The 69,401-nt window shown below is 59.5% G+C and overlaps 4 protein-coding genes across 6 annotated transcripts in view; 2 read left to right on the plus strand and 2 right to left on the minus strand.

The window, feature by feature from the left end:
- The first annotated feature begins 244 nt into the window (after positions 1–244).
- On the plus strand, positions 245–1,131 carry ATP5ME (ATP synthase membrane subunit e). Its single transcript, XM_062213084.1, has 4 exons — positions 245–354; positions 719–773; positions 865–963; positions 1,054–1,131. The coding sequence occupies exons 1-4, from the start codon at positions 319–321 to the stop codon at positions 1,077–1,079; spliced, it is 216 nt and encodes a 71-aa protein (XP_062069068.1). The 5' UTR covers positions 245–318; the 3' UTR covers positions 1,080–1,131.
- A 325-nt stretch (positions 1,132–1,456) lies between these two features.
- Positions 1,457–40,716, minus strand: PDE6B (phosphodiesterase 6B). The gene is made up of 22 exons (XM_062212875.1): positions 40,249–40,716; positions 34,806–34,958; positions 34,491–34,580; positions 15,987–16,127; positions 15,833–15,907; positions 14,935–14,999; positions 14,237–14,303; positions 13,990–14,037; positions 13,235–13,384; positions 12,424–12,567; positions 10,480–10,545; positions 9,557–9,703; positions 7,146–7,253; positions 6,800–6,909; positions 6,566–6,653; positions 6,062–6,162; positions 5,759–5,866; positions 3,888–3,951; positions 3,674–3,748; positions 2,866–2,949; positions 2,080–2,236; positions 1,457–1,583 (listed from the first exon to the last, which is right to left on the minus strand). The coding sequence occupies exons 1-22, from the start codon at positions 40,714–40,716 to the stop codon at positions 1,522–1,524; spliced, it is 2,571 nt and encodes an 856-aa protein (XP_062068859.1). The 3' UTR covers positions 1,457–1,521.
- Positions 40,717–57,113: 16,397 nt separating this feature from the next.
- On the plus strand, positions 57,114–58,085 carry TMEM271 (transmembrane protein 271). The gene has a single exon (XM_062213010.1). The coding sequence runs from the start codon at positions 57,114–57,116 to the stop codon at positions 58,083–58,085; it is 972 nt and encodes a 323-aa protein (XP_062068994.1).
- An 11,226-nt stretch (positions 58,086–69,311) lies between these two features.
- The window catches only part of PIGG (phosphatidylinositol glycan anchor biosynthesis class G (EMM blood group)), a 33,566-nt gene continuing 33,476 nt past the window's right edge, over positions 69,312–69,401 (minus strand). For all 3 annotated transcript variants that reach the window (XM_062213644.1, XM_062213643.1, XM_062213642.1), the window contains one exon: positions 69,312–69,401. This exon is cut by the window's right edge. The gene's annotated coding sequence lies outside the window, so the exon portion shown is untranslated.

Below are 69,401 nucleotides of genomic sequence, written 5' to 3' on the forward strand. Positions count from 1 at the left end.
CCAGCAGACCGTGGGGCGTCTTCGCCGCTCGTGCCGTGACTCGCACGCCGCGGGCACGCGCACAGGTGCAGCCCGGGCGGCCACTCCGCACGCCCGCACCCGGGCCGCACCGCCGCCCTCCGGACCGGGCTGCCGCGCGTGCGTAATCGAAGCCCTTCTGCGCGCGCACCGCACCCCTGACGTCATCCCCGGGATGGCCGCCCCCCTCCCCCGTCTTCCACTGTGGCGCATGCGCCCGTCCGCCCGGAGAATTGGCCCACAGCCCTCCGCGTGGCTTCCGTCGAGGGGTTGTGCTTCCGGTGCGAGGTCACGGACAAGATGGTGCCGCCGGTGCAGGTCTCTCCGCTCATCAAGGTGAAACGAGCTTTGCGGCCGCCGCCTGCGGACCCCGATCCTGCGGGCTGCGACTCCCGGACTCCGTGATCCCCGATCCCACGCCCCTGCCCGGTCCCCTGGCCTCAGGACCCTGGGGCCCCCCGACCCCGTGCCCCCCGCACCCCCGGGACCCTTCGCGCCCGTCGTGTCCCCCGCGCCCCCGGTGTCTCTCCGCGTCCCCGACCCCGCGCCCTCCGCGCCCCCCGTGTCTCCGCGTCCCCGACCCCGTGCCCTCCGCGCCGCCCGTGTCTCCGCGTCCCCGACCCCGTGCCCTCCGCGCCCCCGGGACCCCCCGCGCCCCCCGGCCCCGCGGTGCGAGTCCTCCCGACGCCCTCTCCCGCAGCTCGGCCGCTACTCCGCGCTGTTTCTCGGCGTGGCCTACGGAGCCAAGCGACACAGTGAGTGACCGGCGCGCGGGGCGGGAGGGCGGGCGCGGGCCCCTGGCGCCCCCGCTGCGGCCTCACCGGAGCCCCCGCCGTCCCGCCTCAGGTTACCTGAAGCCCCGCGCAGAGGAGGAGAGGCGGCTGGCGGCGGCGGAGAAGCAGAAGCAGGATGAGCTGAAGCGCATCGCGAGGGAGCGCGCGGAAGGTACCGGGGGTGGGGGCGCGGCGCGGCTGGCCCTCCGCGGGGGTGGGAAGCGCTCCCGAGGGCGCCCTAACTGCGGCCTTCCTCCCGCAGCCGAGGACGACAGCATCCTCAAGTGAGCGTCTCCCGGACCGAGCTGCGTTGCGGGAATAAAGCGGCTGTGCGGTGCGAGTCTGGCTCCCTCCTTCCTGCGCGGCCTGGGTGGGCGGGGAGCGGCCTCGTGTCTCCCGCGTGGCGCCGTCCCGGGGCCCTCCCGCACCCGGTACCGCGCGCGGAGACAGCAGCTCGGTTTCTCTGACTTTATTCTGGATCTGCTTGGTCTACGCCCAGAGAGGCGGCCTCCGTGCCCCGGCCTCCTGCGCGCACTCGGACAGGTGCAGGCCCTTCCGGCCCTCCCGCGGCCGCGTCCACTTTACAGCAGTCACACCTGGCTTAGGCTTGTGAAAACACAAACCTTGGAGCAATTCAACGCTGCTTCCTCTGGCGTCCTAAGCTGACGCCAGACTGCCAGAGACGGAGCTGGGGGCTCTGCAGGTCCCAGGCCAGGTCCCGGGATGCAGCTCACAGGATGCAGCAGGTGGAAGACTTGGGGGCCGGGCCCCCGTTGCAGATCTCTGTGCCGCCTGCGGAGAAGGGGAGGCCGTGAGCGGGAGCCAGGCAGGCCACTGCCCCCCGCTTCCCTGCTGCTGGAGTGACCTCCGCGGCCTCTGCAGGAGAGAGGGCGGAGCATGGCCGGCCTGCATGAGCCGATGAGCCGATTAGCTGGGGCTGGGCCTGCCTTAGTCTTGGCCCTGTTGTCTAGGGGAGACACACACACACACACCCCCACCCACCCGGCCGGGGCTTCTGCGCCCCTCGAGTTTGTGGCTTGGGTTCTGAGAGGTGCAGGGCTTTTTCTCAGTGTTGGTGAGAACTGATGGCAGGGAGTAGTGCAAGTGCTGGGTCGGGCTGTGTCCACTCCCTGGGGCTGTGTCCTCCCTGAGCCCCTGCAAGGACTGGCAGTGCCCATGAGGGCTGCTCTGCCCTGCGGGGCCGGCCTTCCACACGTCCTCTGCGGGGCTCACACTGGAGGCCCCTTGGAGGTCCCCACATCCACCCAGGGCCTCAGGGAGCCCAGACCTTTCTTGGGGGCCACCCGGTCCTCCTCCTTCTTCTTCTCCTCCTCCAGGGCCTTCACTTTGGCCTCGTACTCGTCTGCCAGCGCCTTCCACTCCTTCCTGTTGTTCTGCAGTCGGTCAAACATAGGCAGGATCTCCTCGTGGAACCGCGAGAACTCCTGGAGGTGGTGGAGCGATCACTAGGAGGCCACAGGGCCTTCCCAGCCCAAACCCTTGCAGGCCTGCCCGGCCTGGCCCACTGCCAGGCCTCCCTCTGGACAGAGCTGTCGGTGAGAGAGGGGCAATGAGCAGGACGGTCGGGGTTTGTGTGAGAGGAAGCTCCTGTGGGACACGGTTACTGCAGGCGGGGCTGGGGCAGGACGCCCAGCGTCCCCTGACAGGAGATGGCATGTGGCAGAGGAGCCCTTCACACATACGTGACTCACAGCACTGCACGTGTGAACATGCATCACATGAGCATGTAATCTGCACATACCAGCTGTGCACAGATGGCTGCATGTGCTCGCACAAACCATGATTGCACACTTTTTACATGTATGCACACAAGCTTGTGTGCATCACAGCTACGTGCCTCATGGCACATCACATGCTTGCCTCATGGCTGCATACGTCACATCACAGGTGATCGTGTGTTGAGGAGGATGGAGTATGAGCCTAGCAGGCTGTGGATACTGACCTTGGCCTCAGTCCTACTTCAGATGTGGGTGAAGCCCACCTCTGTGCCCCCCTGCCCTGAGGACCCCCCAGCCCCTCCCTGCTCCAGCCGGCCCTGCCCCTGCGTACGTACCTTGTATACAAACGTGCACACGAAGTCGATGAAGCCGACTTGCAGCTTGGGGAGCTCGGCTGCCTTGTTCCGGTCCATCATGGGCTTTTGGGGGGGAGCAGAGGCAGGTGACCAGACAGCCACATCCTTGGGTCATGGGGGACCTTGCTCGGCCCCTGACTACAGCTCTGATGATCACGGAGGCATGTGAGCAGAGCCCAAGGGTGAAGCTGGAACCTCGCCTAGGGGGCCCCGCCTGCCCCAACAGGCACTGGCCAAGAGCCAGGACACCACCTCCCTGTGGTCAGCTGTCCAAGGGGGGCTCTGTCCCAGGTGCCCTGAGCCCTGGGGCTCTAGGTGGGGGCACGGTCACCTGGCCAGGCCCTCGCCTGCACAAGCCCACAGAGCTGAGGAGCTGTTTTTGCTGTGGATGAACGGTGCCCTGGTGCCAGCTACAGTGAGGGCTCCAGGGCCAGAGCTGGGCTGCCTACCCCTCAACCCCCAGCTAGTCACGCCCCCTTCGCTGCCCAGCCTGCATCCGGCCTCTGGTCCTCCACATGGCCTTTGGGAGGCAAAGCCCTTTCCTTTGGTGCACGTGGGGCTGGGTCAGAGCCAGGTGCCAGCCCCTCTGCTGACCTGGCAGCTCCGGCGTGGAGCTCAGTCCCTGCTCCCCCACTGTCCACAATTCTCACCTCCCACGTCATTCATCACCCAGCCCTGCATTGCCCACAGTGAGGTTTGGACCCAAGGCCAGGGAGCCAGGGTCGGAGGCTCTGAGGGACCGGGTGGAGGCTGAGTGCCTGGCCGGGGCAGAAGCTGCAGCACTCACAATGGGCTGCTGGTCCAGGACGGTCCTTTCCAGGTCTCCTTGTTCCCAGAACTCAGCAGCGACCAGCAGAGCCACCTGGGGACAGATGGGGGACAGCCAAGCCCTCCGCACCCATCCTCCCCGCCCCCCCCCAGGTCTGCGCTGAGCCCCGGGTCGGGCTGGGGTGGGGGGCACCCACGACAGCGCCGCCCTGCCGCCCACGTGGGGTCCTGACCTTGCTCTGGACTTCCCAGGGCTTGGTGATGGCGGACAGGTCGCAGGCCGTCATCATCATGGCCCTGCGAGCACAGCAGAGCCCACACTCAGCGCGGCGTGGCCGGGGAGTCCCGGGGGACCGCAGGCGGCTGCTCCCCGGACACCGCGGGGGACCCCTCCCGGCTGCTCCCGGCCCCTTGACACCGCGGGGGACCCCTCCCGGCGGCAACCGTCCCTGGACACCGTGGGGAACCCATCCAGGCCCCCGGACACCGCGGGGGACCCCTCCCGGCCCCCGGACACCGCGGGGGACCCCCTCCCGGCGGCAACCGTCCCTGGACACCGTGGGGAACCCATCCAGGCCCCCGGACACCGCGGGGGACCCCTCCCGGCCCCCGGACACCGCGGGGGACCCCTCCCGGCTGCTCCCGGCCCCTTGACACCACGGGGAGCCCCTCCCGGCGGCTCCCGTCCCCGGACACTGCGGGGAACCCCTCCTGGCCCCCGGACACCGCGGGGAACCCCCTCCCGGCTGCTCCCGGCCCCTTGACACCACGGGGAGCCCCTCCCGGCGGCTCCTGTCCCCGGACACCGTGGGGAACCCCTCCTGGCCCCCGGACACCGCGGGGGACCCCCTCCCGGCGGCAACCGTCCCTGGACACCGTGGGGAACCCATCCAGGCCCCCGGACACCGCGGGGGACCCCCTCCTGGCGGCAACCGTCCCTGGACACCGCGGGGGACCCCTCCCGGCGGCTCCCGTCCCCGGACACCGCGGGGGACCCCTCCCGGCCCCCGGACACCGCGGGGAATCCCTCCTGGCGGCAACCGTCCCTGGACACCGCGGGGGACCCCTCCTGGCCCCCGGACACCGCGGGGGACCCCCTCCTGGCGGCAACCGTCCCTGGACACCGCGGGGGACCCCTCCCGACTGCTCCCGTCCCCGGACACCGCGGGGGACCCCTCCCGGCCCCCGGACACCGCGGGGAATCCCTCCTGGCGGCAACCGTCCCTGGACACCGTGGGGAACCCCTCCCGGCCCCCGGACACCGCGGGGGACCCCCTCCCGGCGGCAACCGTCCCTGGACACCGTGGGGAACCCATCCAGGCCCCCGGACACCGCGGGGAACCCCTCCCGGCTGCTCCCGGCCCCTTGACACCACGGGGAGCCCCTCCCGGCGGCTCCCGTCCCCGGACACCGTGGGGAACCCCTCCTGGCCCCCGGACACCGCGGGGAACCCCCTCCCGGCTGCTCCCGGCCCCTTGACACTGCGGGGAACCCGTCCAGGCCTCCGGACACCGCGGGGGACCCTCTCCCGGCGGCAACCGTCCTTGGACACCGTGGGGAACCCATCCAGGCCCCCGGACACCGCGGGGGACCCCTCCCGGCCCCCGGACACCGCGGGGGACCCCCTCCCGGCGGCAACCGTCCCTGGACACCGTGGGGAACCCATCCAGGCCCCCGGACACCGCGGGGGACCCCTCCCGGCTGCTCCCGGCCCCTTGACACCACGGGGAGCCCCTCCCGGCGGCTCCCGTCCCCGGACACCGTGGGGAACCCCTCCTGGCCCCCGGACACCGCGGGGAACCCCCTCCCGGCTGCTCCCGGCCCCTTGACACTGCGGGGAACCCGTCCAGGCCTCCGGACACCGCGGGGGACCCTCTCCCGGCGGCAACCGTCCTTGGACACCGTGGGGAACCCATCCAGGCCCCCGGACACCGCGGGGGACCCCTCCCGGCTGCTCCCGGCCCCTTGACACCACGGGGAGCCCCTCCCGGCGGCTCCCGTCCCCGGACACCGCGGGGAACCCCTCCTGGCCCCCGGACACCACGGGGGACCCCTCCCGGCTGCTTCCGGCCCCCGGACACCGAGGCGGAACCACGCGGCTCACATGACGATCTCCTTCCGCGTGGTCTCCAGCGACAGGTACTCCACCCAGCTCTTCTTGTCCTCGTAGTTCTTAGATTCGTCCACGATCTTCTGGAACATCGTCCTCTTCCTGAGCCCGGGCCGGGGCGGCGGCGCGGGGAGAGGGGCGGAGAGGCGGGGGAGCCGAGGCTGGAGTCACCCCGGGGGTCTCGCCCCGCCCCCGCAGGGACCCCAGAGCCTCCAAAGCCCGGGGCATCAACCCCACCCGCCACTAGCGTGACCCCTCCCCCAGCACGGCCCCGCCCCCCCAGGGAGGGGCGCGCACTTGAAGTAGAGCGCCAGGTCGGTGGCGATGATGGCGATGTCCATGAGGTGGATCACGTGCTCGTGCTGCCGCCGGTTCAGGTTCTGGTAGATGTTGAGGCTCTGCGAGAGGCTGCGCATCAGCCGCGGGCAGCCGGCGTCCCACTGTCCCCGTGACCGGTCCTGGCGCTTGGGCAGCCCCGATCTGGCCCCCAGGTTCTGTCCCCACACGTGCTGCAGGACCCTGGGTTGGGCCTGCACCCTGCGTGGCCCCTTCACCCACAGCAGCCACCGGGTGCCCTCTGCCTCCTCTGGGTCCTGACCTGGGTGACTGCCCTGCCAGGGGCAGGGCCTAAGAGGGTCCGGCTCTACAGGACACCCGCTGCCCACCCTGCACCGTGGTCTCAGGCCACTGCCTCCCCACGAGGGGCACAGCTAGCCGCTGGCCTCATCCTCACACGGAGCCCTGGGGTCTCCCTTGGCCAGGGCCACGCAGACCCTGATGGCCGGAAGTGAAGACACAGACCTCCTCGGACAGAAGGAACTTCCCGAACTCCAGGTGGTGCCGTTCCAGGATGGAGGAGCCGTGGAGCTTGGCCAAGGGGTTCTGGGACCTGCCACGCGTGCCACGGAAAACGAGCGTGGAGGAGCGGCCAGGGCTGCCGGCTCCAGCCCACCCAGGGTGCTGCATGGCCATTGGCAGCAAGTCAGGTGCACCTCAGGGTGTGGTGACTCCCAGCCCACCCAACCAGGGGCCTACTTCATCTGGTACAGGTTGTTGGTGCCGCGGTGGTCGATGTCGTGGCACAGGCCGGCTGTCACCATGGCGAAGGCCTCCAGGTCAGTGTAGTAGCTCTTCAACTTGCCCGTCTGAGGGGCGGGGGCAGCACATGGGGACGTGAGGAGGGGGAGCTGGGCCCCTGCCCGTCCACCACAGTGTGGGTGGGGATGAACTGGACAGAGGCCCTTGCCTCCACCCCCCACCAAAGGCCCATGGGAGACTGGGGCCCCGTCTGCCCGTGGAGGTCCCTGTGCTGCACCTGCCCCCACCCCCACTGCAGGTCTGGGCTGACTCGGGGCCCCCGTCCGCCTGCCTGCATACCCACCATGAGCAGCGTGAACATGGTCTGGGCCACGTTGAAGCCGTGGCGCCAGTTGTGGTAGGTGATCCTGCGATAGGCTTTGCTGACGGAGAACAGGAACCGCACCAGGACCTGGGGGAGCACACAGGCTCTGGGCCCAGCCCCACCCCTGTCACCAGCCCTAGGGGAGCGGGTCGCGGAGGGGTGCAAGAGGCCTAGGCCGGGCAGGAGCCAAGAGCAGCCCCACTGGGACAGGACATCCATCCTGGGCAAGGCTGGGAGACAGGTGTGGGCAGCAGGGGCCTCAGCTATGTCCACTGCGACATTTAGGGTCAGAAAACAGACTTTTCTTTCATTCTGCTAACTTATACATGTATAATGTTTCCTCTTTGTGTTTAGTAAAATTTCCTTCACTGTGCAGTGTCATCTCTGAGCTCAGAGCTGTGGGAGCAGGCGGGGAGAAAACCTGGGCAGGGGCTGGGGGGCAGAGCAAGGAAGCCACCTGCCAGGGCCTGGGGCTCTACTTCCACCTGGAGTCTGCCTCACAGTGACCTCCTGATGGGCCCCTCAGGGAAAAATTCCACTCCTGCTGCCCCATCTTCCCTCCTCTACCCACCTGGCATTCACTCCAGACAGACTTGCTGTGTTTGCCCCAAAACCTTCTTGTGGAACCTGGAGCTTCCAGCCATGTCCCCTTTACCTCCTGGGGCTCTGAGACACCCCTTCCCTAGCCATGCCCCTCCCACCTCCTGGGGCTCTGAGACACCCCCTCCCTAGCCATGCCCCTCCCACCTCCTGGGGCTCTGAGACAACCCCAACCATGCCCCTCCCACCTCCTGGGGGATCTGAGACACCCCCTCCCTAGCCATGCCCCTCCCACCTCCTGGGGCTCTGAGACACCCCCTCCCTAGCCATGCCCCTCTCATCTCCTGGGGCTCTGAGACAACCCCAACCATGCCCCTCTCACCTCCTGGGGCTCTGAGACAACCCCAACCATGCCCCTCCCATCTCCTGGGGGATCTGAGGCCCTGACCACGCCCCTCCCATCTCCTGGGGGCTCTGAGACAACCCCAACCATGCCCCTCCCATCTCCTGGGGGCTCTGAGGCCCTGACCACGCCCCTCTCACCTCCTGGGGCTCTGAGACAACCCCAACCAGGCCCCTCCCACCTCCTGGGGCTCTGAGACACCCCCAACCATGCCCCTCTCACCTCCTGGGGCTCTGAGACACCCCCAACCATCCCCTCCCATCTCCTGGGGGCTCTGAGACCCTGACCACGCCTCTCCCACCTCCTGGGGGATCTGAGACACCCCCAACCATGCCCCTCCCATCTCCTGGGGGCTCTGAGGCCCTGACCACGCCCCTCCCACCTCCTGGGGCTCTGAGACACCCCCCCAACCACGCCCCTCCCACCTCCTGGGGGCTCTGAGACAACCCCAACCATGCCCCTCTCACCTCCTGGGGCTCTGAGACACCCCCAACCATCCCCTCCCATCTCCTGGGGGCTCTGAGACAACCCCAACCATGCCCCTCCCATCTCCTGGGGGATCTGAGGCCCTGACCACGCCCCTCTCACCTCCTGGGGCTCTGAGACAACCCCAACCATGCCCCTCCCATCTCCTGGGGCTCTGAGACAACCCCAACCATGCCCCTCCCATCTCCTGGGGCTCTGAGACACCCCCAACCATGCCCCTCCCATCTCCTGGGGCTCTGAGACACCCCCAACCATGCCCCTCCCACCTCCTGGGGGATCTGGAACTTGCGGACCACGTCCCTCTCACCTCCTGGGGCTCTGAGACACCCCCAACCACGCCCCTCTCACCTCCTAGGGCTCTGAGACACCCCCAACCACGCCCCTCTCACCTCCTGGGGGATCTGAGGCCCTGACCACGCCCCTCTCACCTCTTAGGGCTCTGAGACACCTCCCCAACCACGCCCCTCCCATCTCCTGGGGGCTCTGAGACACCCCCAACCACGCCCCTCCCATCTCCTGGGGGATCTGAGGCCCTGACCACGCCCCTCTCACCTCCTGGGGGATCTGAGACACCCCCAACCACGCCCCTCCCACCTCCTGGGGGCTCTGAAACACCCCCCCAACCACGCCCCTCCCACCTCCTGGGGGCTCTGAGACAACCCCAACCATGCCCCTCTCACCTCCTGGGGCTCTGAGACACCCCAACCATGCCCCTCCCATCTCCTGGGGGCTCTGAGACACCCCCAACCATGCCCCTCCCATCTCCTGGGGGCTCTGAGACAACCCCAACCATGCCCCTCCCATCTCCTGGGGGATCTGGAACTTGTGGACCATGTCCCTCCCACCTCTGGGGGTTGGGACCCAGACCCCTCCCCTTCTACCTCCTGGAGGTTGGGACCCTGACCACGCCCCTCCCACCTACGGGGGCTCTGAGACACCCCCCCAATCATGCCCCTCCCACCTCCTGGGGGATCTGGAACTTGCGGACCACGCCTAGCTCATAGTACATCTGGATGCCACATTTGACCAGCTCCAGCTCGGTGCACTCCAGGTCGGAGAAGTGGAACTCGTAGATGTCGAACTTGCTGGGTCCTGGCAGCTCTTCCTTCTGTGAGGAGGATCGTGGGCTGAGGGCCAGGTACCCCGCAGCTCAACTTGTCACATGTCTCCTCCCTGAGCCTGCTGTCCAGCCCGGACACTGGCTGCCTCTAGAGATTCCTGCCCTGCTGGCCACTCCAGTCCACAGCCCAGCACACGCGTCCTCTGCCGGCTCGGCTTGTCCCCTCCTCCCCTCCCACCCGTGTCTTCACCAACATGTCAGGGAACTTGGCACAAAGCTATGCACAGAACGGTGCACAGGTACACGTGGACTCAGGCACACGTGTGAACAAGTACACATGGGCAAGGCACATGGCTCAGGCACACGTGTGCACACGCAGGCACAGAGGTGCAGACTCACACCCCAGACATGTGTGCAAAGATCACAGAGTAGCAGCTCCCTGTCCGAGCCCCAGGGGTGGCTCTGGCTAAATCACAAGCAGAAACAGTGGTGATATTGCATGGGTGACACACGTGTGCATGCGACACATACAGACACATGTGTACTGGGTGTCATGAGTCCTGGCCACTCCCACAGTGAGGATAACAGGACAGACAGATGACAACACGGACGGTTCTGGGAGAGCACATGGCACTTCCAGTCTAGCTGGACAACTGCTCACACACTGGCCAGACTCAAAGCCCAAGCTATGTAGACACAGCAGGCCGAGGAGGGTGGACACAGCACACGGCCAGCAGGCAGCAGCGGGCAGCACAGGACTCTCCCCACCCCCACCACCTCCAGGAGGCCAGTTTGCTGCCCAGGGACTGGAAGGGGGAGCTCACCAGGATGAGGCCCAGTTCATCCTCCTCACAGTCTGCAGGCTCCTTCCCCAGACGGTCTCTGGTCGGCTGGGAGGGAGCAGCATACAGCATACGTGTGTAAGGCCAAGGGACTGTGCCCCCGCCCTCAGGGTGACACGGAGGGGCCACGGCCCCTGCATCCTCCTGTGGTGACCCAGAGGAGCCACGGCCCCTGCACACCCACAGTGACACAGAGGAGCCATGGCCCCTGCACACCCATGGTGACACAGAGGAGCCACATCCCCTGCGTCCTCCTGTGGTGACATGGAGGAGCCACGGCCCCTGCACACCCACAGTGACACGGAGGAGCCACGTCCCCTGTGTCCTCCTGTGGTGACACGGAGGAGCCACATCCCCTGTGTCCTCCTGTGGTGACATGGAGGAGCCACGTCCCCTGCACACCCACAGTGACATGGAGGAACCACGTCCCCTGCACACCCATGGTGACACAGAGGAGACCGTGTCCCCTGCGTCCTCCTGTGGTGACACAGAGGAGCCATGTCCCTTGCACACCCACAGTGACACAGAGGAGCCACGTCCCCTGGGCCCTCCTGTGGTGACATGGAGGAGCCACGTCCCCTGCGTCCTCCTGTGGTGACATGGAGGAGCCACGTCCCCTGCACACCCACAGTGACACGGAGGAGCCACGTCCCCTGCACACCCATGGTGACACAGAGGAGACCGTGTCCCCTGCGTCCTCCTGTGGTGACACAGAGGAGCCATGTCCCTTGCACACCCACAGTGACACGGAGGAGCCACGTCCCCTGTGCCTTCCTGTGGTGACACAGAGGAGCCATGTCCCCTGCACACCCACGGTGACACGGAGGAGCCACGTCCCCTGCGTCCTGTGGTGACATGGAGGAGCCATGTCCCCTGCGCCTTCCTGTGGTGACACAGAGGAACCATGTCCCCTGCACACCCACGGTGACACGGAGGAGCCATGTCCCCTGGGCCCTCCTGTGGTGACACGGAGGAGCCATGTCCCCTGCGTCCTGTGGTGACATGGAGGAGCCACGTCCCCTGCGCCTTCCTGTGGTGACACAGAGGAGCCATGTCCCCTGCACACCCACGGTGACACGGAGGAGCCACGTCCCCTGCGTCCTCCTGTGGTGACACGGAGGAGCCACGTCCCCTGCGTCCTCCTGTGGTGACACGGAGGAGCCACGTCCCCTGCACACCCACAGTGACACGGAGGAGCCACGTTCCCTGCACACCCACAGTGACACGGAGGAGCCACGTCCCCTGCACACCCACAGTGACACGGAGGAGCCACGTCCCCTGCGCCCTCCTGTGGTGACACAGAGGAACCATGTCCCCTGCACACCCACAGTGACACGGAGGAGCCACGTCCCCTGCATCCTCCTGTGGTGACACGGAGGAGCCACGTCCCCTGCGTCCTGTGGTGACACGGAGGAGCCACGTCCCCTGCGCCCTCCTGTGGTGACACAGAGGAACCATGTCCCCTGCACACCCACAGTGACACGGAGGAGCCACAGCCCCTGCACACCCACAGTGACACAGAGGAGCCACATCCCCTGCACACCCACAGTGACACGGAGGAGCCATGTCCCCTGCACACCCACAGTGACACAGAGGAACCATGTCCCCTGCACACCCACAGTGACACAGAGGAGCCACGGCCCCTGCATCCTCCTGTGGTGACACGGAGGAGCCACGGCCCCTGGGCCCTCGTGAGCGTGTAGATGGTCTATCTGAGAGCTGTGGGCAGCAGCGCCTTGGGAAGGCCCAGACAGCCTTTCGTGCAGGCAGGAGAGAGACAGGGGTGCTGCAGCTCACTTCCCGCACCGCCCTCGCTTTCTGGCACTGTCCTCAGAAACCCCACAGGGAACACGTGAGCCTGGAGGGACACGAGGCTCCGGGAAGGACGCCGGGCAGGGGAGGGGCCCGTGGACGCAGGCACAGTACCAGGATTGCCTGGATCTCGTCCTTGTCACATCGCACGTGGTAGAGGACCATGTCCTGCGCGATGTCCTTGCGGTTCTCCAGTTTGTTCATCTTGTCATACGTGTCCGTGTTCAGCACCGACCAGCCCAGAAACTGTGTCAGGGACTGGGGGACAAGCACGTCCTGTGTGCCACGCCCGGGGCTCCCAGGGGCAGCAAGTGCTGGGACACCCCCAGGGTGCGAAGGATGGCCCAGCCCCGGGCCCGAGACAGGGAGTTGTGTCCACCCCCACCCCCCCCCACTCCGAGCCACCCCCCTGGGCAGGTGTTTGTTTACCTCCATGATAACCTCATCCTGCTCGTCATGTCCACCCCCCCCCCCCCAAGCCACACTCGTGGCTCCCAGGGGCAGCAAGTGCTGGGACAGGTCCCCAGGGTGTCCAGGAGGCACGGTCCAGCCCTGGGTCTGAGGTAGGGAGCTGTCCACACCCGGGCAGGTGTTTACCTCCATGATGACCTCATCCTGCTCGTCATGTCCACCCCCCCCAAGCCACACTCGTGGCTCCCAGGGGCAGCAAGTGCTGGGACAGGTCCCCAGGGTGTCCAGGAGGCACGGTCCAGCCCTGGGTCTGAGGCAGGGAGCTGTCCACACCCGGGCAGGTGTTTACCTCCATGATGACCTCATCCTGCTCGTCATGTCCACCCCCCCCCCAAGCCACACTCGTGGCTCCCAGGGGCAGCAAGTGCTGGGACAGGTCCCCAGGGTGTCCAGGAGGCACGGTCCAGCCCTGGGTCTGAGGCAGGGAGCTGTCCACACCCGGGCAGGTGTTTACCTCCATGATGACCTCATCCTGCTCGTCAAAGGGCTTCCCGTCCTTCCTGTTGTAAAACGTAGCCACCCCCACGATCTCCTCTTTCTTGTTGACGATGGGCATGGACAGCACGTTCTTGATGACCCAGCCAGAGTCGTCCAGGGGCCCGTCCTGTGGAGCGGCGTCCAGAGCTGAGGCAGCCCGGGCCCCACCCTGCCAGCACAGCCCTCAGGCCGAGGTCGGGCTGTCGGTCCAGCCTGGGCACCCCTCCTGGCGTGTGAGTGCCATGTGAATGCTCTCCCTCATGGTTTTCTCACTGGAGGACCGGGGGCCTTTCCCACAAGGCTGGCTTCTTGGGGCGCAGGCCTCAGCCACGCAGGGCCACGCCGCGTTCTGTAGCGATGCTTGCTCAACTTGGGGTCTCGTATTTCTACCCTGTCCTGGGGCCTCAATGGGCTGGTTCCCATAGGAGGCCCTCCGAACCCTTCTGCCCCAGGAGAGACAGCCCGCGCCCCCCATGTAGGTGTTCTCAGTGGAGGATGGGTGGAGCAGACCCCAACTTGTGCTGAGGCCCTGCCCGGCCCAGCCGAGATCAGCCAAGACCAGGTGAGCTGAGTCAGCCGAGGTCGGCCCGGAGCTGCCGAGGCCCGGGTAACGCAGCGCGGCGCTCACCCTGGCTGTTGCCAGCCCCTGAGGCCGAGGCTGCTGGTTAAGCAGCAGAAAGGGCTGTGTTCTGGCCTAGGTGGAGTACAGTCTGTCAGCGAGCAGCGCGGTACCTGGAACTTGAACATCTCGTCCGCGGAGGTGTTCATGATGTTACAGATCTGGAAGACAGCAAGCAGCCTCAGCGGCAGAACGGGCAGCGTGGTTCTGACAAGGGGTGGGCTCCTGGTGAGGCAGAGCCGAGGGCTGGCTTTGGGTCAGGGCTGGGGCCTGGCAGACACAGGATGGCCCTAGGCAGAGCCGAGGGCTGGTGGAGGCCCAGGGCAGGGACTCGGGGGCCCCAGACGGCACAGGACTCACAAAGCCACTTTCCGCCACGTAGGTTGGAAGGCCACTGGCCAGGGCCCAGTGATCGGCTGGGGGTGTGCTGGGGAGAGAGCAGAGAGTCAGAGGGACGGACACCTGGGTGGGCAGGGATGCACATCCACGGGTCTCCTCCCTCTCTGAGCTCAGGCAGGTGCAGGGGAAGGCAGGAGAGGTTGGTGGGTGGTGGGAGCTGGTGAGGACTGGAGGGAGGGAGAGGAGGCATGGGTGGGAGGTTTGCGGGGGGGGGCTATGCTAATCTGTTCCCTCTGCCCACTCTGTCCTTCTAATGAGGGGGCCACCTGGCTCCAGCCTGCCTCCCGGGACTCAGGCTGGTGGCCAGCACTGCTGTCCAGCCCTGACCCGTGCCTGTACTGGCACCTGCCTACCTGGGGCCTGGCCATGCAGCTTCTGGGTGGGGCCGGCGACACTCTCCCCCCAGGCTCTCTCGATTGACCCCTTCCCTGCTTCTGGAGCCTCCAGCTGGCGGGACTGGGCTGGCTGAGCCCAGATGGGGACCCCAGGTCAGCTGACCCCTCTGGACACCCACTCTGCATGTGGATAGTGCCTGGGGCTGGTCACACTTCCTCAGCTCCCCAGGACCCTCCTCACTGTCTCCAGCCCTGCTGCACTGTGCCCAGGCAGGGGCAGTGGGCTGGGCCACACGGCGAGCTTCCTGTGAAGCCGACACTTACGGGATGACCTTGATGTCCTCCTTGCCATGGAGGATGTAGTCGATGACCTTGTAGAAGACAATTTCCTGAGGAGAAAAACACGTCAGGTGTGGGGCTCCTAGCCCAGCTCCACCATGGGATCTCTCCCTGAGAGGTGAGCAGACACCAGGGCCCTGTCCCAGACACACACACACACACACACACACGGTCACACCTGCACTCTGCCACACTCATGCACACTTGCATACATGGCCACACACTATGCACATGGTTACACACCACGCACAAGCATGCACACACATGACACACTTGCAGTCACATACAACCACACACAGGCAATCCACATGTGCACACACAGACAACCATGCACACACAACCACACAGCATCAAACATATTTGCAGGTGACACACACAAGGGCCCACGCACCCATCAAACACGGACAATCACACACAGCCAGACACTCGCAGGAGACACACACACAGTCACACACACCAGGCACACTCACACATGCAACCACACCCACACAGTCACACAGTGTACACACCAACACACACCTCTGGTGTGCACGCATGTTTTACGCAAGCATGTGTACACAGGTGGAATGTCACTTGTCCTCAGGACCATGCACACAGATTGAGAGCTGCCTTCTCTGTGTGCCCCTCAGCACTCCATACGTGTGCATGCTCACATGTGAAGATGTTCCGTGGTTTAGGGGAGCAGGGGCTCAGCCCATGGGAATAGATGCCAGCCTTGGCCAGCTGAGGCTACCCCCACCTCTGGAGCACACCAGGGTGCAAGGCCAGTGGTCGACAGACACTCAGGGCTGTTCCGGTCCCCCGGTCCCTTTCCCCAGGTCCTCCCACCCTGGGGCTGAGGAGCCACATGTCGCAGGGCCTGGCCACTCCCTGTTCCACTCACCCGGCCATCGGGTGTGCGTGGGCCTGAGTAGGGCTGGGCCTCTCCCATCAGCACAGGCCAGACGTCAAAGAATTCCTGGGCAGAAGAGAGGAGAGCAAGGTGAGCTGTCAACCTGGAAGCCGGGCCAGGCCGGGCGGGGGGCCCCAGGTCTCACCTTTTCCTTGGTCATGTCCAGGAGGCCCACAGAATAGCGGTCACAGTTGAGATAAGCCCGCACTGTGTAGAAGGCCTTGTGGAACTGCCTCTCGATGTCTGTCAGCTCTTCAAACACCTTGTTGGCCGACCACAGCAGCACCTGCAGCAGAGCATCGCCCCTCCCCCACCTGACACAGCAGCACCTGCAGCAGAGCACCGCCCCTCCCCCACCTGACCCAGCAGCACCTGCAGCAGAGCACCGCCCCTCCCCCACCTGACCCAGCAGCACCAAGGCGCAGCTGGCACACCTGCCTGGCACAGAACCCCAGTTTCCTCCGAGCGTGTGGCACCTGCTTCCTTACCCAGAGGGGCCCCCGAAATTTCTCAGGCAGAGAGGCCTTCAGGCTCCAGCCACCTTGTGGTTAGGGTTTGGTTAACGAGCGAATGAGTGGGCCTGGCTTTGTGGTACAGCAGCTTAAGCTGCCACCTGTGACACCAGCCCCCATCGGAGTGCCACTTCAAGTTCTGGCTGTTCCGCTTCTGATCCTGTTTCCTACTAGTGCACCCAGGAAGGCAGTGGACGATGGTCCAAGAACTTGGGCCCCACACACCCCTGTAGGATCAGGGGGAGTTCCGGGTTCCTGAGCTAAGCCTGACCCAGCCCTTGCTATTGCAGCCATCCCGGGAGTGAACTAGCAGAGCTCTCTCTGTCTTGCTGCCTTTCAAATAAATAAATCAATCTTAAGAAACGAGGGAATCAGTTAAAAGTAAAATAAGTTGCTATGAGTTGGGGTTCGGGCTGGGGTTTGAAGACATCGTGCACTGTCCAAAGGCCCTGGGCCCTTTGGTGGCCTCAACCAAATAAGTCTGAGAGTGACGGTTTGTCTGTCGACAGGCTCTCTGGGGCCCCGGCCCCCAACAGGGCTCCTGTCACTCTTGGATGAACACCAGGATTTTCTTCCTCAGTTGGAGCACAAGTCCCCCAGGGCCCCCATGTCCTGGCCTCTGTGCCCTGACATGGGATAACCAGGCAAAGTTGGGGTGAGCTGGAGCTCCTGGATGCCAACAAAATGACGCTGTCTCTTTAAATGTGCATGTGACACGCCCACCTTCCCAGGATGCACCTGGCGCGTCCCTAAGGTGCCACACTGTACATCCAAGTGGGGCGCCACCTTCCTTATTAGGAGAGGTGGGAGGGGAGCCAGTTCTCGTCACTCCCTGGGCCGTGTCCCCTGGTTTCCTCTTTCGTTCTCAGCGGAACGCCCAACAGATCTTCTCAACCACAGGCACCATCTTGATTTTCTTTTCTCTAGTTTACGGACTTTCCCTGGCCCACCTGTGGCAGCTGTGTCTCTGTGTGGGGCGGCCCACATGTGTGCACGTGTGTCTACTCCCTCCCTGACACACGCTGTCCTGGCGGCTGTGTGGGGCGGCCCACACGTGTGCACGTGTGTCTACTCCCTCCCTGACACACGCTGTCCTGGCGGCTGTGTGGGGCGGCCCACACGTGTGCACGTGTGTCTACTCCCTCCCTGACACACGCTGTCCTGGCGGCTGTGTGGGGCGGCCCACACGTGTGCACGTGTGTCTACTCCCTCCCTGACACACGCTGTCCTGGCGGCTGTGTGGGGCGGCCCACACGTGTGCACGTGTGTCTACTCCCTCCCTGACACACGCTGTCCTGGCAGCCGTGTTGGGGCGGCCCACACGTGTGCACATGTGTCTACTCCCTCCCTGACACACGCTGTCCTGGCGGCCGTGTTGGGGCGGCCCACACGTGTGCACGTGTGTCTACTCCCTCCCTGACACACGCTGTCCTGGCGGCTGTGTGGGGCGGCCCACACGTGTGCACGTGTGTCTACTCCCTCCCTGACACACGCTGTCCTGGCGGCTGTGTGGGGCGGCCCACACGTGTGCACGTGTGTCTACTCCCTCCCTGACACACGCTGTCCTGGCGGCTGTGTGGGGTGGCCCACATGTGTGCACGTGTGTCTACTCCCTCCCTGACACACGCTGTCCTGGCGGCCGTGTTGGGGCGGCCCACACGTGTGCACGTGTGTCTACTCCCTCCCTGACACACGCTGTCCTGGCGGCTGTGTTGGGGCGGCCCACACGTGTGCACGTGTGTCTACTCCCTCCCTGACACACGCTGTCCTGGCGGCTGTGTTGGGGCGGCCCACACGTGTGCACGTGTGTCTACTCCCTCCCTGACACACGCTGTCCTGGCGGCTGTGTGGGGTGGCCCACATGTGTGCACGTGTGTCTACTCCCTCCCTGACTCTGTTAGTATGTCTCTCTGTGGGAGGCAGAACCTGCACTGAAGAGTGGGTGCGTATGTTGCCCAGATGCCCCCTCTCGGCACGAGATCCCACAGGGGACCCCTTCTCCTGCCCCCTCTCAGCTCTGTGAAGCCCCCGTTGTTGCCGTGGGCTGGGTGGGCCCTGGAGACAGCTTCCCCTGGAGTCTTCCCAGCGCCGCCATCGCAGCTGAGCCCCTGCTGTCCTGGAGAGTTCGTGGCTGAAGCCCGTGGACCGCAGGTCTTCCCTTCACACCAGGCCTGCTCTGAGACGCCAGCCCCCAGTCACCCCAAGCACTCAGCCCCTGAGATCCAGGTCTCTGTAACCAGGACCTCCCGCACCCCCAGCCCTCCGTCCTGCTCCTGCCCAAACCAGCTGCCCCAGCAGCTCCTGGCCAGACCCATCGTCTGCTGCACCATCAGCAAAGCCGGGTGCGACCGCCTGTCCCCGCTGACTCTCAGTCAACAGAAACCAAAGGAATGACAGGAACTTGAATTCTCACACGTCAACCAGCATTTGATGGATGCCGCCTGAAGCCACACAACCCCGCGTCCCTGTGGGGATTCACCCCGCGTGCACCTGGGTTGTAGGAGGAAGTACAAGAAGGTTCCATGGCCACGTGTCTCCCCTGCATGGAGAGCAGGGCCAGGAGGGCAGCTGCCCAGGCTCTCAGCCGGGACATGGCCGGGACCTCAGACCCAAGGCAACCAGGCACTTGCAGCGACATTTATAAAGCAATTATTTATTTACCTATTTGAGAAAGAAAGTGCTCCCATCTGCTGGTTCATAAAGGCCTGCAACAGCTGGCCCGGGCCAGGCAGGTGTTGGGAGCTGAGGACATTCTAGTCTCCCATGTGGGTGGCAGGGGCCTGTGCACCTGAGCCATCACCTGCTGCCTCCCGGGGTGCACGTGAGCAGGGAGCTGGAGTCAGGAGCCAGGAACTTCATCCAGGTCTCCTGCATGGGTGGCAGGTACGCAAGTACTTGGGCCATTGCCTGCTGCCTCCCGGGTGCATTAGTGGGGACCTGGATGGGGAGGCTCCAACACGGGGTGCAGGCATCACCACACCAAACCACCACGCTCAGGCCCACGGGATTCCCCAGAGAATAAGTCATCCTCCTGGGCTGTGGTCAGCATGGATCACTTGGGCTGAATGCCTGGGAACGGAGCTCCTGGACCCCACAGGCAGGGCCAGCCGAGTCCAGTGCCCTGGAGGGCCCAGCCCCAGGGGGCATTTCAGGAGACTTCTGTACAGAGCCAGATGGGATGGGCTCCTGGTGAGCACCTAGCAACGGCCATAGTGTTCTCACGTGTTCTGAGAGCCAGCACTTCAATAGCTAGATTAAAACTCAGTGAACCTACATATTTAAACTTATAAAAACAAAGGCACAAGTATGCAAACTCACTGCTTCCTGTGGTCCACGGCTTACCCAGAGTTACTGTCAGCGATAGCCCCTGCCTGTGCCCTCTGACCTCGAGTGAGTTTGCCGGCTCACAGAACATAGGTGTGAGAACTGCTGCCTTCCTGCACCTGTGGGCCAAGGCAGGCACTTCCTCGGGTCTTCCCTGTGAGCCCTGAGTCCAGGACAGGTGGACAGCTAGCGTGGAGAGGCCACAGCTCCGCACCACAGTTGGTGCCACACAGGTGACCAGGCAGTGGGAGTCATTCCCCCAGAACTGGCCGGGCAGCCTGATGGGTCTGCATTCCAAGCCCAGCCTCCATGGGCTCCCACCCAAGCTGCTGAGGTCCTTCTCAGGAGGCACTGAGACCACCCAGCAAAGAGGATCAGGCCCCGGGAGGGCCCTGCAGTTCTGCCCGGGGTGGGGAGAGGAGCAAGGGTGAGTACCAGGGACAGCTCCTCTGCTCCCCAGCAGCCTAGAGAGGAGTGCACAGTTCTGAGGCTGGGCCGACCTCTGCCATCTCTCCTGCTGCGAGCTGCGCTTCCTGAAGTGCAGCTCGGCCCAGGATGACCTCGTCGGCCCAGGATGAGCATCTGGGGCCCAGGATGACCACGTCAGCCCAGGATGGCCACGTCGGCCCAGGATGAGCATCTGGGGCCCAGGATGACCACGTTGGCCCAGGATGACCGTCTGGGGCCTGGTCTGGGGGCCCCTATACAGTGGTGTTTTTTTGCCATCTCCTCTGGGTGAAGATCTGGGAAAAAGGCACCCCTGTGGGCACAGGGATGGAGCCGTCCTGGGACATGCCTGCCTGACAGCGCGGCAGCTGGCCCCAGCCCCTCCAGCCTTCCTGTCCCACCCAGGGGGGCTGGCGCAGCGCCCGCATCCCATATGGGCACCGGTTTGAGTCCTGGCTGCTCCACTTCCTATCCAGCTCCCTGCTAATGTGCCTGGGAAAGCAGTGGAAGATGGCCCAAGAACTTAGGCTCCTGCACCCACGTGGGAGACCAGGAAGAAGCTCCTGGTTCCTGGCTCCAGGCTTTGGCCTGGCCCAGCCCTGGCCCTTACAGCCATTTGGAAAGTGAACCAGTGGATAGAAGATTCTCTCTCTCCTTCTCTTTCCTTATCTCTTTCAGATAAATAAATAGAAATTAAAAAAAAAAAAAAAGCCTGGAAACCCAAGGACGGACAGAGCAGGACTGTAGGCTGGGCTGTGCCCCAGAGGCACGAGTAGGACCCCAGGCCCAGTGTAGTGGGTGTGCAGCTGGCGGTGAGGGGCACGAGAGTGGGGCCCCTCCTGATGGGATTAGCGTGCTCGCAAGAAGAGGGGGCGCACAGGAAGGGCCCCCAATTCTGAATGTTCAGCCTCCAGGGCCTTGGGGAATGGTGCCTGCAGCATGAGCACCACACACTGACTGTTCCAGGGAACCCAGGCAAACCAGGAAGCTGCGGTGGGCACAGAACGGGGCCAGCCCCTCGCCGCAGGGATGCAGACTCCCACCGGTGGTGAATTCACTGCAGTTCCTGATTCCGCACACAAACGGTACAGGTGTGCCACAAGGCAAAACAAAGACACCACCTCTCTGAGAAGATGAGGAAGCCTTGGAGGCAGATGTGGACCCACACAGCACCGGGGGCGATCGGGTGGGGGTGTGAGCGACCGAAATTCCTGCACCAAAGGCAGTGACGGGAAAGGTCGACGACATGAGGGTCGGATGGCAGTGCAGCGGGGACATAGGGGCTCCAAGAGAGAAAAGAAACGCTGGGATGGAGAACAGTGTAGGTCGGACCTCACAGCTAGCAGAAGAGGAAGAGTGAACCAAGGCGAACCCCACTTCAAAAAGCTGTCAACTGGTCTAACAGACAACTGTTTGTCAGAAGTAGTAATGACTGGCAAACCGGGTGAGTACAGCATAAGGCAAGCAAAGGAAATATGGCAACTGCAATGAAGGAGTGAGAAACAAGGCGCCTGCATGGTCGGCGGGGGACCTGGGATTGACACAGGGACACGTGGTCACAGGTGCCTGCACCGTGGGCTGAGAGGTGCTGCGGTATTTGGAAGAGGACTTAGAGTGGTCACAATGGGTAGCAAACTCTAAACAAGTACAAGTGATCCCTAAGAGGGGGGAAAATGGACTAATTTAAGGAGCTCAGTTAAAACCAAAGGGAGAAAGAGAGGAATATGAAAAACCACACACAAAGACAACACACAGAGGGTGGCTAAGAATATGACAGATATTGGCCGGCGCCGTGGCTCAACAGGCTAATCCTCCACCTTGCGGCGCCGGCACACTGGGTTCTAGTCCCGGTCGGGGCACTGATCCTGTCCCGGTTGCCCCTCTTCCAGGCCAGCTCTCTGCTGTGGCCAGGGAGTGCAGTGGAGGATGGCCCAAGTGTTTGGGCTCTGCACCCCATGGGAGACCAGGGTAAGCACCTGGCTCCTGCCATCGGAACAGCGCGGTGCGCCGGCCACAGCGCGCTACCGCGGCGGCCATTGGAGGGTGAACCAACGGCAAGGGAAGACCTTTCTCTCTGTCTCTCTCTCTCTCACTGTCCACTCTGCCTGTCAAAAATAATAATAATAAAAAAATAATATGACAGATATTAACTCTACTGTACCAAGAACCCCCTCATGTGTGAATAATCTAAACAGACTTCCAGAGGATAAGAAAGCAAGGCCAGACTACATGCTGTCTACACAAAACCCCTTTAAGTATAAAGATGCAGACAGTTTAAAAAGAAAGGGGTGTGCTGACCCAACCAAAGGGCAGCTGGAGGCTGGGCACTGGGCTAAGACATTGCTCGGGGAGCTGGCACTGTGGCACAGCAGCTTAAGCTGCCATCTGCCGTGCTGGCATCCCATATGGGTGCTGGTTCAAGTCCTGGCTGCTCCATTTACCATCCAGCTCTCTGCTGTGGCCTGGGAAAGCAGTGGAGGATGGCCCAAGTGCTTGGCCCCTACACAAATGTGGGAGACCCAGAAGAAATTCCTGGTTCCTGGCTTTGGCCTGGCCGAGTCCTGGCTGTTGTGGCCATTTGGGGAGTGAACCAGTAGATGGAAGATCATTCTCTGCCTTTTAAATAGATAAATAAATAATTTTAAAAAAGATATTTTTTGGGATTCCTGCATCCCTGAGTTCAAGTCCTTGTTCCACTTTCAATTCCAGTTCCCCACTAATGACCACAGGAGGCAGCAGGTGATGGCTCAAGTACTTGGGTCCATGCCACCCAAGTGGGATACCAAGATGGAGTTCCAGGTTCTTGGCTTTGACCTGGCCCAACCCTGGTTTTTATCTCAAAAGAAAAAAAAATACCAAACCAGGGTAGCTATATCAACTTTGGACAAAGACTTCAGGACAAGGAAAATGATTGGCATTAGAGACAGGCACTGCATAGCATCAGAGGGGTTGATTCTGCAGGAAGACACAGGAGTCCTTCACAGAAGCACCTGGCAACAGAGCGTCACACCACATGGACTGAGACAGGCAGCGCCGCCTGGAGAAACAGGTCAGCCCACAGTTACAGCCAAAACCAGAGATGGGTGGATTCGGCAGGCAGAAAGCAAGAGGGAACTGCCAGGCCGAGCAGTGCCTGGGGGCACGGTGCAGCCGGCTGCTCTGGGGAACAGCAGATGGACGCTCTTCCCAGATGGTCACTCTTCCCCGGACGGATCGCATCCTGGGACATAGCACCTTTTAAGTCCTTCTGATGAACAAGAATCAAAATAAAATCATGTTCTCACACCATAGTGGAATTAAAGCAGAAAAGCAGCAGGAACACTACAGGCAGGTGGTTGGAAATTCCAACAGATTAAACAACAACTTCTAAGTAATAGGCGGGCCAAAATCTCAAGAGAAATTTGAAGCTAAGTGAAAACGAGGATGCCAGTTGTCCAGATCTGCGGGCTGCAGTGACAGCACCCTTGGCAGGAAATTCACAGTGCCGAGTGCACACAGCAGCCCACCAGTAACCAAGCTCAGGAAAGCAGAACGAGATCAGTGACACCCACGCCAAGACAGAAGCCACCTCAGGGAAGACACTGCCGCCTCTCCGACGACGGGGGTCCAGCGCGCAGCCCCGCCCGCTGGCCTCACAGCCAGCACCAGCGCTCTGTGAGGCTGCACGGCCTCTCTCAGGACGTGTTCCCTCACTAAGTGGCAGTCACTGTGTTGTGACAATTCTGTGGCTCCGGGTTGAACAAGTGAGAATAGACCAGTTCCTTGAGAGGCACCAAAAGGCACCTAAGATGTCAACTGACCGGAAGAGATCTCAGTATAAAAGAAAACAAGTCAGTGATGACCAGCCTTCCAAAAACAGCATCGGCCCCCAGTGGTTTCGCTGGTGAATTCTACCAAGTATTTAGGCACAAATTTTGCTAATTCAGTAGGATCTCTTCCAGAAAATTGGAGTGCAGGTATGATAGCACAAAACATCTGCTTGGTTTTCATTTCTGGTTCCTGGCACAGAACTCCTAAATCCGTACATCTCCAAAGTGCTCAGCGTGAGGTGTTCCTGGATGAGGGCTGGTGGTGAGGGGAACCAACCATGTGATGAGAGGGTTGGGACTCTCAGCCCCACCCCCAGACCCCTGGGGAGGGGAGGGGCTGAAGGTTGAGCTGATCCTCGGTGGCCGAGAACGTGGTGGACACACCTCTGTAATGAAGCCCCTGAACAGCCTAGATGCCTGAGTGTGGGGAGCCTGTGCGTCCCTTCACCGGGGCCTCATGGCGTCCTTTGTAACCAGCCAGTGGACAGAAGTGTCCCCCTGAGCTCTGGGTGGCTCTGGTGAATTAATGGACCCGAAGGAGGGCCTTTGGGTATCCCCACCTGGGGCTCCAGACTGGTGCCAGAGTGGGGGGCCGTCCTGTGGGGCTAAGCCCTTAACTGCGAGCTGCGATGCTGGCTCCTGGCTCCAGGACAGGGGCCACGCTGCCGTGTCCACTGCAGAGCTTGCTTGGGGTTCTGTGTTATGAGAGAGCAGGAGAAAGGGACTTTGTTTCCCCGCCCCCACCACATCTTCAGAACACAGAATACTGTAACCCATTGTCCTAACAGCAAAATCAGACAACGGCGTTACAGTAAAGAGGAATGCAGACCTATATAGCTCACAAAAAGGAATTTTTACAGGAAGTAAAAATTCTTTTTTTATTTTTTATTTATTTTTTTTATTTTTGACAGGCAGAGTGGACAGTGAGAGAGAGACAGAGAGAAAGGTCTTCCTTTTGCCGTTGGTTCACCCTCCAATGGCTGCCGCGGCCGGCGCGCTGCGGCCGGCGCACCACGCTGATCCGAAGGCAGGAGCCAGGTGCTTCTCCTGGTCTCCCATGGGGTGCAGGGCCCAAGGACTTGGGCCATCCTCCACTGCACTCCCTGGCCATAGCAGAGAGCTGGGACAGGATCGGTGCCCCGACCGGGACTAGAACCCGGTGTGCCGGCGCCGCAAGGCGGAGGATTAGCCTAGTGAGCCACGGCGCCGGCCAGGAAGTAAAAATTCTTAACAAGACATTGGCACAAAACATAATTACACTCCAGGGGCTGGCGCTGTGGTGCAGCGGGTTAACGCCCTGGCCTGAAGCACCGGCATCTCATATAGAGGCTGGTTCGAGACCCGGCTGTTCCATTTCCTATCCAGCTCTCTGCTGTGGTCTGGGAAAGCAGTAGAGGATGGCCCAAGACCTTGGGTCCCTGCACCCGTGTGGGAGACCCGGAAGAAGCTCCTGGCTTTGGATCGGCGCAGCTCTGGCCGTTGCAGCCGACTGGGGAGTAAACTGTTGGATGGAAGACCTCTCTCTCTCTCTCTCTGCCTCTCCTCTCTCTCTGCAACTCTGACTTTCAAATAAATAAATAAATAAATCTTTAAAAAAATAATTACACTCCATGTTCAGTGGTATTTATTACAAGTTTGCCAGGCGAGTTCGTCGGTTTGTTCGTGGGATGAAGAGGGAAACTGACACTCTCACCAGGGAATAGCCTGTGACAAAACCCGAGCATTGTGAACAAGCACCTTCAGCAGCCAGAGACAGAGGGACGCGCTCTGTGAGCACAGTCCGCACCCTGCGCCAGGCGGGGCCGACAAGAACTGGGTGCACGCCCCTCCCCCCTCGTGTCCCACACCCAGAGTCCTCACTGGCTCAAGAAGACAAAATAATACACACATGGATTGGAAGGGAAGTAAGAAAGGTCTTTGTCCATAAGTGCCATGGGATCAATGGCGCAGTAATTAGCACTCAGGAAAGAGTGAGCCCTGCAGTGGGCTCACGGCATCTTGGCTCACACACCACAGTCGTCTGCTTTCCTTCACCGCGGCACGAACAACTGGAATCCGAAGTTAAGAACACAGTACCTCTTACACTAGCACCAGAACTTAAATATCTGGCATAAACCTACTGAAATATGCAAGGGTCTATAGGCAGAAACTACAAACTCTGATGAAAGAAATGGAAGCTCCAAGTAAATACAGTAAAAAGTACTCCAAGTAAAAATCTGTTCATGGTTAGGAGATGTTACAATGTTTATTTACTTATTTGTTGCAGTCACATGGAGAGAGACAGAGCTCTCCCATCTGCTAGCTCATACCTCAAATGCCTGCAACAGCTAGGGCTGAGCTAGGCCAAAACCACGAGCCACGAGCTCCACCTTTGTCTCCCACGGGGGTGGCAGGGACCCAACTACTTGAGCCATCACTGCCACCCCTCGGGGTGCTCATCAGCAGGAGCCGGAGTCAGGAGCCGAGCCAGGACTCACCCCCGCCCCCGACTCTGATACTGGATGCGGGCATCATAACTGACATCTTCACTACTCAGCCAGATGGCTGTCCTGACCCAGATTCTTCCAATTTGATCTACAGCTCTAACACAATCCCAATTAAAATACAAACAGGCGTTTTGTCAATATTGACAAACCGATTCTAAAGTTTATGTGAAAAGGCAAAAAACCTAGCCTAGCCGGCACAGTGTTACAGAAGACAAAGGCAGTTGGAGGCTGACATTCCCCTCTTCAGGACGCTATGAAGGTGCTGTGGACAGCAGGGCGCTGGGGGAAAGAACACATTCACAATGATGTACCGGGGCACAGGGCCCAGAGACCTGCACGAGGGCAGGGACTGATCCTCCATAGGAGCAGGGGCACTCGGTGGGAGAAGCTGGTCTCTGCACCAGGCGGCCCTGGGAACAACAGGATGCCCACAAGCAAAGGAGTCCAGATACATGCCTCACGCTCCTCACAAAATGAACCACAGAGCCAAGCACAAAAATGGACCTATGGAAACTTCTAGGAGGTTACAGCAGAAGATCTAGGTGGCTTTGGAGTCACCAATGAGTTTTTAGATATAGTACAAAGTATAATCCATGAAGGAAAATTATGATGCTAGATTAATTAAAATTAGAAACTTCTGTTTAGAAAAATACAGTGAAGAGAATAATCCATATCTGATAAAGGGCTTGCATCCAACGATACAAAGATGTTTTAAATAATGAGAACCACAAAGCACTCCTGTTTAAAAAAAAGGGCTGAGGATCTGCACCCAGGCCACAAGGCAAGTGCTCCACCAGTGCACCCTGGGGAGGCCCAGACAGGCTGCTCAGGAGACACCAGGCCGCCAGGCCCTCCCAGGAGACCCTCTGGACTTTAGGGCAGTGCTGCTGTGACCCTGTGTGGCAGTCCACATCCACCCGCTGCCCAGGGCCTGTAGAGCTTTGCAGAGCAAAGATGGAGTCAGGTGTGAGATCAGGTGCAGGTGGACAGGTGCCAGCTGTGTCACAGAGGGCATACAAACCTCACTGAGGGCAGTGGGAGAGGCACTCACTCTCGTGATTTGGGGAATGAGTGGAGCCTGCGACACTGGAGGCAGGAGGAACTGGACAGGGACACTGTGTTCTGCTGGACACAGAGAACAGGTTAAGGGTCCTGGCACTGCCACTCATGTCACACTCACAGAATCAAGCAGTTAGGGGAGGAAGGCAGCGGCTCATGTCACCAAGAAGAGATAGAGGTGACCTGTGAGAATTAGTGTTGAAGACATAAGAAGTCACGTCTAATAAGTTAAGAGGGTCAGGTGCCCAGATGAGGCAGTAACTGTGAACACAGCACATGTGAGAGCTGGGACACCAGGTGCTTCAAAGAGTTCATGGGGCATCCCATATGGGCACTGGCTTGAGTCCCAGCTGCTCCACTTCTGATCCAGCTCCCTGACAATGGGCCTTGGAAAGCAGCCACACATAGCCCAATTCCTTGGGTCCCTGCACCCACGTCGGGGACCTGGATGAAGCTCCTAAGTGCCTTGGCGGGGCAGCTGCTGGGGAACCCAGAAAACATGGCTATGCACTGCCATCGCGATGCTGCAGGAACGTGGGCTGATCGGGAGCAAAACCTCCAAAAACTGGAAACATCACTCAGTAGACCAGGCCCCAGACACGGGGCAAATCTGAGAGACGGCACAGCCCAGAGGCACCTGAGGAGACCTGAGAGAGACATCTGAGGAGACCTCAAAGAGATGTCTGGGCTGGCGCCGTGGCTCAATAGGCTAATCCTCCGCCTTGCGGCGCCGGCACACCGGGTTCTAGTCCTGGTTGGGGTGCCGGATTCTATCCCGGTTGCCTCTCTTCCAGGCCAGCTCTCTGCTATGGCCCGGGAGTGCAGTGGAGGATGGCCCAAGTGCTTGGGCCCTGCACCCCATGGGAGACCAGGAGGAAACACCTGGCTCCTGCCTTCGGATCAGCGTGGTGCTCTAGCCGCAGCGCACCAGCCGCGGCGGCCATTGGAGGGTGAACCAACGGCAAAGGAAGACCTTTCTCCCTGTCTCTCTCTTTCACTGTCCACTCTGCCTGTCCAAAAAAAAAAAAAAGAGATGTCTGAGAACCCTCACAGACCCCTGAGGGGACGGACCCCAGAGAGATGCCCAAGGAGACCTCACAGAGACCCTGAGGAGACTGAGAGACCTGAGGAGACTGAGACCCCTGAGGAGACTGAGAGACCCTGAGGAGACTGAGAGAGACCCCTGAGGAGACCTGAGACCCCTGAGGAGACTGATAGACCCTGAGGAGACTGAGAGAGACCCCTGAGGAGACCTGAGACCCTGAGGAGACTGAGAGACCCTGAGGAGACTGAGACCTTGAGGAGACTGAGAGACCCTGAGGAGACTGAGAGAGACCCCTGAGGAGACCTGAGACCCCTGAGGAGACTGAGAGACCCTGAGGAGACTGAGAGAGACCCCTGAGGAGACCTGAGACCCCTGAGGAGACCTGAGACCCCTGAGGAGACTGAGAGACCCCTGAGGAGACTGAGAGACCTGAGGAGACTGAGACCCCTGAGGAGACTGAGAGACTCTGAGGAGACTGAGAGAGACCCCTGAGGAGACCTGAGACCCCTGAGGAGACTGATAGACCCTGAGGAGACTGAGAGAGACCCCTGAGGAGACCTGAGACCCTGAGGAGACTGAGAGACCCTGAGGAGACTGAGACCTTGAGGAGACTGAGAGACCCTGAGGAGACTGAGAGAGACCCCTGAGGAGACCTGAGACCCCTGAGGAGACTGAGAGACCCTGAGGAGACTGAGAGAGACCCCTGAGGAGACCTGAGACCCCTGAGGAGACCTGAGACCCCTGAGGAGACTGAGAGACCCCTGAGGAGACTGAGAGACCTGAGGAGACTGAGACCCCTGAGGAGACTGAGAGACCCCTGAGGAGACTGAGAGACCTGAGGAGACTGAGACCCCTGAGGAGACTGAGAGACCCCTGAGGAGACTGAGAGACCTGAGGAGACTGAGACCCCTGAGGAGACTGAGAGACCCTGAGGAGACCTGAGAGACCCTGAGGAGACTGAGAGACCCCTGAGGAGACTGAGAGACCTGAGGAGACTGAGACCCCTGAGGAGACTGAGAGACCCCTGAGGAGACTGAGAGACCCTGAGGAGACTGAGAGACCCCTGAGGAGACTGAGAGACCCTGAGGAGACTGAGAGACCCCTGAGGAGACTGAGAGACCCTGAGGAGACTGAGAGACCCCTGAGGAAACCTGAGAGAGACCCCTGAGGAGACTGAGAGACCCTGAGGAGACTGAGAGACCCTGAGGAGACTGAGAGACCCCTGAGGAAACCTGAGAGAGACCCCTGAGGAGACTGAGAGACCCTGAGGAGACTGAGAGACTCTGAGGAGACCTGAGAGACCCTGAGGAGACTGAGAGACCCTGAGGAGACTGAGAGACCCCTGAGGAGACTGAGGGACCCTGAGGAGACCTGAGACCCCTGAGGAGACTGAGAGACCCTGAGGAGACTGAGAGACCCTGAGGAGACTGAGACCCTGAGGAGACCTGAGACCCCTGAGGAGACTGAGAGACCCCTGAGGAGACTGAGAGACCCTGAGGAGACCTGAGACCCTGAGGAGACCTGAGAGACCCTGAGGAGACTGAGAGACCCCTGAGGAGACTGAGAGACCCTGAGGAGACCTGAGACCCTGAGGAGACCTGAGAGACCCTGAGGAGACTGAGAGACCCTGAGGAGACCTGAGACCCTGAGGAGACCTGAGAGACCCTGAGAAGACTGAGAGACCCCTGAGGAGACTGAGAGACCCTGAGGAGACTGAGAGACCCTGAGGAGACTGAGAGACCCTGAGGAGACCTGAGAGACCCCTGAGGAGACTGAGAGACCCCTGAGGAGACTGAGAGACCCTGAGGAGACCTGAGACCCTGAGGAGACCTGAGAGACCCTGAGGAGACTGAGAGACCCCTGAGGAGACTGAGAGACCCTGAGGAGACCTGAGACCCTGAGGAGACTGAGAGACCCCTGAGGAGACTGAGAGACCCTGAGGAGACCTGAGACCCTGAGGAGACTGAGAGACCCTGAGGAGACCTGAGACCCTGAGGAGACCTGAGAGACCCTGAGGAGACTGAGAGACCCTGAGGAGACCTGAGACCCTGAGGAGACCTGAGAGACCCTGAGGAGACTGAGAGACCCCTGAGGAGACTGAGAGACCCTGAGGAGACCTGAGACCCTGAGGAGACTGAGAGACCCCTGAGGAGACTGAGAGACCCTGAGGAGACCTGAGACCCTGAGGAGACTGAGAGACCCTGAGGAGACCTGAGACCCTGAGGAGACTGAGAGACCCTGAGGAAACCTGAGAGAGACCCATGAGGAGACTGAGAGACACTGAGGAGACTGAGAGACCCTGAGGAGACTGAGAGACCCCTGAGGAGACTGAGAGACCCTGAGGAGACCTGAGAGAGACCCCTGAGGAGACTGAGAGACCCCTGAGGAGACTGAGGGACCCTGAGGAGACCTGAGACCCCTGAGGAGACTGAGAGACCCCTGAGGAGACTGAGAGACCCTGAGGAGACCTGAGAGACCTGAGGAGACTGAGAGACCCTGAGGAGACTGAGAGACCCCTGAGGAGACTGAGAGACCCCTGAGGAGACCTGAGACCCCTGAGGAGACTGAGACCCCTGAGGAGACTGAGAGACCCTGAGGAGACTGAGAGACCCCTGAGGAGACTGAGAGACACTGAGAGACCTGAGAGACCCTGAGGAGACCTGAGACCCCTGAGGAGACTGAGAGACCCCTGAGGAGACTGAGAGACCCTGAGGAGACTGAGAGACCCCTGAGGAAACCTGAGAGAGACCCCTGAGGATGAAGGACCCTTATGGGGGAGAGGGACAAGAAACTAGGCCTGGGCAGATATCAGGGGCTTCTTAAGAGGTTAGATGTTCCCCAGAGTCCAGCGGGCAGGACGTTCTCTGGGAAGGAAAAGTCAATCCCCTTCAGAGAACCTCTAGGCATGCCCAGAGCAGAGCTGCCACTCCCCTCAGCACTCTCCTCAGCACTCTCCTCAGCATTCTCCTCAGCATTCTCCTCAGCTGGTTCCCTCAGCACTCTCCTCAGCATTCTCCTCAGCTGGTTCCCTCAGCACTCTCCTCAGCATGCTAATTGTCCCTCCGAACCAGCCAATCCCGTGTTGCCACTGCATTCCATATGCTAATTGTCCCTCCGAACCAGCCAATCCCGTGTTGCCACTGCATTCCATATGCTAATGGTCCCTCTGAACTGACCAATCCTATGCATGCGCATTAGGAATATGCTAATTCGTTGCCTATATAACCTGTGTGAAACTGCCGCTCAGGGCTCCTCACTGCCTGAGGTGGGGGCCCGTTTGCGCAAACGTTCAATAAAAACCTCGTGCTTTTTGCATCAACTGGTCTGGATCTTTGGGCGTCCTCCCGAGCAAGTGGGCATCTCTGCAACTGAGAGGTCCAACAAGGAGACTGAGAGACCCTGAGGAGACTGAGAGACCCTGAGGAGACCTGAGAAACCCCTGAGGAGACTGAGAGACCCTGAGGAGACTGAGAGACCCCTGAGGAGACTGAGAGACCCCTGAGGAAACCTGAGAGAGACCCCTGAGGAGACTGAGAGACCCCTGAGGAGACCTGAGACCCTGAGGAGACTGAGAGACACTGAGAGACCTGAGAGACCCTGAGGAGACCTGAGACCCTGAGGAGACTGAGAGACCCTGAGGAGACTGAGAGACCCTGAGGAAACCTGAGAGAGACCCCTGAGGAGACTGAGAGACCCCTGAGGAGACCTGAGACCCTGAGGAGACTGAGAGACCCCTGAGGAGACTGAGAGACACTGAGAGACCTGAGAGACCCTGAGGAGACCTGAGACCCTGAGGAGACTGAGAGACCCTGAGGAGACCTGAGAGACCCCTGAGGAGACTGAGAGACCCCTGAGGAGACTGAGAGACCCTGAGGAGACTGAGAGACCCCTGAGGAAACCTGAGAGAGACCCCTGAGGAGACTGAGAGACCCTGAGGAGATTGAGAGACCCCTGAGGAGACTGAGAGACCCCTGAGGAGACTGAGAGACCCTGAGGAGACCTGAGAGAGACCCCTGAGGAGACTGAGAGACCCCTGAGGAGAACCAAGAGAGACCCCTGAGGAGACTGAGAGACCCCTGAGGAAACCTGAGAGAGACCCCTGAGGAGACTGAGAGACCCTGAGGAGACTGAGAGACCCTGAGGAAACCTGAGACCCTGAGGAGACAGAGAGGCTCCTGAGGGAAGAGGGGCATGTTGAGATTTGGCACGTGGGCCCTGGTGGAGGAGACCGAACAGGAAACTGAACTTTCTGGTGATGTGGGCAGAGTCTGCCCTGTCCAATTTTTTCTGCAAATCCAATGCTGTTGTGAAAGAAAAGTTGACTTACGAAGTGACTTGGTGCCAGCCTCGTGCCCCAGCAGACTAAGCCTCTTGCAGCAGCCTCCCATGACTCCGCACCCCACATGGGTGCTGGTTTGAGTTCCAGCAACTGCACTTCTGACCCAGTTCTCTGCTAATTGCCTGGGAAAGTAGGGGAGGATGGCCTGAATGCCAGGGACCTGCACCCACATTGGAGACCTGGGTGGAGATCCTGGCTCCTGGCTTCAGCCTGGCCCAGCCCTGGCCGTGGAGGCTATCTGGGGAGTGAAGAAGCAGATGGAAGGTTGATCTCTCTGATTCTTTCTCTGTAAGTCTGCCTTTCAAAAAAACAACTAAATCTTTTTTCTTAAAGTGACATGGAAAATCTGTATGAAATATCCAGGAGAGGCATGTCTGCAGAGCCGGAAGACACTGGGGACGTAGGAGGGGCCGCAGGCAGCGTTCGCTGCTGAGAATGGTCTCACAGTGAGGGTGGTACTGGCTGCACAACACTGTGTGTATTTTGCAAGCCCCTGCATCGTGTGGACCCACAAACCATAGATCTACCACGAGGGACAGGGCAGCCGCAGAACGCAGCGGGAGAGCCCCTCCTTCCTGTGACCAAAGACATGGTGAGCAGATTTGTAGGAGGGAGGTGTCCCTGGTGGAAGAGAAGCTACTGGGGGGGGGGGCAGACTGAGGTCACCCAGGCACCATGGTGGGAAGGGGACTGCCTCCTCCCGAGACCAGGGAGCAGGGGCGCTTGAGCACCCACAGGTATGTGGGTGTGTGTAGTGTGTGTGGTGTGTGTGGAGGGAGGAGGGATGGCCCTAGTGGGGGACCAGCAAGGGCCGCACCCTAGGTCCTGACACTGGTGGATGAGCCCCGGCCTTCTCTTTGTCTGGGGGCCTCAACTGGACCCTGGCTTGCTGCCTCCAGTCACTCTCATTCTGCCTCCCAGCCTTTCCAGAGCCCCGCACGACCTCTCCTGGTGCCCGCCTATCCACAGCCCCAGCTCTACCATCCTGCTGGCATTGATCTTCCTCCTGCCCTTACACTGAGACACACACTTCCCCACTCCGGTGTAGGCAGCCAGTGTCCCTTCTACACTGGCCACACTGGGCCCCAGGATGCAGGGCCATGCACCAGGCCAGGTGTGCTGTGGGAGCGCCGCTTCTATTCACCACATAGCCTGTTAGCTGGAAGGTTGCCCCTGGTGCTCCTCCCGCAGCCTCCAGGGTCATAGCAGCCTCGCATTGTTTTTAGCAGGTCTGCTGTTCTTTTTTTTAACAGATGACCAGGGCCCGGCTGCATTTCCAACCACTTAGCTGCTAGAAGCCAGGACCTCTGTGCCAGTAGCTGGTTTGCGGGTCACCAGCAGCTTCCAATGATACTCAGAGGTATCAGTGAGGCAGGCTTTTCTGCAGTACACACCTCTGCCCACCCAGCAGGTTAAGGTGAAGGCTTGGGAGGGTTCAGACCTTGCCCCTGCCTGCCATTCAGCACAGCCACAAAAGCCAGAGGATGCTTCTCCTTGGAGCCACTCCCTCCCCAGCCCCAGTGAACACAATACCATTGGTCAAGGCCTGAAACCACCCGCTCAGAGATGCCTCTGGTCTGACAGCCCTGCTTGGGGATGGGAGAGCCAGCAGGTGGTGCCTGCAGTACCTGGCCTCGCCGTGTCTCACAGTTGTGGAGGTAGCTCAGATGGTAGATCTTCAGGTTCAGCGTGGCAAAATTCAGGTATTTGGAGAAAACCTGAAACAGGAGCCATAACAGCAGGGTTGAAGGTCTTGTGCTTGGCCCTTGAGTCTGCCAGGAAATCCATGCTCAGCACCACAAGCTCAGAGCACAGAGCACACAGTGGGCACAAGCGCTCCCATGGTGCACAGGAGGGTAGCAACAGGTAAGCCAGCACGCGGAGTGGGGCAGACACCTGTGGAGATGTACACTCACACACGCGCACGGGAGGGTGGCACTCACATCTTGGTCTTCGCTGGTGAAACAGGGGCCATCGAGCTTGTTCACAGCCATGATCACGGCCATGACGTCCTTGCCGTTCATGATGGGCATGGCCAGGATGTTCCTCGTCGTGTAGCCGGTGAGCTCGTCGGCGAATGGGCTGAAGTGGGGACACTGGTAGGAGGAGAGAGGGCCTTGCTGTGGCCTGGGGGCTGCTGCCAGACCCTGCTTAGGCCACTGTCCCTGGGCTCCGCTTGGCTCACCTTACCTCTGAGCCAACAACCACGACTGCTGGAGGTCTCACCGGCTTTGCCTTGCACCCCACTGGGTCCTCCCATGCCCGATGGCCATCTACAAGGTCAGCTTCCTGGGCTCTGGGGCCTGCCCCATCAGCCTTGTCACCAAGACCCCTTCTCCCACCTTTAGCCATCTCAGGCCAGTCCAGAGCCCTCTACCCTATATTGATCTGTGGCTTCTTTGGGGGACCCTTGAGTGGGATAAATACAGTTAGTGTGTGGGCCTTGGGCCTGCTGCTCCTGTGACAGAAGCTTCGTACACCTCTGGCCCCTCATCCTCTCATGGGAGGTCCTGCTTCTCAGGCCAGAGGTGCAGGTCATGGAGCCACCAGATGACCTCATAGGGTGGGGCCTGACCCTGGCCTCACCCTCATACCTCCAGGGCCCTACCATTTTTTTTCATGAGGCCAAGGGTTCTGGCACCATGACCAGGGTGGACGGCTGTGGGTTCTGATGGGTGGGGCTGGGGTCTGGACCTCCCATGGGGTGACCTCCAGCAGTTGGGATGGCTCTCCCTGTCCCTTGGGTCAGCAGTCAACTGGGCACCAGAAGCAGTAGCTGCCGCTTTGGTCCCAACTGAGTGGATGGAAAAGTACCTGTAAGCGCCCTTTTGTTTGCGTTATTTGTTGTTAAAATGACTCTCTCAGGTTTACTCAGGGTTACAGGCCCCATGGCAAATGGGCATTCCTGGGAATCGGCCCCACCAGGAGGTCAGAGGGCGTGGGGGCTGGGGGGAGCACTTAGTGTTCTCACAACCTGCATGTGGGGCCAACCTTCCCCTGGTCCCTCCTTCCTGTTCAGGGAGGCACAAGGGCCACCTGCAGCCCTGTGGTGCCCAGCGCTGAGGGACAGTCAGTGACAACAGCAGGGAGGGAGGCCAGCTGCCTGCTGGCCTCCACAGGATGGCAAAGCCCACCCTGGTGGAGCCTCTGATGCTGTCTTCCTGCCAGACTGATGTCTCAAGGGGGGATGCGCCTCAGTGCCTCATGGGAGCCCAGCCTGGCCTGATCTCTGGGCTCATCACTGCCACGTGGCAGTCTGGACTCGTCCACTTCCTGTGTTAGCCTCCAGGCAAATGTGGGACCCTGGCACACTTGATTCCTCCTGTTGCCACATCCTTCTGGGTCCGAGGGGTCCAGCCCCTCCCCCAGGGTGACTCCACGCGGGGCAGGCTTCACAGCCAGCCCTGGAGAGAGTGCAGTGGGACTCTGAGATGCCAGCTGCTGTCACAGAGGCCACCGTGCAGGTGGTGAGCACTGCCTCTGGTTCCGGCCCCAGCCACCTCTGCAGCTCCTGCTCCAGGAGGGACACGGCAGATGCCTCCCTGGCAAGCAGCACTTGGGGAGCCTGCAGGAAACGTCCTCACAGCCCCTCCCCAGCATCTCCTCTCCTCTGCCCCACAGCCCCTGGCTACCCGCCTGCCCACACGACACTGAGTCCAGGCTCCTGGCTCCTGTGGTGAGGCCCGGGGGGCCCAGGGGTGGGCCTGGGTCCCTGCGACAGTCCAGGGGAGAGGTGCCTGGGGGGAGGGGCATGAGCTGTGCACTCAGAGTGCTAGGGGTGGAGATAGGCACGGAGGTGCTGTGAAGCCACCGCCTGGGCTGGATCCTGCCGGCTTCCTCGGGTCCACATCATGTCTCCCCGGCTCTGGGAGTCCACAGGAGCGATGGGAGGGTGGCAGCCCTGAGATACCCACAGCGGGGAGGGGGGGCTGGTGCCACCACACCCCATTTCTTCATTCATTCATTTGTTGGTTGTGAAAGTTACTGGTACTGAGGTGAAATGGCTCTTGTTGGACACAGATAGACTCAGAGCCCACGGGTGACCAAGGGGGAGGGCTCGTGCCCGTGTCGCGGAGACAAACAATGTCTCAGGACTTCCTGAAACTCCACAAGAGATGCTTCCCCTTCCACAGGCACCGCACGCCCTCCACTCCGCATGGTTTGTCCTCCACATTCTCAAAGGCTGCAGAGCTAGACGGGTGCCAGGCACAGAGCGCCTGCCCACCACAGCCCCCACACCGGGCCGTCGCCTGCCCTGTCTCCATCTCCAGACCTCTGACCTGTGTATCCAGGCGGCTTCCCTCAGCTCCTCTGTTTGTGCCCTTAGACACCTCCCCTGGGCGGCCCAAGACACTGCTCGAGATGCCCGCGTCCCCCATCACAGGGCTTGGCTCCAAGTCCCAGCTCCTCTCCCGGTCCAGCTCCCTGTTAATGCAGGGGACCCTGGGCGGCTCAGGAGCTGGCTTCCTGGCTGCCTGGGACCCCATGCTTGGGGGTGGTCCTGGTGGAGCCCCTGCAGCCACCTTGTCCAGACGTTTCCCTATTGCAGAGGAGGTGGACACTCCTGCCCCACAGGGACCCCTGCTGTCCACAAACAGCACCCCCATGCCACTATCCCCCTCGAGGAGGGCATGCCAGGGGCCGGGGCAGAGGTGCTCTCTGGTCAGGCTCCCCTCTGTACAGTGAGGGGGTGGACCTGGAAGCTCACCTGGCCCATGCTCAGGACAGCGTGGCTCTTGGTGTTTTGCTGATTTAGACCCTGGTTTCTGTTTCTCCTGCCGAGGTGGCGTAGACCATGCACGGCCCAGTTCTTGCATGTGGAGCCCTGCCCAGCTGTGCACCAGGGTGGGGAGGGGACTGGATCCAGGACAGCCCATCAGGGAAGGGACCCTCAGGACAAGGATGCAAGCCTAGTGCAGGAGCAGGTGTGGGGCCAACAGACCCTGGGGGTGGGAGGCAGGCTCAGGACAGGGTGGGGGCGAGGCTCCGCCTCTGGGCTTGTTCAAGGGAGGCGTTGGATACACCACCCAGTGCCCGAGGCTGGGTGTTTTCCTGGCAATTCTCTACCTGTTTGACTCACGATGACCCATTTCTTAAAACGGAAGGGAGGAGCTAATCCTGGGATTACTATATCCAGGTCGTCCGGCTGCTCCGTTTATAGCAGGTGCGTCTAAGAGGATTGCAGCCATTTCCTTCCCAGCCACCCATTCCAGGCAGGCAACCCCCGTGGCTCCCTTCCCTGGATGTAGAAGAGGGTGCCCAAGGCAGGGAGCTGGGGCCCCCTTCCTCCTTGCAGCCCCCTTGTCCGTGGTGTACCCTTCAGGTCCAAGCCTTCCCGGCCACTGCCCATCACACATCCAGGCCACATCACCTGCCAGTCACAAGCGGGCAGCTCTGTCCTGCTTATGATTCCCCAGACCCAGCAGCCCCCAGCGTGCCTGTCAGCGAGTAGACTTCCATTCTGATCCAAGGCCCAGGCTGATTCCCCTAGAGGCCAGCATGGTCCCTTTCCCTGCCAGCCTCTGGTGCAGCACTGGCTCCAAGCCCTTCCCAAATCCTCAGGAGCCTTGGTCTGCGGAGCAGGGCCCCTAGACCACCTTCTCAGCCACCCAGAGACTGGGCTCCCACTGGCCACTGCCCCTCCCCTAGAAGCCAGCTGAGCTGCCTCCTGTAACCCCTGGGTCCTCCGGCCCTGTGGCCCTGGCACAGCAGTGTGGAGGCCTCCGTCCAGTGTGTAGCCTCAGTAGCGAGTCTGTAACAGTCAGACTGGTGAGCAGGAAGCTGTGAGTGAGGGGTCTGGGGTCTGAGGGCCTGGAGTGGGGGCCGCACCTCCCCAAAGTGCAAAAGGCCAATCCTGAGAGGGTGAGGTCAGAGGCTGCGCAGGGGGACAGAGGCCCTCACAGAAGACAGAGGTCCTCATAGGGGACAGAGGCCCTCACAGGGAGAGAGGATCTCATAGGGGACAGAGGACCTCACAGGAGATCTCACTGGGGACAGAGGATCTCACTGGGGACAGAGGCCCTCACAGGAGATCTCACAGGGGACAGAGGCTCTCACTGGAGATCTCACAGGGGACAGAGGCCCTCACAGGGGACAGAGGACCTCACAGGGAGAGAGGATCTCATAGGGGACAGAGGACCTCACAGGAGATCTCACAGGGGACAGAGGCTCTCACAGGGGACAGAGGACCTCACAGTAGATCTCACAGGGGACAGAGGCCCTCACAGGGGACAGAGGACCTCACAGGAGATCTCACAGGGGACAGAGGCCCTCACAGGGGACAGAGGCCCTCACAGGGGACAGAGGACCTCACAGTAGATCTCACAGGGGACAGAGGCTCTCACTGGGGACAGAGGACCTCACAGGAGATCTCACAGGGGACAGAGGCCCTCACAGGGGACAGAGGCCCTCACAGGAGATCTCGCAGGGGACAGAGGCCCTCACAGGAGATCTCACAGGGGACAGAGGACCTCACAGGAGATCTCGCAGGGGACAGAGGCTCTTACTGGGGACAGAGGACCTCACAGGAGATCTCACAGGGGACAGAGGCCCTCACAGGGGACAGAGGCCCTCACAGGAGATCTCGCAGGGGACAGAGGCCCTCACAGGGGACAGAGGACCTCACAGGGGACAGAGGACCTCACAGGAGATCTCGCAGGGGACAGAGGACCTCACTGGGGACAGAGGACCTCACAGGAGATCTCGCAGGGGAGAGAGGATCTCACAGTAGATCTCACAGGGGACAGAGGCTCTCACTGGGGACAGAGGACCTCACAGAGGACCTCACAGGGGACCTCACAGGGGACAGAAGACCTCACAGAGGACAGAGGCTCTCAAGGGACAGAGGCCCTCATGGGGGACAGAGGCCCTCACAGGAGATCTCACAGGGGACAGAGGCCCTCACAGGGGACAGAGGCCCTCACAGGAGATCTCACAGGGGACAGAGGCCCTCACAGGAGATCTCACAGGGGACAGAGGCCCTCACAGGGGACAGAGGCCCTCACAGGAGATCTCACAGGGGACAGAGGCCCTCACAGGGGACAGAGGCCCTCACAGGAGATCTCACAGGGGACAGAGGCTCTCACTGGGGACAGAGGACCTCACAGAGGACCTCACAGGGGACAGAGGCCCTCACAGGGGACAGAGGCCCTCAAGGGACAGAGGCCCTCATGGGAGATCTCACAGGGGACAGAGGCCCTCAGGGGACAGAGGACTCAGGGGACAGAGGCCCTCATAGGGGACAGAGGCTCTCACAGGGGGTAGAGTCCACACTCCACTTTGTAGAATGACAGCCCTGTGCAGGGGCCCCTGGAGGCCCAGTGAGCCCAGCTGACCCTTGGTGACCTCAGGGCAGGCGCAGGAGGCGCTCCAGGCTCGAAGACCCACCTCTGACACATCCTCCACGTTCACCATCTTCTTGGTCTGAGCCACGTGCCCTACGACCCCGATGTCCAGCGGGAAGACGATCTCAGAGTCCGGGGGCACCAGGCAGTCCTCCAGGACGCTGCCCGGCTGCACGCTGAAGAGCCGCGTGGCGAGCTCAGCCACACCGTTGCGCTGCCGGTACATGAAGAGACTGCAGCGGTCGGCGTGCAGGATGGGGCACAGGCGTCGCAGGATCTTGAAGATCACACGCTCCATGTTGATGCTCTCCTGCATGTCCTGCACCAGCTCGAACAGCGCCATGCCCTCCTCCACCTGGCACAGCTCGCGCAGGCTGCTGCAGTCCGCGGGCAGCCCATCCTCGCAGGCCCGGCCCACGTCCTCGGGGCTCAGCTTCTTCTCAAAGTACTGCTGGGCGAAGCCGGGGTTCTGGTCCAGGAAGCCCTGCACCTGCTCCTCGCTGAGGCTCATGGTGTCCGACGCCTGTTCCCGGAGCCGCCACAGCCGGGCACGCGCGCCCGGCAAACGCTGCCTCAGCAAAGTCTTTCTTAGCTACGATTAGGGAGCCGGGGAGGCAGCTGACTCACCCCCTGGGGGAGGGGCCGGCCCGCCCCCACCCCCAGCTCAGGCCCTGAGACTTTGCCCTCCCCCTGAGAAAATCAGACCCCTGGGGACAGGGCTGCAAGGGATGGCTGGGGTTCCACCTGCCGCAGGGGTATGGCTGGTGGGGGCAGGCATTCGGCTGCCAGTAGGACGCACCCAGAGGGAGGTACTCCATAAAAACCATGAGCCCTTTTGCTTGGGAAGCTGCCCCAGGTCCTTCTGGGAGCCCTCACCTGGGCTCAGGTATGCCCGGGAGGGCGGAGCCTCCCAAGGCAGGGAGAGGGAAGCCCAGCCAACTCTACCCTAGTCTGAAATGCCCAGATCCCAGAGAGGAAGACCCTGGAAGTACTGAGAGCCGGAGGGCGGAGTGGACGTGCTCACACCTGGAGGAAGGTGTCTGGGCCAGGCTGGAGGTGGGCTGGGAAGTGAGGGCTCCTCACAGACCGTCGCCTGTACCCCCAGTGAGGACGTCTAAGCCACCTCCCCCTTGACAGCCAAGGACTGAGATGAGTGATGTCTGGACGCGGGCAGCAGGCCGACAAGCCCCCGGCTGTCCTCCACGGGACTCTGGCGCCGGCTCTGCATGGCGCTGGGTTAAGGAGACGGACGGCTGCGCGGGGCTGCCCGGGTGCTGGCGTTTCTGACTTCCCTGAGTATGTTTGTGCTGTGAAGTCCTCAGATGGGGACACCTGGGAGTCGGTGCCTGAGCTGGGGCCTCCTGGGCACCAGGCGAGCGGTGGCACAGGGCCTAGGCCTTGGGTGTCCCCGGGAGAGCAGCCTCTTCAGGAGTCACAGTGGGGAGAAGTGAAGGCTGCAGGCTGCTGACAGGACCGCAGACCCTGCAGACCAGGTGGACGCACCTGTCCACGTTCGGCACCTGGCTGGTGGGAACCAGCTCCAGGCACCTGCCCTGCAGGTCACTCAGTGGAGGCTTGGTGGGTAGCTGGCATTCTGAGCCTGCTCCCTAATGGCCAGGGAGAGACTCATCCTCAGAGGGTGTCCAGGTCCCTTCCTAGCCAAGGACAGGGCCTGCAAGCCGGGGGTCTGTGACGGGGACCATGACTCCTTTGTTTTTCATTTTGCCAGGATGCAGATTTGTGTGTGGTCTTTCACTGCATTCAGCTGGTAAAACATGCACACACATGTATGCCCCTGTGAGCACACACATGTGTGGGTATGTGAACGTGCACACGAATGTGCCCATGTGAGCACGCACAGGTGTGTGACTTGTGAGCTTGTGCAAGTGCGTGCCTGAGTTGAGTGAACACATGTGTGTACACATGTGAGCATGCACATGCTTTTTGTGCATGCACATGCGTGTGCCCATGCGAGCACACACAACTGAGCACCTGTTTTGAGTGCACACATATGTGTACTCATGTGAGTGTGCACGTGTGTAGCTGTGCAAACATGTATGCATGCATGCCCTGTGAGCATGCATGTGTGTGTGCCCGCGTGAGCATGCACATACATGTGACACATAACAACTGGGCACTTGTTTTGAGGGCACACATATGTGTGCCCATGTGAGTGTCACATGTGTGGCTGTACAAACATGCATGTGCTCCCGGGAAGCCACTCACAGGCCCAGCGTGGGAGGCTAATCGGAGGGCAGCTGCTGTCCACCGCGGGCCCAGCCGTGGTGGGGCAGCCCTTGTGCTGCAATGCCCCCGCCTCCACTTAGTCATGATCTGCTCAGAGGTCGCCCCCATTTCCTAAAAATAGCAAATTCTGACGGGAGACTGGGGGAGTGGGGCTGCGGTGTGGGGGCCGGCAGGTGCTGCGGCTCTGGGATCTGGCGCCTCAGCCAGGCCGTCTGCTGACCGCTGACTGCTGTGCTGGCCGCAGGCTCGGTGCGGAGTCCAGCTCCGCCTGGCGTGAGGCAGGTCCCCACGCGTAGCCCTGCGACTGCCCACTCCCAGCCCCCAGCTCAGCCTCACCTACTGTGCCCCCCCCGGTCCCACCTTGCCCCTGGGTTGCAGGCGGCCCCCTCCTGCCTGGCTGAGGAGCTCACCTGTGTGTCCAGCGAGCTGAGGCCCCAGAGTGAGCGCACAGAGAAGGCAGCCCTGCCACAGGGGAGGCCGCAGTGTGGGGTGGACGTCCGGGAGTGGCCTCCGCTCTAGCAGAGGGAGCGTGGCCTGGTTCCATGTGGAGTGGACAGGAAATGGAAGGAGCCTACTGCCTGCCCCCACCCCTCACCCAGCTCCCACATGCCACATCTGTCTTGGCTCACCTGTGGGAGATCCAGGGGTACCAGAGCATGAAGACCCCAGCACTGGGTGGTGAGTCTCCCCATGCCTGCCTGGCGGGGCTCCCTCCATGCTTGCAAACACGTCTGCAGGTGGAGCCTGGAGACACCTGTGACCCCCTGTGAGGGCGCTGCACCAGGGGGGAGTTGGAGCCTGGAGACACCTGTGACCCCCTGTGAGGGCACTGCACCAGGGGGAGTTGGAGCATGGAGACACCTGTGACCCCCTGTGAGGGCGCTGTACCAGGGAGGAGTTAGAGCCTGGAGACACCTGTGACCCCCTGTGAGGGTGCTGCACCAGGGGGAGTTGGAGCCTGGAGACACCTGTGACCCCCTGTGAGGGCGCTGCACCAGGGGGGAGTTGGAGCCTGGAGACACCTGTGACCCCCTGTGAGGGCGCTGCACCAGGGGGAGTTGGAGCCTGGAGACACCTGTGACCCCCTGTGAGGGCGCTGCACGGGGGGAGTTGGAGCCTGGAGACACCTGTGACCCCCTGTGAGGGCGCTGCACCAGGGGGAAGTTGGAGCATGGAGACACCTGTGACCCCCTGTGAGGGCGCTGCACAGGGGGAGTTGGAGCATGGAGACACCTGTGACCCCCTGTGAGGGCGCTGCACCAGGGGGGAGTTGGAGCCTGGAGACACCTGTGACCCCCTGTGAGGGCGCTGCACGGGGGGAGTTGGAGCCTGGAGACACCTGTGACCCCCTGTGAGGGCGCTGCACCAGGGGGAGTTGGAGCCTGGAGACACCTGTGACCCCCTGTGAGGGCGCTGCATCAGGGGGAGTTGGAGCCTGGAGACACCTGTGACCCCCTGTGAGGGCGCTGCACGGGGGGAGTTGGAGCCTGGAGACACCTGTGACCCCCTGTGAGGGCGCTGCATCAGGGGGAGTTGGAGCCTGGAGACACCTGTGACCCCCTGTGAGGGCGCTGCACCAGGGGGAGTCGAAGAGGAATGTGACTGCTCCGTGCCAGGCTCCTATTGACTTTGCCAATCACAACGCTGGTTCCGAAACCAGCAGGTGTATCCTGGGAGTTGTTTACGGAATAGGGGTCGCCGTCGAGGGGCTTCTGCGTGAGAACTCTGATTCCGGACTATGGAAGGGGTGCTGCTGTACGAGGAGCAGGGCCCCCGGAGGTTCCGGATGAGCAGTCAGGAGGCACCGTGGGAGCTGGCAGCAGGGAGAGAGCTCACAGCCAGAGGTCTCGTCACCGGCAGGGTGGGGTGGGCAGGGATAAGAGGGATCAGTGCCCCCTTGCGTCGAGATGGGCTGGAAACGTTCTCCCTCCTCTGCACCGCACTCGTGCAAAGTTGCTCCTCCTCCTAACCCTCCTCTGCTCATGGTGTGGACAACACAGGTGTCTCCCGGGGACAGACATGAGCCTGCAGCCTTCAGGATCCTTCCGAATCCCATGATTCTCTCCTCCCAGGTGACCACCTGCCCCAGGTGAGATCTCTCCATCTGTGAGGGCAGTGTGGCACACCGCCATTCCGGCAGCTGTCGCACACGCCTGCAGGTGTTCACACTCCGGGGTCTCAGCCTTAGTGGTGGGGTCAGAGGGCGTCTTGGTTGGGAGGTGGGGTCAGTCAGGAGTCTCTGGGACCCTGAGGGCAGCCGCTGGAGGGGGTCCCGGGAGTTCAGCTTAGGTTCTTGCTGTTGCTTCCTGGGTCAGGACGTGACCACTGCTGCCGCCTCTGCTTCTGAGCCGATGATGAGGCTGCCCTGTCCTGCACGTCCACTGTGAGAGGAACGAACCCTTTCTGCCCCAGAGCCTGCTCTCAGGTACTTCAGAGAAAGCAACGAGAAGTGAGCTGGTGCACGAGCCGTCCTCCCTCCCCAGGGTGTGTGCTCTTAGGAAGCTGGGGTCCGGAGCACGGCTGGGACTTGAGCCCAGGCACTCAGATATGGAACTCAAGGGTTGCATGCAGAGACTAACCGCCATTCCAGGCACCTGCCCACCTCTAGGGTCAAACTCACTGCTACTGTTGGCTCCAGGGATGAGGTCAGCCAGCCATGGGCTCTGGGGCTGGACTCGGAGCCCACTCTATCTCCTGGACATCACCCCTGCCAGGCCTGGCCAGGACACTGTGGGTGAGCCCCATGCTCGCTCCTTGGGAAAGGCAGGGCCTGGGGCGGCAGAATCTCCAGTTCACATTTGTGTGTGCGGTTTGGTCTCATGGGCCCCGTGGATGCTCTGACAAGGCATGGGCAGAACAGCTCCCTGCTGGGCAGGGGCCTGGCTTCAGAGGCAGGGAACAAGGGTGGGTGCCTCTGGGGTGACCATGGCCTATGTGTGTGTCTGGAGTGACCACAGCTCACTATGTGTGTTTGGGTGACCACGGCCTGTGTGTGTCTGGGGTGACCATGGCTTGTGTGTGTCTGGAGTGACCACAGCTCTCTATGTGTGTTTGGGTGACCATGGTCTGTGTGTGTGTCTGGAGTGACCACAGCTCTCTCTGTGTGTTTGGGTGACCATGGTCTGTGTGTGTGTCTGGAGTGACCACAGCTCTCTATGTGTGTTTGGGTGACCACGGCCTGTGTGTGTCTGGGGTGACCATGGCTTGTGTGTGTCTGGAGTGACCACAGCTCTCTATGTGTGTTTGGGTGACCATGGTCTGTGTGTGTGTCTGGAGTGACCACAGCTCTCTCTGTGTGTTTGGGTGACCATGGTCTGTGTGTGTGTCTGGAGTGACCACAGCTCTCTATGTGTGTTTGGGTGACCACGGCCTGTGTGTGTCTGGGGTGACCATGGCCTGTGTGTGTGTCTGGAGTGACCACAGCTCTCTATGTGTGTTTGGGTGACCACGGCCTGTGTGTGTCTGGGGTTACCATGGCTTGTGTGTGTGTCTGGAGTGACCACAGCGCTCTCTGTGTGTTTGGGTGACCATGGTCTGTGTGTGTGTCTGGAGTGACCACAGCTCTCTCTGTGTGTTTGGGTGACCACGGCCTGTGTGTGTCTGGGGTGACCATGGCCTGTGTGTGTGTCTGGAGTGACCACAGCTCTCTATGTGTGTTTGGGTGACCACGGCCTGTGTGTGTCTGGGGTTACCATGGCTTGTGTGTGTGTCTGGAGTGACCACAGCTCTCTCTGTGTGTTTGGGTGACCATGGTCTGTGTGTGTGTCTGGAGTGACCACAGCTCTCTCTGTGTGTTTGGGTGACCACGGCCTGTGTGTGTCTGGGGTTACCATGGCCTGTGTGTGTCTGGAGTAACCATGGCCCCTGTGTGTCTGGAGTGACCATGGCCTGTGTCTATTGGGGCCGCTGATTTTTCTGAAACAACTGCGCCCATCTCCTCATTTCCGGACGGAAATCCACATCCACAAGGCCTCCCCATGCCTAGAGCCCGCAGCAGACGCCGCAAGCTGGGAACGGGAGGCGTGCTCAGTGCAGCCCATCGTGGCAAAAATCTGCAGTTCCAATTTATCCCTTTAGTCATGAGGATGAGCTAATTCCTCCCACAAATGTTCACTGTGTACAGGACGCTGTCCTTGGCACAGGAACAACCAGTGACAAAAAGAGAATTCCTGTCTGTGGGAGCTCGCGGAGAGGAAAGCAGCAAACATGCAAATTCTGCCACAAAAGGGATCATTTCTGGAAAAAAATAGCACTAAGATCAGGGGCCCAAGGTGGGCCCTCGAGGCCGTGCCCTGAGGGTTGTGGGAGGAGGGGAGGACAGGCTGGTGCCAGGGGCATGGGACAGAGACAGGGCACGGCCGGGTCTGAGTTCGCAGGTGGTGTGGGCGCTGGGCTCTGTGGCTGAGCCACTGCAGGGCCGAGGTTTCCCACAGCTCAACAGGGGCTGGGTCAGAGCTGAGCCTCCAGTCTCCAGTGCTCCGCTGAGGAGCCTGGCAGACACCCAGGAAGCTGCCCCCCAGGCAGCCAGGACTAGCCTGGAGCCCCAGGGCAGGATCTGAACCGACTGCAGCCTCGCGAGTCAAGGTTGGGGCACTGTGTGGTTGGCTGCCCTGCTGCCCACACTTCGTACCTGTGGGGATCTTGCGTGGGGAGCTGGGTGTTTCTCCAAGGAGCAGCCCTGTTCCCTGAGCAGTGTCTGGGGGCAGGAGTGTGCTCAGTGCCACACATCCCAGCTGCCCACAGAGACAAATAGATGGGCTTGGAACATGTTCACCAGTGTACACACACGTGGAGCTGGAACACGTTCACTAGTGAACAAATACATGGAGCTGGAACACGCTCACCAGCGTATACACAGTTGGCACTCACTTACCAGTGTACGTACACACGGAGCTGGAACATGCTTACCAGTGTACATACACATGGAGTTGGAACATGCTCATGAGTGTACAAGTACACAGAGTTGGAACATGTTCACCAGTGTACACACACATGGAGTTGGAACTCCCTCACTAGTGAACACACACATGGAGTTGGAACACGCTCACTAGTGAACACACACATGGAGTTGGAACTCCCTCACTAGTGAACACACACATGCAGTTGGAACATGCTCACCAGTGTACACACACATGGAGTTGGAACACGCTCACTAGTGAGCAAATACATGGAATTGGAACTCCCTCACTAGTGAACACACACATGGAGTTGGAACACGCTCACCAGTGTACAAACACATGGAGTTGGAACACGCTCACCAGTGTACACACACATGGAGTTGGAACACGCTCACTAGTGAGCAAATACATGGAATTGGAACTCCCTCACTAGTGAACACACACATGGAGTTGGAACATGCTCACCAGTGTACAAGTATGTGGAGTTGGAACTTGCTCACCAGTGTACAAGTACATGGAGTAGGAACACGCTCACCAGTGTACAAACACATGGAGTTGGAACACGCTCACTAGTGAACACACACATGGAGTTGGAACACACTCACTAGTGAACACACACATGGAGTTGGAACACACTCACTAGTGAACACACACATGGAGTTGGAACTTGCTCACCAGTGTACAAACACATGGAGTTGGAACACGCTGACTAGTGAACACACACATGGAGTTGGAACTTGCTCACCAGTGTACAAGTATGTGGAGTTGGAACACGCTGACTAGTGAACACACACATGGAGTTGGAACACGCTCACCAGTGTACAAGTATGTGAAGTTGGAACACGCTGACTAGTGAACACACACATGGAGTTGGAACACGCTCACCAGTGTACAAGTATGTGGAGTTGGAACACGCTCACCAGTGTACACACACATGGAGTTGGAACACACTTACCAGCATACAAATACACGGAGTTGGAACTTGCTCACTAGTGAACAATTCTGGTGCCCTTAACTCACTTCCAAACAACGAATAATTTGAAAGAGAAATCAGACATAATTAGAGAAATATTTTACCCGAATATTTAATGAAAACACAACACAAGAAAAGTTATGGAATACAATTAAGTCAATAATTAAAGAGCCATGTGATAGCATTTAATTATTATAGAAGAAGGTTTCACATTAGAATCAGAGAAAGGAAACAGGCCACATCATTCTGTCATTCCCAGTGCCCAGAGGACAATGCCCTGGGCAGACAGAGAGCCAGCGTAAGCAGAGAGAGCAAATCATAAGCAAAAGAAAGAAAAGAAGAAAATAATGAAGCCAATAACTAGTTTTTTGAAATGATCGACGATATTGATAATCACATTGATTGAACGAAGAGAGAGGACACACAACCAATATCAGGAATGAAAGGAGGGACTTCATTACAGATCCTCCAGATAAAAAATAATAAAAGGAAACCCTGCCCAGTTTATCTTGTCAGTTTTATTAGGGTGTACATACAGTGAAAGTAGCAAATCAAATCCCTACACCCACAAACCTAAACATTTAAGTGAAACGGACAAATTCACACACAAGACACAGACGCTCACCCAGGAGAGCCCCGCTGAGCCGCAGAGCCTCTGCCTGGGCTGGGGCTGGAGTCAGCGGCAGGGTGGGGGTTCTCCCACTTCTCCAGGAGAGAGAAAATGAGGGGCACTTCCCAGTCCAGTCATGGAGTCAGCATTGCTGTGACAGCAAGACAAGAGAAAAGCTATAAACAACACCCCTCATCGGCATGGACACAGAAATCCCCGACCATGCCCACGCCATAGGCTGAGCAGCGTCTGAGACGAAGTCCAGCTCCCTGCTGTGGCCTGGGAAGGCAGCAGAGGATGAAGCAGGTGCTTGGGCCCCTGCACCCACACGGGAGACCAGGAGGAAGCTCCCGGCTCCTGGCTTTGGCCTGGTCCAGCCCCCGCCATTGCAGCCATCAGTGGATGGAAGATCACCCCCAGTGTGTCCTTTCCTCTCTCTCTGTAACTCTGCTTTCAAATAAAATCTATCTTTCTTTCTTTCTTTCTTTCTCTCTCTCTCTCTCTCTCTTTCTCTCTCTCTTTCTCTCTTTCTATTTATTTATTTGAAAGGCAAAAATATAGGGAGAAGGCACATTAGCAGAGAGCTGGATCAGAAGTGGAGCAGCCAGGACCTGAACCAGCGCCCATATGGGATGCTGTCACTGCAGGTGCTGGCTTTACCCGCTACACCACAGAGCTGGCTCCAATAAATAAATCTTTTTTAAAAAAATTATTTATTTATTTATTTGACAGGTAGAGTTACAGACAGTGAGAGAGAGAGAGAGAAAAGTCTTCCTTCCATTGGTTCACTCCCCAAATGGCCGCTACAGCCGGCGCTGCGCCGATCCGAAGCCAGGAGCCAGGTGCTTCCTCCTGGTCTCCTATGCGGGTGCAGGGCCCCAAGCACTTGGGCCATCTTCCACTGCCTTCCTGGGCCACAGCAGAGAGCTGGACTGGAAGAGGAACAACTGGGACTAGAACCTGGTGCCCATATGGGATGCCGGCGCCGCAGGCGGAGGATTAGCCAAGTGAGCCACGGTGCTGGGCCCACCAATAAATAAATCTTAAAAAAGAAGAATAACTGAGTTTAGTAAGGTCATAGGAGTAAAGGGCAATTTAAAAAGTCAACTATCCTTATCAATACCAGCAACAAACCATTGGGCAATAAAATATTCAAGTAATATTTACAAAAGCATTAAAATATAAATGCTTATAGAGAAGTCGAACAAATGTGTGCAACATCTTTACACTGCAAACTACAAGATATTCATGAGATAAATTAATGAAGGCTTGAACACATATATATCAAAATATTTGGGCTGGCGCCGTGGCTTAACAGGCTAATCCTCCGCCTTGCGGCACCGGCACACCGGGTTCTAGTCCCGGTTGGGGCGCCGGATTCTATCCCGGTTGCCCCTCTTCCAGGCCAGCTCTCTGCTATGGCCCGGGAAGGCAGTGGAGGATGGCCCAAGTCCTTGGGCCCTGCACCCACATGGGTGCACCTGGCTCCTGGCTTTGGATCAGCGAGATGCGCCGGCCGCAGAGGCCACTGGAGGGTGAACCAACGGCAAAAAGGAAGACCTTTCTCTCTGTCTCTCTCTCTCACTATCCACTCTGCCTGTCAAAAAAAAAAAAATCTAAAAAAAAATTTAATATTGCTAGCATATCAGTTATCCTCAAATTAATGTATAGGTTCAATGCAATCCCAACCAAATTTCTGACAGGCACTCTGAGGCGGGACCTGACAAACTGATTCTAAGATGTGTACTGATCTCGCAGGGTCCAGAATAGCCAAGCAGTTTTCAGAGAGAAGAACAAAGCCGGAAGACATGAGTGATGGCTCACAGGGACCAGGACGCTGCGGATCCATTGGTGTGGATAAACTGAGCAGTGGGGCAGAGCTAGAGTCCAGAAATAGCCATGTCTTTATAGCCAATCAATTCTCAACAAAACACCAAGTGGTGCTGGAATGATGGGATGGCCATATGCAAAAACAAAAATGCTTCCACAAAAATCAGTCAGCCTGGGTCACAGACATTGTGTAAGAGCTAAAATCACAAAGCTTCTGAAAGACAAAGGGAAACAAAAGATATTTATGATTCTGAGTTAGGAAAATATTTTTCAGGCATTACATAAAACTCATAAGGAGTGGACTTCATCAAAATTGAAAACCTGTTTTTTAAAAGATATTGATAAAGGGGCCGGCGCTGTGGCACAGTAGGTCAATCCTCAGCCTGTGGCGCCGGCATCCCATATGGGCGCCGGTTTAAGTCCCAGCTGCTCCACTTCTGATGCAGCCCTCTGCTAGGGCCTGGGAAAGCAGTAGAAGATGGCCCAAGTCGTTGAGGCCCTGCACCCATGTGGGAGACCAGGAAGAAGCTCCTGGCTCCTGGCTTCGGATTGGCCCAGCTCCAGCCATTTTGGCCATTTGGGGAGTGAACCAGTGGATGGAAGATCTCACTCTGCTTCTCTGAACTCTGCCTTTCAAATAAATAAATAAATCTTAAAATAAACATTTACCTGATTTAAAAATCTGTATCAAATTACACAGTGAACTCTTTTTTTTTTAAAGATTTTATTTATTTATTTGGGAGGTAGAGTTACAGACAGTGAGAGGGAGAAACAGAGAGAGAGGTCTTCCATCTGATGGTTCACCCCCCAAATGGTCGCAATGGCCAGAGCTGTGCCGATCCAAAGCCAGGAGCCAGGTGCTTCTTCCCGGTCTCCCATGCGGGTGCAGGGGCCCAAGGACTTGGGCCATTTTCCACTGCTTTCCCAGGCCACAGCAGAGAGCTGGATTGGAAGAGGAGCAGCCAGGACTAGAACCGGTGTGTACAGGGGATGCTGGCACCACAAGCAGAGGATTAACCTACTGCGCCATGGCACCAGCCCCTACACAATGAACTCTTATAACCCAGCTACAAGACAGGCAAATGTTCAAAGCTCAGTGACAGAGCTGGGCAGCAGCACGGTGGTCCTTAGGAGGGCGCAGGGAAACCATCGCAGCTCCACTGCCCCCACGGGAGCTGCTGCCGTGTCCCCGTGGAGTTTGGTCAGAGTAGCCCAGGCCAGGTGCCAGGAATGTGAGGTGGTGCAGGCACTCTGCACACCTGTAGTCTCTGAGAAGCTGAGCAGACACAGGATGCAGCCTGCAACCCCATAACCCTGCAAACCCAAACCCCAAAACCCCGCCACCTTACAACCCCACCACCCTGCAACCCCTAAACTCCCCACTCCACCACCCCACAACTCTGCAACCCCCGCTCCACCACCCACAACCCCCACATCCCGCCACCCTACCAGCCCGCCACCCCACACTTCACAACCCTGCCTCCCCACCAGGGAGCAGTAAGCCCTCGGCACACAGAGACCCGACTTTGGCTGCTAGTGCAGCTTTGCTGGTAACAACCCCGACAAGGAACAACCCGAAGTCAACCATCCTGTGAACAAACTGGAGGAATCCTGCTCAGCAACGAGCACAAACGGTGCACTGACTGGTGGACCAGTGTGGGTAAAGCTCGAAAGTGTGAGGTCAGACACAGGGCCGCGGGCGGGGGGGGGGGGGGAAGGCAGAGGGCACTTGGGCGAGCTGGAACTGTCCTGTACGAGGGTGGGGGAGGGCGGGGCCTGCCTTCATCCAGAGGCGCTCAGCGCACACAGTCGGTGACATGCTCAGAGCAGGACGACCACCACCACTCGGCAACTCACGGTCAAGTGAACCCTGCAGACACACACGTGCAGGACGGGCACAACTCCCCACAGCCCCACACCAGGAGCAAGCAGACGCTCCCGCCACGCGTGTGGGACCGTGAGGAAGGCACAGGTGGCTGCAGAAGCAGGGAGCTGTGCCACAGGCAGGAAGCTAAAGGAAGGAAGCCGGCACGTGGGGACCGTGCGGTGGCTCCATCTACAGAGCGCTGAGAGACGGACCTGGGCCGATGCTCAGCGCAGCCGTCAGGACGCCTGGCTCTGCTCCAGGTGCAGCTCCCTGCCGGTCTGCACCGTGGGGCCGAGTCCCCGCCAGCAGGAAGCCTTGAGCTCAGTTCCCAGCTCTGAAGCATTCGGGGAGGGAACCTGCGGGTGGGATGTCTCGTGTGCAAGGACATCTAGGCGGGACACACCGGCAGAGGCTGGCGGTGGGCAGTTAGGAGCTCGTGGAGAGCGCAGGGCCCTGGGGGGAGGGGCCGTGTGCACACACTCATCTATAAGTCAGTGGCTGCTGCATGTGTCTTTCAAGATTTTTCTCTGTGGGCTTGTGCTGCAGAAGACCAATGCTTTTAAGCTCACAATTCAGGGGTCTTCCTGCGACTCTGAGAACTCGCTGGCCCTGGTTCCACCAGCGAGGATCCTCAGGGATGCACAAGGGGAGAGGACATGCAGCGTTTGGTCAGTGACATAGTCCCCAAAGTCGCATGTGTGGTGTGGGAGCCGGGACCTCGGTGGACCTCCTGCTCGGGGGCTGGGCCCAGGGAGGGCTCGTTCCAGGAGCGTCTCTGCAGCTCTGTCTCCCAGGTGGCACCCTCAGCCAGGCCACGATCCGGCACGAGGCCCTCAGCCCAGGCCATGCAGATGCTGGCACCATGGGATCCAGCTTTTCACAGATCGGCTGCCCGGTCTGTGGTACTGTGTTCCAGAAGCAAGGACAGGGCTAGTGCAGGGTTAGAACACACTCACCTCACCGGCATCCCCTGTGGGCGCTGGTTCCAGTCCAGCTGCTCTGTTTCTGACCCAGCTCCCCCTGCTGATGTGCCTGGAGAGCACTGGAATGGTCCAAGTGCCTGCGCCCCTGCACCCACGTGGGAGACCCAGATGGAGCTCCAGCCTCCTGCCTGGCCAGCCCCGGCCTTTGCAGCCATTTGGGGAGTGAACAGTGATGGAAGACCTCTCTCTCTGTCTTTCCTCTCTCTCCTCTCTCTGTCACTCTGCCTTTCAAGTAAATATTTTTTAAAAGATTTATTTATTTGTTTGGAAGGCAGAGTTGCGGGGCGGGGGGGAGAGAATGAGAGAGAGAGAGAGAAAGACAGGTCTTCTATCCATTGGTCCACTTCCCAGTTGGTTGCAACAGCCGGAGCTGTGTTGATCCGAAGCCAGGAGCCAGGTGCATCTTCCTGGTCTCCCACGTGGGTGCAGGGCCCCAAGCACTTGGGCCATCTTCCACTGCCTTCCCCGGGACACAGCAGAGAGCTGGATCGGAAGTGGAACAGCACCCATGTGGGATGCTGTCATTGAGGTCAATGGCTTTACCTGCTACACCACAGATCTGGCCCCTCAAATCTTCAAAAAGAAATATAAAGGATAAAAATATTAAAAGTTAAGTGAAAAGGAAATTAGAAAAAAGAATTAGAGCCGTGAAGTCAATACTTTAGGACACTAAATTTTAAATGCTCATAGATTTGCAAATATTAAAATAATACATGGGGCCGGTGCGGTGGCGCAGTAGGTTAATCCTCTGCCTGCAGTGCCAGCATCCCTATGCACACCGGTTCTCATCCCAGCTGCCCCTCTTCCAGTCCAGCTCTCTGCCCGGGAAGGCAGTGGAGGATGGCCCAAGTGCTTGGGCCCTGCACCCGCATGGGAGACCTGGAAGATGCACCTGGCTCCTGGCTTCGGATCGGCACAGCTCCAGTGTTGCAGCCATCAGTGGAGTGAACCAACGGAATGAAGACCTTTCTCTCCCTCTCACTGTCTGTAACTGTACCTCTCAAATAAACAAATAAAAGCTTAAAAAAAAATACTTAAAGTGAGAGGAACACCATTCTTTAGTTGACACAAGATTGCTGCTGCAGTTAGAAAACCCCAGATGACTGTTCACAAACTGCTCCCACAGCAGAGGGAGGAGTGGGCTGTGCACAGGCCCTGGGAGAGCACCTCCAGCCCGCATCGCCCAAAGGGACAGCGCCTCCAAAGGCTCGTAGTAGGCTGGGCTGCAGGTGCCGGGAGTGGGTTTCCCAGAGGAGGCTGGTTGCAGTTGCCCGTAGGCAAGGAGACCCGCTTCTGGCGAGGCGGGGGCTCTGGTCCAGGCTGTGGCAGAGGGTGGCCAAGAGCGTCCCTGGACTCCCAGGCCCCGTCCCCACACATCAGCCCCCAAACCCCAGGCCCACACCCAGCAGCGGCCGGCTGTGCCCAGGCCGGGACCTCCTTGTGTGTTCCGCTGCGCCGGCCTGGGGGCACTCCCTCCCTCATTGGTTCGTTAACCCGGGCTGCGGGCCGCACAAACCCTGGCGCGGGGCCACCTGCCCCAGTAGACTGGAGAGGGGGGCAGGGAGAGGCCCATGGGACCTGTGCTGTGGGCTTAGCTCTGAGGCTGTGGTGTGAGAAGGGAGCCGGGTGCGAGGGAACCCCGCAGCTGGTGAGGAGGGCCTGAAGCGGTGGGAGAGGCCGCAGGCCGGGTCCGGTGGCCTGTAGGCTCCACCTGCCTCCCACGGGCCTCCCGCGGCACAAGCCCCCTCCCGCCTCGGTTCTCCCTGGGCGCCCGGACCATGCGCGCCCCCACTTCCGCGCGGCCGCGTCACCGCATCCCGAGGTGGCTGCTTGCCTCGTCTCCTTGGAAACCAAAATCATCGCTGGGAGTCGGCTCCTGGCAACCGGGCCCACGCGTGGGAGCCGCGATGCTCCCGCAAGCCGACCCCGCCGCGGCCGCCTCCGGGATGCGTTCGGCCGGGGTTGCCACCCCGAACTCCCCGCCAGAAATTCGCAGCCCGCGCTCCAAATCGGCCCCAGGCACATGGCCTCCGCGTCAGGCGGCTTCGGCGCACACGGGCCCGGGGGCCCACCACCAACCAGGCCCCGCACGCCCCTCAGGGACGCAGAGCCTGCCTGCTGCGGGATGTCGGCCCAGGTCGGCACTCCCTGGGGTGCGGACAGGCGCCCAGGCGTGGCCCCCAAGCACCCCCGCCCCTCCTCCCACCGCGCGCGGTGAGTCAGCGGAAGCGAGCGGAGGCCTTCGGAGACCCTCCCGCCCCGCCCCGTCGCCCACCTGCTGGTCACGGTCGGCCCCCGCACCCACGCAGGCCGGGAACCGCCTTCGGATGCGCACCCATGTCAGGACAACGCGTGCCTGCTCCCGCAGCGCCTAGGAGACTCTCAGAGGTCTTCACCTCCAGCTTGGTCCCTGCAGCCGGTGCCTCCATGGCCGCACGCGGCTCCCACGCGCACTCACCACGCACTTCATGCACCACACTCCCCACGTGCACACACCCGCCACGCCCATGCACGCTCACCACACTGCAACCCAGTGTATACACTCAGTACCCCGCACCCTGTGTACACCGCACACCCCGTGTGCACTCCACACCCCGTGTACACCCCGCACCCAGTGTATGCCCCACAACCCGTGTGACCCCGCATCCAGTGTGCACCACACACCCTGTGTACGCCCCGCACCCCGTGTGCACCACACACTCCGTGTACACACTACAGACCCCCACACTCCACGTGCACGCGCACCCCACACACGCTCACGCGCAGCCTCCCACGCGCGCTCCACACGCACTGGCGCACACGCCGCACCTCCGGGAGACCCAGGCGCCATCCCTCCCCCACCCGCGCTCGGCCCCTCCCTCTCCCGGCCCCCTCCCCCCAGCCCAGGCCCCCTCCTCCTCCTCACCCGGTCTCTCCCGCACGTCCGCCCCAGCCCCGCTCGCGTCCCCAGGCTTCCCTGCGCCGGCAGGCGGGTGAGCGCCTGGCACGGCGGGGCAGCGGGAGGCAGCGAGGCCACGCGCAGGGCGCCGAGGTGGGCGGGGCGAGGGGTGGGGCCCGGGGGTCCCCGAGAGAGCCGCGCGGCGGGGGACGGAGGCTACGCCGAGGCGGCCAGCGCCGTACTGGGCCCGCGGCCCCGGGCGCCTCCTCGGCGAGGCGGCGGCGCTGGTGCGGGCGCAGGAGGGCGGCGCCAGGGCGAGGCGCGCCGGGTCGCCGCGGGGGGAGCCGAGCGTCCCGGGAGCGGCGCCGCGGGCTGGGGAGGGGGCGCGCGCGCCCTGCGGTCCTCGGCTCCGCAGCGGTTCCCGGCGCGGGGTCGCGGCGGCAGGAGGCGCGGGATGCGGGCTCCGGCGGCGGCGGCGGCGGCGGCGCGGCCCGGCGGGACGCGGGAGGATGAGGAGGAGGCCGGCGGTCCGGCCGCGCGGCGCCGGGAGGAGGCGCAGGCGGCGGGGGCGGCGGCGGGCGGCGGCGGGCGCGCGGGGCGCGGGCCGGCTCGGGCGCGGAGGATGAAGTGGAGCGTCCGCGGGGCCTGCGCCGCGCTCTCCGCCTGCCTCCTGCTCGCCTGCGCCCTCAGCGCCGCCGCCGTCGGCCTCAAGTGCCTCTCGCTGGGCGCGGAGCTGCGCGGGGAGCCGTTCCGCCTGGGCGCGGCCGCCGGCGCCTTCTACTCCGGGCTGCTGCTGGCCGCCGGCCTCTCGCTGCTGGGCGCCGCGCTGCTCTGCTGCGGGCCCCGGGACGCGCCCCTCGCGGGGCCGGGGGCCCCGGAGCCCGCGCCCTCGGCGCCCGCGGGCCGCCGGAACCTGCTGCTGCTGGGCGCGCTGGTCTTCATGCTCGGCGTCCTCAGCGCCTTCGCGGGCGCCGTGATCGACGGCGACGCCGTGGCCCTGGCGGAGCGCAAGTACTCGCACCATTGCGCGCCGGCGCGCGCCCGCGCCGCCCCGGACCGCGCGTCGGCCGCCGAGTGCCGGCGGCTGAAGGACTACCAGCGCGGCCTGGTGCTGTCCACCGTTTTCAACGCGCTCGAGTGCCTGCTGGGCCTGCTCAGCCTCCTGCTGGTCAAGAGCTACCGCGCGTCGCAGGCCCGGCGCGGCCGGCGCGCCCGGCGGAGGAAGGGCCGGGCCCTGGCGAGGCTCCGCGCGCAGCCGCCGGCTTCCCGGGCGCGGCGGGGCCGGCGCGGCCGGCGGGGGCGGCGGCTGCAGCCACGGCCGAGCGAGGCCTCCATCCTGGCGGCGGAGGAGTCGGACCTGGCCGGCCCCGGGGACTGCGCGGGCTTCGCGGCGCCGCTCGCCGTCTCCTACATCACCGTGGGCGCTTTCCCTGCGCGAGACGATGCGGGCGCGGAGGTGCGCTGCGGGGGGCACCCATCGGTGGAGCTGCCGGGGTACGCGCCCTCGGACCCAGACCTCAGCGCGCCCTACCCCTACTGCTGCCGGCCGCCCTGCGAGGCGACGCGCCCCTGGGAGCCGGGCCGCGCGTGCTGAGCCCCGCGGTGCGGGGGGTGCCTCTCCGTGGCTGCGTGGCTCGCGCCGGGTGCGGTTGTCACGTTGGCCGTGCGCGGCGGGGTCCGCAGCCCGGGCGGCGCGGAGGACGGAGCCAGCGGCTGCGACGCGGGGACCGAACGTGCGGGAGCACCCGCGGCGACGCCTTGTACACGGATGTGCCTGCTTCTGTCCGCACTTAACTACGTGTTTGTGCAGCGGTCGTGGCCGGACGGCGGCGAGCGCCTGCCCCGAGCCGGGGTCTGTGTTCCTGGAGGCCGTCCCCGCACGCGCGCACCGCTCTCGCAGCTGTGCGGGATGTGTCCGGCGAAGCCGAGCTTACTCTGGGTTCGTACGTGTGAGCAGCCTGGTCCTGTCTGGGAAAACCGCACCGTCTGTCCCGCAAACATGATTTTCCTGTTGGTTAAGTCGTTGCTGTGGTGATTTCGAGGATGACAGCGTTTCCCGTAAAATCTCCCCAGGAATGGTCTCAGCCCGGGAGAGGGGCTGGGAGTGCAGGTGTGCGGTCCACACTCGTGTGAAGTGAGTTCGTGCTTCCGGGAGGCTGGGCTCAGGCTGCTCCTGACGGAGCAGGCAGAGGCAGGTGGTGAGCGGGCTCTGGGTGTGGCAAAGGCACGCGAAGGGGCAGCGGGGGGGGGGGGGGGGGAGGCTGCGGCGTGGCCCCAGGGGTGGGCCCTGGATCCAGCCCTGAGCTCGGTGCCCCGGCCCTGCCCGAAGCCGCGGCTCCCTGCACCCTAGGCCAGCGGAGGCGCCCCTGGCCGGTGGGGCTCCCCTGCCCTCGGGACCTTCGGAAGGCAGTCTGTGTTCCAGGAAGCGAGACCTGGGCGGTGCGCACCTGTCGGGCTGAAGCCCCAGACCGCGGAGGGCCGGGGTCCTCACCTCGGGAGTCACCCGTGGGGATCCATCAGGCCCCAGAACAGGTCTTCAGATGCCCACGCCGGCTGGGACAGGGGACAGTGGGACTCAGCTAGACTGCGGCTGACCCGCCGGCCCCTCCGCCCAGGCAGCCAGCCTGCTGCCCTGAGCCTTGCAGAAGGGTGAGCCTTGGAGCCCTTGCTCCCGGGGTGGCTCCCCAGGTGTCTGCTGGTTGGAGCGGGCCCTCAGGGAGGTGGCCAAGCCAGGCTGGGGGGTGGGGCGCAGCCAAGACCTGGGAAGCCAGGCCCTGCCCCTCTGTTTTCTTCAGTGTTTAGTCTTCACACTTCATGCAGCTCAAAATGTTGAATGCCTTTTGACTCACATCTGCCATGAAAATCACTGACCTCGAGTTTCAGGTTTTTGGGGCCAGAAGGCAGAGCAGTGTTGTGAGCACGGCCTGTGGCCAGGAGGGCAGAGTGTGTTCCCCTGTGGGCACCACCCTGGGCAGGGCAGCAGGAAGAGCCAGGCCCAAGGTGGGAGGACAGCGTCAGTCCACTTTGGCAGAGGCTGCTGTAATGCTGTGGGGTGCCAAAGGTTAAGTTTAAAAGCTTATTGAAGTGGGGTTCCCCTAGCGCTATGGCGTAGCAGGTAAAGCTGCTGCCTGCAGTGCCAGCATCCCATATGGGTGCTGGTTTGAGCGAATCTCAGCTGCTTCCCTTCTGATCCAGTTCCCTTCTATGGCCCGGGAAAGCAGAGGAAAATGGCCCAAGTCCTTGGGCCCCTGCACCCGCGTGGGAGACCTGGAAGAAGCTCCTGGCTCCTGGCTTTGGATTGGCACAGAACTGGCCATTGTGGCCATCTGGGGGAATGAACCAGTGAATGGAAGACACCTCTCTCTCTCTCTCTCTCTCTCTCTCTCTCTCTCTCTCTGCCTCTCCCCTCTATGCCTCGCCTCGCCTCGCCTCTCCCCTTCCCTTCCCTTCCCTTCCCTTCCCATCCCTTCCCTTCCCTTCCCTTCCCTTCTCTCTCCCTCTCTGTAATTCTGCCTTCCAAATAAATAAATCATTTTTTAAAAGAAGCTTACTGAAGGGAATGGAACCCCACACACCCCTAAAGTCAGACTGGTTTTCAGGAAAAGGAGTGGACCAAGCCGTGCCCTTCCATGGGAATGACCTGCTCTCCCCCTGCTCCCAGCACCAGCTGTTGCTGTCCACCTTGCTTGAAAGGCAGGAGGCGAGCATACTCCCCAAATGTCTGAGTCTCCCCTGGGCAGCAGGGGCCCGTGTGGCTGGGCCTCCACTGCTGCCTGCCAGGTGCGTGGACTGGGAGCAGGGCGGGGGGCAGAGGAGCTGGGACTCACTGCAGGGACACAGGTGTCACCTCGCCACTCAGCCGACCACTTGCCCTCTGGCAGCAATTTTATTCAGGGTTCTGCTTTTTTGAAACTCTTGGTTCAGAATTGATTCTTTTTGCTACTTGGAAAACAAGACAAGTTCCTGACCTTTCTTTACCTAGGTTTGTTCTGTTTCTGAGATGTATTGGGATGTTGAGACCCCAAAGCCAAACAGCAGCTCCTGGCATTTTCTGGGGCCAGGACGCGTGTGTGCCGAGCTGTGCAGGGAATCACCCGGTAAAGCCGAGACCTGGTGCTGCTGGGGCCCTGGGGCTGGGCTCTCGGACCCCCTGCTGACCGTGCTCTGCCCCTGCTCCCGGGAATCTGATCCACACAGCTGAGCTCTGGCAGGAAACTCAGTAACCAAGCATTGAACCCTGAAACAAGAGTTGTTTGTCCGGAGTGTCGGACTGGCTGGTGTCCTGAGGCAGCAGAGGTGGTGCCTCCAATGCGTGTGGACACACTACGCGCAGCACAGGCTGTCAGGAGCTGCCCTTTCTCTGCAGAAGGGAGCTAAACCTGTGGGCCTCTGTGCGGTGGCCACGAGCAGGCCATGGGTGTGGGGGAGTCCTGAGGGCTGGGCACTGGCATCTGGGTCTGGGCACATGGACTGAGAGCAGAGGGCATTGCAAGAGGGTCATTTTGTCTCCGAGAGGGAAGTGGTCACAGAATGAGACGAACCCGGAGGTACGTGAGGGTGGACAGTGGGAACGTGGGTCTCAGTAGAGGCAGAGCCTGTGGGATTATATGATGATTGTAATATCCGCCGGTTCACTCCCTGGATGGCTGCAGCAGCCAGGGCTGCTCCAGGCTGAAACAGGAGCCAGAACTCCATCCAGGCCTCCCACATGGGTGGCAGAGACCCAAGCACCTGGGCCATCTTCCTCTGGCTTCCCAGGTACATCAGCAGTAAGCTTCGTCAGAAACAGAGCAGCCTGGACTTGAACCGGCACTGATGTGGGATGTGGGCATCACGAGTGGCAGCTCAGCCCACCATGGCACAACGCTGCCTCCTGCCATGAAGTGATGGGCAGACCATCTGCAGGCCAGGCCCTGTCTTGGTGGCACTGCACAGGCCACTGACTGGGAAGGGAGTGAGCAGGTGGCCCTGTGCTCCTGGCCAATCCTCTGTCCTGGCCTGGCCTTGCTGGCAGAAGCCTCTCCCAGACACACTCCAGCTCCCAGGTCCTGCACCAAGCCACCCCCATCCAGACTCCAAGCCTTCTGGCCCTGGATTCCCACGTTCGCCTGAAGGTGTGGCTATCACAGCAGTTCTCCAACAAGAATTGGCGAGCCCTCAGCCTGGCAGCTGGTAACCTCTGACCCTCTAAGGGCAAGGCTGAGCTTCCCTCAGCTTTGCACAGCAGAAGCAGCCATGCATATGCTCGATGCTACAGCGGGCTGCAGGCTGCAGCAGGGCTAAGTGGTAGGGCGCAGCTTGTGGGATGCAGGCAGTGGGTACAGGGGGTGGAGTGCCAGGGTAGGTTGCAAGCTGTGGATTCAGGCTACATGGAGATGGGTGTGTGGTTTGTGTGTTCATGGATGGAAGTGGATGTGTTTGTGTGTGTGTATTCATGGATGGAAATGGGTGTGTTTGTGTACATTGGTGGAGACAGGTGTGTCTATGGATGGAGATGAAAAGCTTTTGTATAATCACTAACAGAGAAAGCAGTGCGTGTGTCATTTTAGTTCATGGATTGCACTTTGAAATCTATGATTTTTTTTGAAGATTTATTTATTTGAGAGGCAGAGTTAGAGAGAGAGAGAGAGAGAGAGAGAGAGAGAGAGAGAGAGAAAGGTCTTCCATCCACTTGTTCACACTCCAAATGGCCACAACAGTGGGAGCTGGGCCATTCTGAAGCCAGGAGCTAGGAGCTTCTTCTGGGTCTCCCATGTGGGTGCAGGGGCCCAAGGACTTGGGCCATCTTCCACTGCTTTCCCAGGCCATAGCAGGGAGCTGGATCAGAGGAGGAGCAGTCGGGACTCAAACCAGCACCCATATAGGATGCTGGCATGGCAGGCAGAGGCTTAACCTATTAGACCACAGTACTGGACATACCCCTGCTGTTTTCACACCAAATAGAGATTTTGCCCCTGCTGGATCTCAGAATTCTAGAACCTCCCTGCTCACCTGCGTGTTAGCGGCTGGAAAAGCCAAACGCTTTACAAATGCTTGCAGGAAGATCCAACGGGCTTTCCGGAAGGTGGATTCCCATAGCATCCCAGGCCAAAGCGACAGGTCTGGAGTTAGGTGCAGTCCAGCATCTCAAAGTGGATTTTAAGGAGTCAGCAAAGAAGTTTGCTTCTTCCATTCAGCCTAATGAGTTTGCTGGTAAGTGGATTGGCCGTGTGGTACAACAAGTGAATGTCGTCTGCAAACGTGTCTTCTGGGACGAGTGTTGGTGCTGTGCTGGAGGCTGCATTTCATACTGGAGTGCCGGGGTTCAAGTCCCCGGGAGGCAGCAAGGTGATGGCTGAGGTCCTAGGGTCCCTGCTACCCTCATGACAGATGGAGTTCCCAGCTCCCAGATTGAGCCTGGCTCTGCCCTGGCTGTTGTGGGCATTCAGGGAGTCAACCAGTAGATCAAAGATCTCTGTCGGGGGCTGGCATTGTGGCATAGTGGGTAAAGCTGCTGCCTGTAGTGCCAGAGTCTCATATGGGTGCTGGTTTGAGTCCAGGCTGCTCCACTTCCAATCCAGCTCTCTGCTATGGCCTGGGAAAGCAGTGGAAGATGGTCCAAGTCCTTGGGCCCTGTACCCGCGTGGGAGACATAGAAGAAGCTCCTGGCTCCGGATCGGCACAGCTCTGGCCTGCAGCCATTTGGGGAGTGAACCAGCGGATGCAATACCTCTCTCTCGCTTTCTGCCTCTGCCTCTCTGTAACTCTGCTTTACAAATAAATAAAAAAATCTTTAAAAAAAGATCTCTGTCTTCTACATAAAGTAGAAATAAATACAAAAATTTTAAATGTTTTATGTCTGCATTGGCTTTCGTTCTAGCTGATAACACTTTTTTAAAAAAATATTTATTTTAAAGTCAGAATTACAGAGGTGGGAGGGAGGGAGGGAGGGAGGGAGAGAGAGAGAGATCTTCCATCTGCTGGTTCACTCCCTAGGTGGCTGCAACTGCCAGGGCTAAGCCAAGCCAAAGCCAGGAACCAGGAACTTCATCCTGGTCTCCCACATGGGTGCAGGGGTCCAAGCACATGGGCCATCTTCTGCTGCTCTCCCAGGAACATCATCCGGGAGCTGGATCAGAAGTGGAGTCCCTGGGATTCAAACCAGTATCCATATGGGATGACAGCACTGCAGGTGGTGGCTTTACCCACTATGCCATAACACCAGCCCACCAATAACATTCTAGTTGATAAATTAAGGTTGCCTTTGCCTGAAGAAGTGAGCACAATTACGTGCAATGTAAGAAGACTCACAACCACTGAGACATCACCTGCTGCCTGCCTTTGTCTACGGGGCAACAGGCTGGAGTCGAGCCGGAGCTAGGAACTGAACCCAGGTGTCCAATGTGAGGTGCGCGCATCTTAACACTTGGGCCAAATGCCCACCCACTGTATTTTCAGGTTCTGTCAACAAACCATCAGAAAATAAAAGTGAAAAACAACTGTGCTTGGTGCAGCAGGTTAATCTGCCAGCTGGGATACTGGCATCCCATACAAGCACCAGTTCAAGTCCTGGCTGCTCCACCTCTGATCCAGCTCCCTGCTAATGCACCTGGGGAAGCAGTAGAAGATGGCCCAAGTCCTTGGGCCCCTGCACCCATGTGGGAGACAGGGATGAACCTCCTGGCTCCTGGCTTCAGTCTGGCCTAGCTCTGGCCATTGCAGCCATCTGGGGAGTGAACCAGTGGATGGGAGATCTGTCTCTCTGTCTCTCCGTCTCTCCCTCTCTCTCTGTAACTTGGCCTTTCAAGTAAGATAAGTGTTTTAGACAAAAAGACGTCTATTTATAACAACATCAGAAAATGCCAGGAATAAAATTAACACAGGACTTGCACAGCTCTGGACTAAACACCATGAATGCCACAGAGAGCAGCTAGAGAATACCTGCACAGCCAGAGAAAGACATCCAGGCTTGGCAGCAAGTACTGCACGCAGAGTGTCTGTTCTTCACAGACTCACCTCTGGAGTCTACACAGCCCCAGTCGTAATCCAGTTTCTAAAAGTAGAAAGCAATACGCTGGTTGTGAAATGTATATGGAAACTCAAAGGGCCTAGAAGAGACAAAGCGATCTTGAAAAAGACAGCTGCAGGATTTGTACTGTGCCACATCAGAACTTAACCTGCTGTACAGAAGCCAGAACATCAGGGCAGTCCAGTCACATGGACAAAAGAACAGAGAGCCCAGACAGACACAACGAGAAAAGCAGAATATTCTCAATGAAGATAGTAGAAATAGATCAACGTCTGCATGAGACAGAGACAGGAGGAAGAAAAGGGAAAAAAGAGCTCAGCTCCTACCTCACACCACACACAACTCCTACATCACACAACTCTACCTCACCACACACAACTCTACCTCACACCATATACAACTCCTACTTCACATCAAAACAACTACTAAATCACAACATACACAACTCCTATATCACACAACATACAAGTCCTACCTCCCAAAATATACAACTCCTGCCTCACACCACACACAACTCCTACCTCATACCATATACAACTCCTACCTCCCAGCATATATAACTCCTACCTCCCAGCATATATAACTCCTACCTCACACCTCTCAGCATATATAACTCCTACCTGACACAATACACAACTCCTACCTCACACTACACACAACTCCTACCTCACACCACACAGAAATCCCACCTCACACCACACACAACTCCTGCCTCCCACCATACACAATTCCTATATCATACCACACACAACTCCTACCTCATACCAAACACAACTCCTACCTCACACCATACATAACTCCCTCACAGCACACACAACTCCTACATCACACCATCAGAACTCCTACCTTCCAGTATACACAACTCCTACCTCACACCACACATAACTCCTACCTCATAGCACACCCAACTCATATACCATACCATACAGAACTCCTACCTCCCAGCATATACAACTCCATATCATAGCAAACACAACTCCTACATCACACCAAACACTCATCAATTTGAGGAGGCTCTTAAATATAGAAATAAATTTAAAGCTTTTAGAAAAATCCACAAAGTTGTAGAGAAAAAACAAAAACCAATAACCATGAAAGACATAATTGTTTATCAAAAGACACCATTGAAAACAGATAAATAAGGCACAGATGGGAGAAAACATTCACAAAAAAGTTGTGGCACAGAACTTAAAGAACTGTTATGGTTCATATGGAAAAGATAAGAAGCCAGTTTACAAAAAGAGAAAGATACACGAATAGATGAGAAGCACACAGAGAAGGTTCTCAGTGACAATCACCAGGAAAATGCACATTAAACCTGTGTAATACATGTGCTTCTCAGAAAAAATAAGATTAAAGACACAGGCGCTGGCTAGGCCATGGAGCAATAAAAAAGTCACCCACTGCTAGTGAACAAGGGCTCGCTACTGTGGCAACTTCGACATCCACTTACCCCACAACCAGGACTTCCAGTGCCAGGGATTTACGGCGTCAGAGCACATGCCCCCAGAAAGCCTCAATTCTGACAGCCAAACTGGGAGAATCCCTTTGGACAGCAGCAGAATGGATCAGATAATCAGGGAGCCGAGTGCGCCATCTGCGGGGCACCCACTGGTCTTGCAACAGAATGGTGCACAGTACGTGGGCCCACTCAGCTGCATTTCTAGCATGGGCTACAGAGGTGAGCAGTACTCACTTCCGGAAAGACCATGATGGAGCTCTGTGAGAGCCACAGTCTACACCTTGACAGAGGCAGGTCACACGGACATATCCCATTGTCAAAACTGCATCTCAAGGAATGGAAGCGGCACCTCAGTAATTGCCAGAGAGGTAACTGCGGGGGAGGGCTGGGAGGAAGGACCACAGAAAGCCCAGCATTCAGACTGAGCTGAGTAACAGGTCCCTAGAGAAAATCAAGAACCCAGTCTCAGGAAAGGACAGTGTGACCAGCGTGGCCAGAATCAAGCTCGCAGAACACAACACACATCCTGAATCACGACTGTTCCAGAGAAAACTCGCCAAGTGGGAGAGGAAAGGAATGCACCATCTTTCACAGCGGGGGTCAATAGACGGGCTAAAGCAGAAATGCATGTACATTTTAAAATTTAACATGATTCCAATCTCTTAACATTTTTAACCAATTCCCTTAATTTTATAGGATTATTTTATGAATATTTATTATAATGATAAAACATTTATATAAAGCTTAGTGTTCCTTTGGTTTCATTTTAATTTGTGAACTTCAGACTCTAGATGATTGACCAATAGTGCAGGCGTAAATGTCACAGCTGCTCATCAAAGGGGAGATTCTAAATGTTTGAGTCCAGTTTCCTAATGCCTTTTAGATTACACAATTTTTCTGAATCAGAAGTCTTTTTTAAAAATTTATTTATTTATTTGAAAGAGTTACACAGAGAGAGGAGAGGCAGAGGGAGAGGGAGAGGGAGAGGGAGAGGGAGAGGGAGAGGGAGAGGGAGAGGGAGAGGGAGAGGGAGAGGGAGAGGGAGGTCTTGCATCTGCTGGTTCATTCCCCAATTGGCTGCAACGACCGGAGCCACACTGACCTGAAGCCAGGAGCCAGAAGTTCCTTCCAGGTCTCCCACGTGGGTGCAGTGGCCCAAGGACTTGGGCCATCTTCTGCTGCTTTCACAGGCCATAGCAGAGGGCTGGATCAGAAGTGGAGCAGCCGGGACTCTAACCGGCACCCATATAGGATGCCGGCACTGCAGGCCAGGACTTTAACCCGCTGCGCCACAGCGCTGGCCCCTGAATCAGAAGTTTTAAAAGCAAATGTTAGCACCTGAATGTTGGTCAAGGTCAGGCCCTGCCCGCCTGGTGGTCACCGCCATACACAGGAGCAAAGAAAGTGCCCTTCTAGGATGTCTTTGCTGACGTTACTCAGCTGTAGCCTGGAGCATGAAGGGAGAGGCGCCTAAAGCTGCAACCCGCGTTTTAGCCTTGACTGCAGATCCAGCACTAGGAGGGAGTCCAGCTGGACTGGTCCCTGCCATTGCCAGGACACTATTGGATAAAATGGACAGAGGAGCTCATGGACCTTTGGATCTGGGTCTCTGGTGGGGGATGTTTCCTTGGAAATAAAGTGACACTGTCAGTCCAAGAAGAAAAAAGCAACTCACAGAGTGTGTTCTGAGAATCAGAAAGTGTAGGGCTTCCTGCATAGATCAAAGCTGTGGGAGACTTGTACCTGTTCCTGCAAGTGTCTTGCTGTCTAAGGACTTCTATTTTTTAAAAAGATTTATTGATTCATTCATTTATTTATTTATGAGGCAGAGCTAGAGAGAGGGAGAAACAGACAGAAAGGTCCTGCTGGTTCACTCCCCAAATGGCCACAGTGGCCGGAGTTGAGCAAATCCTAAGCAAGGAGCCAGGAGCTTCTTCGGGGTCTCCTTTGTGGGTGCAGGGCTCAAGCACTTGGGCCGTCCTTTGCTGCTCTCCCAGGTGCATCAGCAGGGAGCTGGATCAGAAGTGAAACATCTGGGACTTGAACCAGCACTGCAGGCAGAGGCTTCCTCTTCTACACTGGCCCCCTACAGACTTTTTGATGAGACTGATGATGTCACAGTCATTCCTGGTACTGATTAACGAACCGTCTACATTTGGAAATCTACAGAACTGAGTCAGGATGGCGGGTTTCCACTCAAAAGGGCACAAACATTCATATACTTTGATTCTACACTGCAACCAATGTTTATTTTTTTTTAAGTCTTATTTTAAAAAATAGCTTAGGTTGCACAGATAGTAGGGAGAATTCCATGTACCCTTCACCAAGCTGTCCCCAGTGGTGCCACCTTACGTTCCCATCGTCCATGGTCAAGACCAGGCAAATGAGGGGCGCAGTCTATGAACCCAGGAAACCACCGCAGGAGGGTTTCCCTGATTTTCACACACACTCCTTCCTTCTTGTTCAACTATTGTTTAAGAAGTTATCATTTGTCAGGTTTTGGTGTTGGCACCAAAAAACAACATACAAAGTACTCAGAAAAGGAGATGAAAAAAACCTCCTTCCTCTTCCAGCTGGGCGTGCGCATGGGGCTGGATTTTCTTACCACTCAGCGATATATACAACAGAGCGAACGGAGACTCCGAGTGACCTCGGGAAAGTCAGACGCTACAGAGATTTGTGAGAACATCAGACACTCAGTATTTCTGTTTTGGAAATAGTTCTTTTTCTTTTTTGACAGGCAGAGTGGATAGTGAGAGAGAGACAGAGAGAAAGGTCTTCCTTTTTGCCGTTGGTTCACCCTCCAATGGCCACTGCGGCCGGCACATCGTGCTGATCTGAAGCCAGGAGCCAGGTGCTTCTCCTGGTCTCCCATGCGGGTGCAGGACCCAAGGACTTGGGCCATAGCAGACAGCTGGCCTGGAAGAGAGGCTACCGGGATAGAATCCGGCGCCCCAACCGGGACTAGAACCTGGTGTGCCGGCGCTGCAAGGCGGAGGATTAGCCTGTTAAGCCACGGCGCCGGCCAGTTATTTTTCTTAAAAATGGTCTATTAATATAGGTGAACATGTATCAGTATAAGCCACATTAACCCAAAGCCCGGTGGCCTTGGTGCTGAGCGAGGCGATCCTGGCAGCCTCCTCCCATGGAGCTCCCTGGCCTTGGCAATCCACAGCAAGACCGAAGCCAGAGCACTTCACAAGCCGACCACCTCATCAGTCGCCCAGAGGGGTGCTACCGCGACCGTCAAGGGCACTGCTGAGTACGCAGAGCAACCTTTTATTACTGTTTATAGTGAAACTAAATTCAATCATCAAAGAAATTGAGACTATTCACTGACTCCACAGCATTCCTCTCCTTTAAAAAATTTTAATTCTGCATTTGTTTGAACAGACTTCTAACACTCAGAGCCACGACCGAGCGGCCGACTGGTTCCCCGC

The sequence above is a fragment of the Lepus europaeus genome, chromosome 16 (genome assembly GCF_033115175.1).
Source record: "Lepus europaeus isolate LE1 chromosome 16, mLepTim1.pri, whole genome shotgun sequence".
NCBI lineage: Eukaryota > Metazoa > Chordata > Mammalia > Lagomorpha > Leporidae > Lepus > Lepus europaeus.

Coding starts and splice junctions, on each gene's coding strand:
- PDE6B (XM_062212875.1), bottom strand. CDS start 40,716: ATGAGCCTCAGCGAGGAGCAGGTGCAGGGCTTCCTGGACCAGAACCCC. Junction 6,910..7,145: donor CCATGTTCACGCTGCTCATG/GTGGGTATGCAG, acceptor CCCGCCCCTCAG/ACGGGCAAGTTGAAGAGCTA. Junction 6,163..6,565: donor AGTTCCTTCTGTCCGAGGAG/GTCTGTGTCTTC, acceptor AGCCTCTCGCAG/AGCCTCAACATCTACCAGAA.
- ATP5ME (XM_062213084.1), top strand. CDS start 319: ATGGTGCCGCCGGTGCAGGTCTCTCCGCTCATCAAG. Junction 355..718: donor AGGTCTCTCCGCTCATCAAG/GTGAAACGAGCT, acceptor CCTCTCCCGCAG/CTCGGCCGCTACTCCGCGCT. Junction 964..1,053: donor CGCGAGGGAGCGCGCGGAAG/GTACCGGGGGTG, acceptor TTCCTCCCGCAG/CCGAGGACGACAGCATCCTC.
- TMEM271 (XM_062213010.1), top strand. CDS start 57,114: ATGAAGTGGAGCGTCCGCGGGGCCTGCGCCGCGCTCTCCGCCTGCCTC.